The sequence below is a fragment of the Nicotiana tabacum genome, chromosome 4 (genome assembly GCF_000715075.1).
Source record: "Nicotiana tabacum cultivar K326 chromosome 4, ASM71507v2, whole genome shotgun sequence".
NCBI classification, from domain to species: Eukaryota; Viridiplantae; Streptophyta; class Magnoliopsida; order Solanales; family Solanaceae; genus Nicotiana; species Nicotiana tabacum.
Window position 1 is genome coordinate 112326058 of NC_134083.1, and position 72089 is coordinate 112398146.

The following is a 72089-nucleotide window of genomic DNA, read 5'->3' on the forward strand; positions in this document are numbered from 1 at the left end:
AACTGTGATTGAGTACAAAAAATTAATTTAGCACATAATTCAACATGTACACGACCTTTGTGGTTCCCTACAGTTCCAACACGTAATCTAAACATGACTTCTAACATGGTTTGTGGTTCAATTTCTCTACTATATGGAGAATGTACAGATAACAACAGATTATTCAACTACACAGTCCCATGGAATTTGACCAAGTCACAATTCCTACGGTGCACGCCCACACGCCCGTCACCTAGCATATGAGTCACCTCAAAACCGATCACATAACACATAATCCGGAGTTTCATGCCCTCATAACTAAATTTAGAACTGTTACTTACCTCAAACCGTGTAATTCTTTATTCTGCTATGCCTTTTCCTCGCGAATCAGCCTGCGAACGCCTCGAATCTAATAACAATTAATTTGATTCAGTCAATACAAATTATAGAAATTAATTTCATATAAAATACTAATTTTTCCAACAAAATCGAAAATTTCACTCAAAAATCGCCAGTGGGACCCACGTCTCGGAATTTGACGAAACTCAAAAAAATCCGATAACACATTCAATTACGAGTCCAACCATACTAGTTTCACTCAATTCCGACTCTGAGTCGACATTTAAATCCCAAAACTTTGTTGTATGAAATTTCTACAATTTTTTCCAAATTTCCATCTCAAAATACTAATTAAATGATGAATATAATGATATATTCATGTATATTAACCAAATCCGAATTAGAATCACTTACGCCGATAAATTTCTTAAAAATTCCATAAAATATCGCCACAAACCGACACTACATGGAAAAGGTCTATTACCGACCAACCTTTTGCGGCTGGTTGAAAATCTGGTCCCTAAAAGCATACTTATATGGACGTGATTTTCTGCTAGTCCCTAATTCTCGATTTTATTTCTTAAATAGCGAAGGGAGTAAATGTGGTCTGCAAAAAAATCAATAACTGGTTCCTACTGCTCCAAATTGAGCGCGGGTGAGCATCACTTAAACTATTTCTTAAAAAGAATTACGTACATAAATAAATTAAAAAGAAACTAAAGTAATTACATAAAAACACCTCAAACCTAACTCCGTGTCAAAAAACATAATTTCAATGGTACTCGTCCTAGCTTCTCCACAAATCTCTGGTGCCGCAGTCCCCTTTCCCTTAGGCAACCGAGCGAAAATAAGGGATTCTCAGACTCAAGAAAGATCTCAAAGTTGCTGAAGGTAATTTTCTTAATTTTTCTTGTCTCTTTAATTTTTTGTTTATGCGTGGATTTAGAGCTATGTAAGAACACTGTCAATGTTTTCTAATTTCTCTACCCGGTGACTTTTTTGCTAATACAAATTCAAAATTTCCCTTTCATTTAGTGATGTTCCCTCTCGTTTTACTATTCTTTTGTTTTTACAAGTGGGTATAACCGTATGAGTTGTAGAGCTAATTTTTTATAATATAATATTCTAAATTAAAGTTATCTGTGAGTTTACAATCTCGATTTTTGTATGTTCTCCAAATGTTATGGGGTTTTATTTTGTAGGGCTTGCTAAATAGTTTGTTTGAGGCGTAGATGATGTTGCAGTAGGGTAAAAAGCAGCAAGACAATTGTCTTCGAAGGCGTGAACAGTGAACACACAGCAGTAGGAAAAGAGAGCAAGGGTAGATGTTTCAAAATCAAGGAGCTTCTTCAAAAAGTTGTAGTCTTATTGCAATATTGTGTCGGAGAAATATTAAATGGAAAAACCAGCAAGATTAAACGAGGTAACTAAAATTGCAGTCTGCTATTGAATTCTAATTTTGAGATATCTTCATTTTCTAAGTTCTATTTGTCTTTACGTGACAGTGATTGAATAAGAAAAATTAGAGTTCGCAAACAGATAGTTAATCAGTAGACATGATAGAAAAGTTATATGAGAGACATTCTAAGTTAACAGTTGCAAATTTTGTAGAGGATGGAGCTTAGAATTATTGAGAAATTCAGGAGTATACCCTAGTTTTTTAGTATAACTGACAGAGAAAGAGTAGTGAAAATTTATATTAAAATATATAATTTTCTCTTTATGAACTTTAAAGGTATCCTATCCTGAGAGGGAATATTAAAAATCAGCCCAGTTTAAAGGAGGAGTAATTCTCTGTTCAATTAAAGGCATCTTATTTAGACTTATGCAATACATTTGGTTGTTACAATTCTCAGCTCAATTAAAGGATTTCTACAAACTTTTCCGTTCGGTGTCTCATGTACATTTGCTTGCATTAGATGTGGAAAGAGCTACTGACACTCTTGGCAATTACTTTGGAGTTTGATGCACGTTTTTTGGTATGTTGGACTCTAGTCACATTGGTTCAGTCTTATAAACAAGGAACAGGGGATGGGGACATAAGAAGATAAGAAATATTGTGGTTGAATACGTGAGGCAGAATGATTAAACTTACGAATATATACATTATGCATTTTGCAAGTTTGCACCTCCGGGTGTTCTAATCCTTAGAATGGGTTAGGTGAGTGCACCCTTGTCAAATTGAGATTTTTTGATTGATATGAGTTGTTTATTGAACGAGCTAATCCTTGATCCTTTTAAATACCTACATTTTTCTTCCTGAAGTAAATAGAGACTATTGAGTATTCATATTTAGCCTTCACTCATAGAATATGACAAGGTATTTATTCTTTTACCAATTTTTCATACGTTCTCTTGTTTGCTCTATTTTGATTTTCATGATTACTTTGATCTTTTTAAATAAACACTTCTTGAGGAATGTCTTCCATTGGAATTCTTAAGTTTAAAATGATGTTTTAGCTATAGACAACAAATTGTACTTGAACAAACATATATGAAGAATGGTTGGTAGTTTCAGTAGATTGTGTATTGTCATATATCTTAGGCTCTTATTTATGTAATTTGCTCGATATCTAGCTCTCAAAATTGCTGATTATAAAGTTAATTACCTTACTCTTTCCTGTAATTCAGCTTCTTGAAGCGGCAATGAAGAAGTCTCTCCTCCTTGAATTGTTTGGGTGAGTTTAATCACTATCACATGCCATGAGTTTGTGTTTTAATAACTTGTGTACGTAGTACATTCTAGATTATATTTTATGTATTGAGTAGGAACTCATTGTCAATATTTGATTACTTGAAGATTGTGTCTTACCTGAGGAAAGGAGGTTCACTGCAGATTGGATTAAACGAGTTTACATAATTGAAAGTTGTGAAACAATATATTAACATGGATAAGTTATTTTATATTAATCCATTTTTGAAAAAATATAATTGGATTATGTACGAAAATAACATGCTTTTAAGGAAAAGGAATCATGCAATATTTAGGTGTAACTCTCCATTTATGTTTTCTTTTAGATACTCAATCAGATCCTTATAATTTTCTAAAGAGAAATTACTTATTATTGTTTCAGGGTTTGAAAGGTTGAGGTTACAATTGAAGATGCGAGCTTTGAAGACTTCGTACAAGTTGAGAACATGGTTATCATGCGTTTTGCTAGGCAGTTTGGAACCCATATTTGCCCAGAGGTTGTGTAAACAATAGGGGTGATATATGAATCTTGATTATATAATTATCAGTGGGATGCTAATATACTTTTGTAATTAATTACCAACTTTATATTTGTAAATGCATATTTGGATATGAAAGCATGATTTTGTTGATAATTTCATTTATGTTCGTGTGATTATTTATATTGATAATTGTATAATTTCAAATAGAAATGACAGGAAACGATTCTTTAAGGACCAGATACTATTATGTAGAAATACCTTTTAGGACCAGTGGATACTCGTTGCTAAAAATGTTGTAGGGACCTATTGATCTATGATTTAGGAGCAGAAATCTAGTCTCTAAAAGTGTTTTAGGGACAAGATAATTTCCAGTCGCTAAAACACTTTAAGGACCAGTAGCTAAAGTTCGTCGCTATTGGCCTTTAACGACGAGTGGCGACTAGGTTTTGTTGGTCGCTATTTACCCTTCGCTAATGATATATTTTCTTGTAGTGCAAGCTCCCAAAATTCAAATATGAAATAATACTCTAACCCTCGTTCATATAGTACAAAAATATGATCCCTCATTTTGCTAACCGCACAATTTTTTGTGCGGCCGAAAGTCCAAATTGTGCGGTCGCACTTCAACGGTGGCTACAATACCAGGCTTCAGTAAATTGACCATAACTTTCTGTAAAAATGTCCAAATAATGAATGGTTTAACTTTTTGAAAACTAGATTAGAAGGCCTACAACTTTCATGTTTGGAGCATCTCCTAATTCCTTGTAGATTAATAGATATAAACTTCCGAAGTCGGACTATCGAATCTGCAGAATTTTCTTTCTGCAGCCGCGAGAGGATTTCTGCGGTCCGTACATTTCCTCTACGGTCCGCACCTGAGGCTTTGCCTCAACACTCCAAAATGTGCCCCCCGCACTTCAAAAGTTCCAGAACATCAGAGGACCGAAATGCCCAGACTCGCTCAAAACTCACTCCGAAACACACCCGAACCACTCGGGACCCCGTACGAATGTACCAACAAGTCCTAAAATATCATACGAACTTAGTCGAAACCTCAAATCACATCAAACAATGCTAAAACCACGAATCATACCCCAATTCAAACTTAATAAAACTAAGAACTTTCAACTTCTACATTCGATGTCGAAACCTATCAAATCAAGTCCGATTGACCTCAAATTTTGCACACAATTCATAAATGACATAACGGACCTATTCCAATTTGTAGAATCAGATTCCGACCTCGATATTAAAAAGTCAACTCCCTGGTCAAACTTCCAAACTTAAATTTTCCTCCTTGAGACTAAGTGCCTCAATTCTTTTCAAAACCTCACCGGACCCAAACCAATTACCTCGACAAGTCTTATAACAACTGTAAAGCATAAATTGAGCAGTAAATGGAGGAACAGTGCTGTAATACTCAAAATGACCGGGCGAGTCGTTACACTAATTGATCCTGGACTTGGCAAGCATAAATTAGTAGAGAGGCATACTACGGGCAAGCCTATGGTATGACTGAATTCCTTCGTGAGAGTGAGTGATAGTTGTTCAATTGTGTATTATGTCCCTAATTTAAGTTCAAGGTCATACTTGAATGTGTGGAGTATCTTTATATTCACTCTCTTGCTCTATGGTAAGGGTACATGACCTCATGACAGATAGGCAATGTTAGTAAACTTCTCGTATTGGATGAGTGCACGAGTTGAGAATGCTTAGTGGTGACGAGTCAGTTTTTGAGGTGAGGTGGCTATGGGTCAGTTTGTTTAAATTCTTTGAATTGAGTTGTCTATACTTTGGTATGTTAAGGATGGATGAATATGAATTTCGTATGCCTATGCTTAATTGTCGGTATCAACCATAGTCAAGGGTAGAGTGTATGATTAAGAGTGATTTGCTCCTCCATAAATGATATGTAATGTCACGCTCCGGCCTTAGGGAGCGGGACTAGCGCTTGACTGAGTTACCCCAGTCCAGCAAGCCTACCACCCAACCTTGCCTATGAATAATTTGAGAATAAGTGACAAGAAATAGACATGAGAGGATAAAATGCGACATACCAATTTTCATTATTTACCAAAATATTACAAATTCATAGTTTAAAAGTGGAAACATGCCCAACAACTACAATATTTTTAGTTTGTTACCCAATCAAAATACAACCCACAATATGTCTACGGAGCCTCTAAGTGAATATGAGTACAATATGAAAGTGCTGGTGGCAAGGCCCCGGCTATACCTCAAAAGTAATGTACATGAAGACAATACAATATATGGGACCTGGTATAGAATAGGGCTCACCAAAATCCACTGAGTGGAGGGTATGCTGCTATCAAGGATTAATGGCGCCTGGTGAGGAACCACCTGCATCCATTGAAGATGCAGCGCCCTCGGCAAAAGGGATGTTAGTACATATAAAATAGTACTAGTATGTAAAGTTAAATACCCTCTCATGGAATGGAATGCCAACATAAAAGGAGAGAAATGTGGAAACAGTAAGAAAAAAATCAATACTTATTTAAATGTCAAGTTAAAACGAAGTAAACTTTCAAGTAAGCATTAATCATTTAGGTTGGGAGACCTTAGTACCGACACACCACCATGCACATGGCATGGAGTCTGATCTCCGCCCGATCGGCTAAGCTGTCTCACTCCAATGTATGTGGGTGGACATGGAAATACAATACCACTATGTGTGCAGCATGGCGTCCGATCTCCACCCGATCGACTATGTCGTCTCATCACAATATCTGTGGAGCAACATGGTCCTTGCTAGCTATCAACTCATCCAAATCAAAGGGAAAATCTTAGTATAATATAATAGGGATTCACCCCTCAATCCACTCTTACACCGGCACGAGTAATTTCGGGCTTGGGTATGTATAACCCAGCCTTCCTCGGTGATCTAATGATACTCCCAAAACATTTGCTATATAAAATAAAAGTATGCATCTCATGGCTTTTTATAATTATTTTCATTCCATTGACACTCTTGGCCATACATGATATTCTATATTCTTGGCACGATTACTGCTTTTTATAATTCATACCTTTATTCCTCTACTTGCCATGGATCATTATAAAACATTTAAATACGTTTGAAACATTCGGAAAGTCATAGCTTTAACTCATAAGTATGTAAAAGCTCATAGAACATTGGAAAGAAGTACAAGAAAAGCATAGTGATTTGAAATTGGAACACGAATCAAAACCATAGGCCTTTGGGTAAATCAATCATTAGAAACAATCCAAAACAATGGGAGTAGAACTTGGACAAACTGTAATTGGAGTTTACAAGGAATTCATGGAATTCGATTTTATGGAAGGAGTTTAGCCAACATACCTCGAGTAAGATTCCATAGGATTACTACAATGTTCTACTACTCTTAGCAAGTTCAATATATAGAAACATGATCAAATTGAACCATTATTAGGAAGGTATTCACAGTCCTGGTGATGTTGGAATTTCATCAAACACATAGTGTGCAAGTTCGACTACAAGGTTTTATAGTGGAATTCCTTCGCCCCACAACCAATTTCAAATAATAATTTACCTATGGTAGTTCAACAAGCTCCATATCACCTCTATCGATACATGCATGCCCAATGACACACACCCAAATCAAGAACCACACCTCACATTCTTCTCATACACCCCAAATTTTTAAATAGAGGGCTTATGGCTTCCGATCACCATCCCATAAGCCCCAAAATGATAAAATCTATACTTAAATCCATTACAAATATTGCATGAAAGCTTAGGAGAACTTACCCGGTTGGTTGAAGATCTAGTGAGTAGCTTCCTTGAATCTTCAAGATTGAGCAAGAATTAAAGAGTAGGAATTCGGTCCGCGAAACGAATTTGTGGTCACACATTGGACCGTGAAATAGCCCTCAAAATTAAGCTTTTCTTGGTTCACTCTGTGATGGTTCTGTGGCTAGCGGAACAGATCTGCAGTCATGAAATGGACAACAGAATTTCCATTTTCTGCAAAAATATTCCACCAACTCCTTGATGCATTGCAAGTAAAAATATCCGTACCGCAATCCTCCGAGCACATTAGTTTACCTAGGCACGAAAAACCTCGAATCCTTGGCAAACTTTTACGGGGCCTCACATATGAAGTTGTTGGGGGGTGTAGTAAGGAATTACATTGCTCGAGGGCGAGCAAGAATCTAAGTATGGGGTGTTGATATTTGGCTTAAAGTATGTGTATTTATATGCATGTCGCCTCATATTTTACTCAAATTTTATGTTTTTGCATGTGTGTTGTAAAAATTTGAGCTAAATTGTGGTGTTGTTATGTGTAGGAGCCAACTGGAAGAGATGAGGAATGAAAAGTCAAGAGTTGGAGCAAAAAGAAAAAAAAGGAATGAAAATGCATAGGGCAGCGCCCAAGGTAGCGCGATGTGGTACCTGGGGTGTTGCAGGTAGGCCCGAAATTTTATTAGCACTCAGCTCAGCGCAGGGCCAGCGCGACGCGCTTCCCTGGACACTGGGTTCGAGATTTTTCTTACTTCGCTCGGGACTTAGTTTTGATGGCCCTACACAACCCCAACTCGTATAAAAGGAGTTCTAAATCTAATTTGGAGGGAGGACACGACTTTGAGAGCTGAACATACACGAGGAATACTCGGGAGCATGGATTATTAGTTTTCTTCATACTTCTTAGTATTTTCAATCATTGAAACACTTGTAAATTTGTTTAGTACTCTCATGAGTGGCTAAGACCATTAGTTCTGGGTGATCTAGCCATGAATATTATTATTTGAAGTTAACTTCTCCTTGATTACAATTTGTTATCATATGGTTGCTTCTTCAATTTTGTGCTTAATTGCTTGATTGTCTGGCCAACGGTCAAGTTCTATCAACTATTTCGATAACACCTAATAAAGCTATGTTTAGATTAGAGGAGAATTTAAGAGAGCATGATCTTATCTCTAAAGTAGTGGGCGGAGTTGTGGTTAGGATAGGATTATACCTAATCGCCATGCTTAATTGAATACTGTGACCTTAATGCATTCTTGATAGATTAATTTTATAAAAATATAGGCGTTAATCTATTTTGAGTAGGCGCATAGTAATTCGGGAGAGTACTACAAGACACACTACTCGGTTAATTAACAACTATAAAGCAAATTGCGAAAAAGGGAGAATTGACTAGAACACAATAGGATTGGTGAATCGATCATTACCCTGAAATATTTATCTTTATGAATTCACAACACACCTAATTTTCCATTGTGCTAATTTAGTTGCTTGTTAAAGTTGCTTTCTTTAGTTAGTACTGACGAAACTCAACCATTGCTCGATTTGACTTAATAAAAATTTCAGTTAAAATTAGTACGTAGTTAACTATTAGTCTTTGTGGGTTCGATACTGTACTCATCATTATATTACTTGTTGACCACGTATACTTCCATGTGTATTTGGGAGCAACAACAACCTTACTTTCTTGCAATAGTTATTGGCAATTACAGTTTCAAATAATTTGGATTTCTTTTTCACATAATTAATGAGGGAGGAGGAAAGACTCACAACAGTGACCAAACTCAATGAGACAGTGGTCAATTCAATTTCCAAAGTTTCACTTATTGAAGCCCTTTATTAGAGGAAAAACTCTTCTTTTTCAAATTACATGTTCATATGCATTTGCAAGAATGCGAGTCAATTTGTCCGAGCTATGCCTCTACACTCTACTTTCGTCTCTATGGCGAATTGACCTTAATTCTTGTAGATCTTAAGTAATACTAGCATAGGATGGTCCACCTTTCTCTAAAGCCAACTTCGACAAACTTCTTATTTTGCTTGCTTGCTCGCCTTCTCATTTACAGACTCTCTTTTCCAACCAATAGTTGTGTCATTCCCTTAATAATACCGTCCTTATTTATGCAAAGTCTGCTTGTATCCATCTGGTTAGACCATTGCTAGTTACCAACGGAAACACCACATCTCTAACCAAATTCTCATTATCAAATTGTTCCGAAGATATTGGCCATGTGACCATTGGAACTCCTGCAGAAACTGTCTCGAGTAGCGAGTTCCAACCACAGTGAGTAATAAATCATGTTGTTGCAACATGCTCAAGGATTAGGACATGAGTTGCTCACCTGTCACGATTCAAAATCCCACCTAGTCGTGATGATACCTAACCAAAACATGCTAGGTAGGCCAAACAATAAATAATATAAATCAAATGAAAGAACATCAATATCAATGATTAAAATAGCTGAATTTCATATTACATCTCAAGGATTAATAGTACAAGTCATGAGCCCCTAAGATTTTTAGATTACAAAGCTAGTACGAAATTAAATACAACATCTGTTTGGTATATACATGAACAAATGTAGAAATCCTAAACTACCAAGAACAAGTGGTAGCTATATCCGGAATGCAGGTACATCTTTAATGTGATCCTCTGTCATCCACAGCAGCTCAGCTCCAAGATCTGCACGCAAGGTACAAAAGTATAGTATGAGTACAACCGACACATATACTCAGTAAGTACCCTGACTAACTTTGGTGAAGTAGTGACGAGGTCTCATGTCAAGGATACTCACTTTACATAACTTGTACACTCAATAACATATACATGTACCCAGTAATAGTATCAAATTTAAGCATGAATACAGGTACAACCAATCGGTGCACATAGATAAGATATGCGCAAGTCTCCTAACAGTTCAACATATAAAGAAGATATGCATTTGATATCATATAACACGACAACGATTGCATATAGAGAATATATACATAGGTTTTGTACCTGTTTAACAGCTCGACATATAGAGAAGATATGTGTCTAACATCATTAAATTGTCAAAGCTTGCATATGGAGAAGATATTCGTGAAGTATCAAATAATCTATCAATAGTTGTATATAGAGAAGATATGCATGAAATATCAAGTAATCCGTCAATAGTTGCATATAGAGAAGATGTGCATGATTAAACAAGTCAAGTTGCACGGATCCACATATAGAGAAGATATGTATCTCATCAAGTAAAGCAACATATAGAGAAGATATGCATAAAAGGCATGTATACATTATGGAGCTAACATATCGAGAAAATATGCAGTGAAAATCATATATACATCCAACAAGTTTGCAAATAGAGAAGAGATGCAAAGTCCATTCAATGATCCGATTTCCATACTCCATGTCAACTAGAAACTTGTTGGCTTTTCAAAACCTGTGTGTACACCATCAAGAGAGAAATATGAGAGGGTGACCCTAGGGGATAGATCCTTATCCACACACTACACGGAAAACTCACATGCCATAACCGCACGTACAACTCATGTGCTATAATCATAACAACCGCACGGACAACTTACGTGCCTTAATAACTCAACCCGCAGACCACTCACATGCTTTCAATCCAGCCCATCACACATAAAGCATATATAAGAATACATGTATACAAATAAAGGATATCAAATCACATACTCATGGAATGATGAAAATATCATGCTTAGGTATATGCATGTGCGAAGTGTACAACTAAAGCTCAGCTCAAGTGGATATGCTATACAATAGCAAACATCATGATCAAACAGAAAATCAACACTTACACCTGATCTCTAGCATGATTCACAGAGTTCATGTAGTCATACAAACATATAAAGCATGACAGCAAGAAGCACAATATTCAAATCAAGGCATAGTACAGTCTAAAGACTATTCCGGACATGAATTATATATAGCACCCGCATATACGCTCGTCACCTCGCATATATATCGTTTCTCACAAATTTCAATTAGGCAAACAAAGTCATATCCTAAGGGTTATTCCCTCAACAAGATTAGGCAAGATACTTACTTCATCCGGGCTAGTATTCAACCACAAACCACGTATAAATCTCTCTCTATCCCTCCAATCACGGATATCTAGGTCAATAATCAACCACGAAAATCAACCAATACCATAGAAAGAGATCCCCAAATCCATAAAGTTTCGATCTTTGATGAATTTTTAAAAAGTCAACAAAAATCAAGTCGGTCTCCTGTGCCCGAAATCCAGAACCAATACCAAAACTCAGAGACCCATAACCTGTCGAGTCCAAATATGTGATTAGATTCAAAAAGCGAGCCCAAGTCGGTACTCAAATTCCCAAAATACACTTTCTTAAAGTATAGGAAAAACCCCCCAAATTTCATTCAAAACTCGCATGATTAAAGTGTGTAAATCCATAAGAAAATAATATATATAACAAAATTCAAGTACAATTACTTACCTATAAAATAGTAGTGAAAATCTCCTCCAAAATTGCCTCTTACCGAGCTCCAAACTCAAAATAATGAAGAATGCATCAAAATCTCGAATATAACATCTACCAGGTCCATCGCATCTGCAACCAAATGTGCCACATCTACGGAAGTTTCTTCTTCGACCTACAACTCGCATTTGCGAGCTATCTCATCACCAGCCTGCCTGCGATGCAGACGCCGCATTTGCCACTCCACGGGCGCGACCCCTCCTTCGTATGCGCGCCTTCGCATATATGCTTCCTATTTTTGTAGATCCAACCACTGCATAGGCAGCCACTCCTCACAAATGCGCAAACAAACACCGCAGGCGCCCCTCACACCAGCGCACCCAAGTCTCACAAGTGCGACGCACCAGACACTAGAAAGATTCCCAACATGCCAAATGTTCTGAAACCACTCTGGATCACACCCAAGCCCCTCGGGACCCCGTCCAATCATACCAACAAGTCCGAATACATCTTCCAAAATTATCCAAAGGAAATTAACATTAAAAACAAGAATCGAAGATCAAAATACTTCTCTTAACTTTCAAACCTTCAAGCTACGCCGAATGCGTCCAAGTCATATTTAAACATTTCGGATCACAACCAAACTTTATGCATAAGTCCAAATAAACTAAACCAACCTATACAAGATCTCAAAACCATAATAGGAGTCCAATAAAATTGAAGTCAACTCCCGATCAAACCTATAAAACCCTCCAATTCTTCAAATTGCTAACTTCTGACAAATAGAGCCAAAACCCTCTAGGGACATCCAAATTCAAATACGAATATACATCCAAGTCCAAAATCGCCATACAAACTCATTAAAACTATAAAATCTCAATTTTAAGGTCGTTTACATAAAAGTAAGGCTGGCAAGTGGGCCGGGCTAGGCACGGGACCGCGGGCCTAACGGGCCAGGACCGTTAAGAACGGATTTAGTGGGGCTAGGCCGGTCTCGTGGGCCGGTCCTATGCTTTGGGCCTGCCAGGACCGGGACCATTTGGCCCGCCAGGGCCCGGGACTGGACCGGTCCCTTCGCGGGCCAAACGGTCCCAATGGTCAACTTTAAAAAAAAAAATTAAAAAATAGCCGTTTAAATTTATATATATATATATATATATATATATATATATATATATATATATATATATATATATATATATATATATATGTGTGTGTGTGTGTGTGTGTGTGTGTGTGTGTGTGTGTGTGTGTGTATATATTTGTATGTTTTTTTAATTACTTATAATAATATAATAATATAACCCTTTATTCTCCATTACTTCTTGTCCCCTTTATATAATAATATAATAAAATAATCTCCTTATTCTCCATTACTTCTTGTCCCCTTTATATAATAATATAATAAAATAACCTCCTTATTCTCCATTACTTCTTGTCCCATTTATATAATAATATAATAAGATAATAAGATAACCCATATTTAATTTTTTTTTTTAAATCTGGTGGGCCCACTTAGCCCATTTAGCCCGCAGGCCGGGACCGTTTAGCCCGGGATCAAACGGTCCCGATCCCTATAAAAAAATCGTTTAGCCCGGACCCGTTTGGCCCGTTTAATTTAGGACCAGGCCCGGGACCGTTTGGACCGGCCCACTTGCCCGTTTAGGCCCGGGACCGACCCACTTGCCACCCTTACATAAAAGTCAAACCTTGGTCAACTCTTCCAACTTAAAGCTTCCATATTGAGAATAACTCTATCAAATCAATCCCGAACCACTCGAAAATAAAAACCAACCATGCGCGCAAGTCATAATAAACCATATGAAGCCACTCGAAGTCTCAAATCAAAGAACAAAATGCTAGCACTCAAAACTACTGATTGGGTCGTTACACCACCCTTTGATCAAGAGACACTGGTCATTTGTCCTTGTCTTAAAGCCTTCTGGCAACCATTCTTGATTTCATATTATAACGACCCAACTAGTTGTTTTGAGTTTTAGAACTCCATTCCCTTATTTAATGCTTTACATAGATTTTTTGACACTTTATGACTTGTGGGCATGGGTGGTTTGGTTTCTGGGAGATTCGGGAGTGATTTAGAATACTTAATTTCTACGTTGAGGCTTAATATTGGAAGAGTTGACCAATGTTAATATTTTGTGTATAAAATCCCGGATTGATAATTTAAAGGTTTCAATAGGTTTGTATGATGATTTTTGGACTTGAACTTATATTTGGTTTGGGCCTCGGTGGCCCGGGGTTATCATAACTCTTCTCTTCCGCAACAAAACCTTTGTAATTACCTGACCAGTCATTATGAGATTTAGCATTCTGTTCAGTGGTTTGAGACATTGAGTAGCTTCATATGATGTATTTTGATTTATATGGTCGATTTTGATTTTTGAGTGGTTCGGGGTTGATTTGGAAGAATGACTCTCGATTTGTAAGCTTTAAGTTAGAAAAGTTTACCACGGCTTGACTATTGGGTAAACGGACTAGGAATCAGGTTTTGATTGTTTTGATAGTTTTGTATGATGATGTTAGACTTGTATGTATGTTCAAATTTGGTTTAGGAGGTTCCTAGAAGAATTCGACACTATTTGTCAAAAGTTGGCAATTTAAAGAACTTAAGAGTTCATAAGTTTGACCAAGAGTCGACTTTGATATTATTGGTTTCGAGACGTTGGATAGGTCTATATAGTTGAATTAAACTTGTGTTCAAAGTTTGGAAGTAATTAGAAGTGTGTAAGTGAGTTGAGGTGGCCTACAGGCTTGCCTTGCCACCTAGTCTATCAGGAGTTCACCCAGTGTTTCATGTTTTTATGCTCCAGAAGTACTACGGGGATCAGTTATATGTATTAGACTTCAGCATGATGCAGTTGGACGAGGATTTGACTTATGATGTGGAGCCAGTGGCCATTTTGGACCGGTAGGTTCGAAAGCTGAGGGCGAAGAATATAGCATCCGTGAAGTTTTATTGGAGAGGTCAGACGGCCGAGGAAGCTACTTGGGAGACTGAACAGGAGATGTGAAGCAGATATCCTCATCTTTTTGAGACTCCAAGTATGATTCTGGACTCGTTCGAGGATGAACGTTAGTTTAAGAGAGGGAGAATGTAACGACCTGGCCGGTTGTTTTGAGTATTTTTGCCCCATTTTCCCTACTTGATACTTTTCATATGTGTATTTGTTATTATGTGACTTGCAAAGATGGTTGGTTTGGGTTCGGGGAGGTTTTGGAGTGAATTGGGATACTCAGTCCCAAGGTTGGAAGCTTGAGTTGTATGAGTTGACTGGAGTTAGATTTCTATGTAGATGACCTCAGATTGGTATTTTGATGGTTCCAATAAGTTCGTATGCTGATTTTGAACTTAGGCGTATGTCATGATTAGGATTTGGTGGTTCCTATGTTGATTTCGTTCTATTTGGTGAAAGTTGGAAAGTTGAAGGTTTGCAAGGTTGATAGGTTTGACCAAGCATTGACTTTGAGTATATCGGGTTCGGATCGTGGTTCCGAGAGTTGGAATAGGTCTGTTATATCATTTGGGACTTGCATGCAAAAGTTGAGGTCATTCTGAGTTATTTAGGCTTGTTCGGCGAAAGTTTTGAATTTGAAAATTTGGATTAGTTCCTTAGGCTTGAATTGAGGTGCAATTTGTGGTTTTGATATTATTTTGTGTGATTTGAGGCCTCGAGTAGGTTTGTATTATATGTTGGGATTGGTTGGTGAGATTGGATGGGATCCTGGGGTCCTCGCGTGTGTTTCGGATTGATTTTGGATCATTTTGAGTTATGTTGGCATTGATGAAGATCGTTGAGTCTGGTGTTTTCATATCTGCGGAATTTTAGTCGCAGATGCGGGCTTGGAGCCGCTAAAGCGGATTAGCTGGAGGCTGGGGAAGACTGCAAATGCATAACTTGGGTCGCAGAACTAGTCCCGCAGAAGCAGATGAAGTACCGCATATGCTGGAGGTCGAGGTTGAGTGAAATGTGTAGATGCGGTATTGTGATCGTGGAAGCGGCACCGCAGATGCGGTTAAGTGTTCAAAAATGCGAAAATGCTAGACATATTTATATTTCGAAGGGTTTGGCTATTTTCTCATTTTTGTAGTTGTGGAGCTCGGCTATGGGCAATATTTTGAGGGCTTTTCATCACAATTGAAGGGGCAATATTCCTTACTTGATTATGGTGTTAGATATTGATTACCCATTGATTATTACACCAATTTATATGGATTAAAGGTGGGATTTTGGAAGTTTTTAGACTATGATTTTGGAGAGTGAAAATTGATAATTTGAGGGTCGATTTGAGGTTGGAATTGGAGGAAACACATATATTTGGACATATCGAAATGGGTGTTCGGGATGTGGGCCCGGGGTTGACATTTGGGTTGACTTTGCATAACTGATTCAAGATCTTAGCTTTATTATTTGGAATTATTTCTTATGGCTTTAATTGATGATATTTAGTTATTTTGGCTTGATTCGAGCCGTCCAAAAGTTGTTTCAAGTGGGAAGGGCTTCTTAGAGTACTGATTTAGCTTGCTTGAGGTAAGCTTCTTACCTAAACATGGTTGAGGAACTAGTTGCCTGAGTTATTTTTGATGGATACGTGCTATGGGTGGCGCACATGTGTAGGGTTGAGCCCATGTGCGTGCACCAGGGGTATAATTCATGCTCGGGGTAGTTCTTAGGCTATGATATGCCTTGAATTGATTGCTAAGCTTCATGATGTGATGGTTCTTATATCTGTACCCCTGTTGTGAGCTATTTGAACAATATTTGAGGTTACGTAGAGTTTAATCTCCTGATTTGAACCTGATGATTGCTACTTTTGTGATGAAAATTGCATGATTTGAGCTATGATAACACACTTTGCACATGCATACACCTTATCATGTCACATATATCAGTCCAGGAGTCTGAAATTTGATATTCATTGATCATGTACATGTAACCTTGTATATTTTCCTTCCTTGTGTTTTGGATTGGACTGGTAGCACATGAATTGGCCATGTGGTTGTGATTATTGGCACGTGAATTGACCGTGCGGTTGTGATTAATAGCACGTAAATACATCGTGCGGATGTGATTATTAGCACGTGAATACGTCATGCGGTTGTGATTATTAGCATGTGACTACACCGTGCGGCATGTGGATAAGGATCAATACCCCTAGGGTCACCCTCTCATGTTTCTCTCTTGATGGTGTACACGCGGTATGAGGAAAGACTGGCCAGTGTATAATTCGGATATTGCATTTCTACTTTAATTGCAATTTCCTTAGTTGTTTACCTGTTTCATTGCATATCTTCTTTATATGCGAGATTGTCAACTGAGCAGAGTATGTTACTTTATATTGTGAGACGAGGTGGCTTTATCTTTGGTTCACGACTTGATTATATTATTGTTCTATACTTGTTAGATTTATGAACTGTACAGGTAAATAGCGTGTATTATTGATAATTCTTGCTTCTATTACCTCGCCGATTTAGTTATGATACTTGCTGAGTACATGGAATCGGTTGTACTCATACTACACTATGCACATAATTGTGCAGATCAAGGTGTTAGACTGATTTGCGGCTAGTTGTGGGTTGTTGTTGTAGGCATCTTCGAGAGACGAGATAGAGCTGCATCTCGACCGCAGTCTCGGCGTCTCTTTTCATTTTAGTACTATTATTTTCATTTAGACAGTATTGTTATTTTGTATTCCAGACTTGTACCTCTAGTTACAGCTCATGACACTGTATTACTAGTTCTGGAGGATTATTGTATTTCGATGCAGTTATTTACGTTATTGGCATTAGACTTATACTATTTCTACTATTTCTATTATTAATGTCTCATTTTCTTTATGTTCGACTTGCCTAGCAAGTGCGTTAGGCGCCATCATGATCAGATGGTGGTTTTGGGTAGTGACAAATTGGTATCAAAGCCCTAGGTTCATAGGTTCTGCGTGTCATGAGCAAGCTAGAAGAGTCTTGTGGATTGGTACGGAGACGTCTGTACTTATCTTCGAGAGGCTACCGAACTGTTAGCAAAGTTCACTTTTTGGCATTCTTGTCGTATGAATTTATTATTTCTGAAGTTTGAACCTTTACTCTTCTATTCTCTCACAGATGGTGATGACACGTTCAGCCGGGGAAACTTTACTTTCTTGCATTCTTGTCGTGCAGATCAGGCGGGCAGGCACCTATGCCACCAGCCAGGGTTGTGAGAGATCGGGGCCGAGGTAGAGGCCAAGGTGTGGCTGGCACTGCAGATAGAGCAGCACCAGTAGAGCCACCAGTTGCTCTAGTGCAGGAGCAAGATCCGGATACTGTTGAGCCAGTGTGACTAGATCAAACACCTACAGTACCTATTGCTATACCTTGTCTTCAAGAGGCTTTGGCTCAGATCTTGAATGTGTACACGAGCTCTGCTCAGGTGGGTATTATACCAGATGCACCAGCCACCTCATAAGCTGGGGAAGGAGTCCAGACTCCCACCGCCTGTACACCAGAGTAGCTAGCTCAGTGTTATCATACTTTCTTGCATTTTTATCGTATGGATCGGAAGGGTAAGCACCTGTGCCACCAGTCAGGGCCGTGAAAGGTCGGGGCGGAGGTAGAGGCCAAGGTGGGGATCGCAGTACAGCTAGAGCAGCACCTATGGAGCCACCAGTTGCTCCCGTAGAGGAGCAGGTTTTGGATACTATTGAGTCGGTGGGACCAGCTTAGACACCGGCAGTACCTATTGCAATACCTAGTCTTCCAGAGGCTTTAGCTCTAATCTTGAGTGTGGACACGAGCTTGGCTCAGGAAGGTATGATACCAATTTCACCTGGCACCTCACAGGCTGGGGAGGAGTGCAAACTCCTGCCGCCCGTATACCGGAGCAGCTAGCTCAAGGTTATCAGACATCAGGGGTATTACCAGTTCAGCCAGTTGTTGTTGTTGGGGCCGAGGTTAGACCATCTATAACTTATGAGGAGCAGAAGAGGTTGGAGCAATTTTAGAGACATCGCCCTCCCTAGTTCAGTAGAGGAGAGTTAGAGGATGCTCAAGGTTTCTTGGATAAGTGTCATCAGATTCTTTGCACAACGGGTATTGTGGACACTAGTGAAGCTGACTTTGGTACTTTTTAGCTGACAGGGCCATCCTACGAGTGGTGGCAGGCCTATGAGTTAGGTAGACCAGCTGGCGCAACACCACTTAAATGGCATCAGTTCTCATTCTCTTCCTAGAGAAGTTTATTCCACAGACTCGCAGAGAGGAGTTGCATAGGGAGTTTAAGTAGCTACGCCATGAAGGTATGACTGTGACCCAGTATGAGATGAGATTCATGGATTTGGCACGTTATACAGTATGCTTGGTTCCCACTGAGATGGAGAAGATCAGGAAATCATTTGTGCCCTCAACTATGGGCTATGATATAGTTTGTCTCGGGAGGCCAATATGGATGCTAGGTTTAACCAGGTGGTTGAGATTTCTAGGTGTTTGGAGCATGTTCGCAGGCTTGAGCGAGAGGAGCGGGAGGCCCCATGGTTCATGTGGTTTTGGTAGTGCCTTGTATGGAGGCCAGTCACATTACAGCAGAGGCTGTCCTTTCAAGCTCGCTCAGGCGGCTCGTCAGATTCCTCATGTTTCATTAGTTAGCCACAATTCATACAGTGCACACCCAGTTTACTCTTCATTCAGTGCGCTTCCAGTATAGGGTTCTTATCGTGCTCCATCTTCTCAAGGTTCTACAAGTAGCTATTTGGGTTATTAGGGTCAACAGCCTCGTAAGAAGGTTTTTTTTTAGTGTGGAACTTGAGCCATCTCAAGAGAGATTTCCCCAAACTTCTGAGTGGAGTCCCACAACAAAGCACACAGCCTATGATTTCAGCACCAGTAGCTACACCACCTGCAAAACCAGCTAAGGGTAGGGCTCAGTCAGTTTGAGGTCTCCCTAGAGGGGGAGGTCAGTCAGGCGGTGGTCAGGCCCGTTGCTATGCGTTTCCCGCTAGGCCAGAGGCAGTTTCTTCCGATGTCGTAATCACAGGTATTGTTTCAATATTCCACAGGGATGCCTCGGTATTATTTGAACCTGGTTCCACTTACTCTTATGTGTCATCCTATTTTTCTCATTATCTGTATATGCCTCGTGATTCTTTAGATATGCATATTCATGTATCTACACTGATGGGTGATTCTATTATGGTGGATCCTGTATATCAGGCATGTGTGGTTACCGTTGTGGGTTATGAGTCTAGAGTTGATCTCTTATTTCTTAGTATGGTTGATTTTTAGATAATTTTTGGTATGGATTGGCTATCTCTGTACTATGTTATTCTTGATTGTAATGCTAAGACCATGACGTTGGCGATGACGGGGTTTCCTAGGTTGGAGTAGAGAAGTTCTCTTGGCACTCCCAGTAGAGTTATTTCATATTTGAAGGATCAACGGATGGTTAAGAAGAGGTGTTTGGCGTATTTGGCCTTTGTGAGAGATGTTAGTGTTGAGACTCCTACTCTTAACTCAGTTCTAGTAGTAAGGGAGTTCTCAAATGTGTTTTTTGCAGACCTGCCGGGCATGCCACCTGACAAGGATATTGGTTTTGGTATTGATTTGATGCCGGCACCCAGCCCATCTCTATTCCACCATATCACATGGCACTAGTAGAATTGAAGGAGTTGAAGGAGCAGTTATAATAATTACTTGATAAGGGTTTCATCCGACCTAGTGTGTCACCTTAGGGTGCACCGGTGCTATTTGTGAAGAAGGTTACTATCAAGAGCAAGTATCCACTACCACTTACTGGTGATTTATTAGATCAGCTTCTAGGTGTTAGGGTATTCTCGAAGATTGAAATGAGATCAGGGTACCATCAGTTAAAGATCCGGGCTTCAGATATTCCAAAGGCAACCTTCAGGACCCGCAATGGCCATTATGAGTTTTTGGTGATGTCTTTTGGGCTAACCAATGCCCTAGCAGCTTTCATGCACTTGATGAACAGCGTGTTTGAGCCTTATCTTGATTCCTTCATCATCGTGTTCATTGATGATATATTGGTTTACTCTCGAAGCCAAGATGAGCATGATCAACACTTGAGGATCGTGCTCCAGACATTGAGGGAGACGAAGCTATATGTTGAATTCTCCAAGTGTGAGTTTTGGTTAGACTTGGTGGCATTCTTAGGCCACATGGTGTCCAGTAAGGGGATTAAGGTAGATCCGAAGAAGATTGAGGCAGTTCAAAGTTAACCCAGAATGGTGCCCCATCCAGGTGTTCTGACGAGTGTGAGGAGAGATTTCATAAGCTCAACACTGCCTTGACTACAACTCTAGTTCTAGTTTTGCCTTAAACATCGGGTTCCTATACAGTCTATTGTGATGCTTCATGGGTTGGTATTGGGTGTGTGTTGATGCAAGAGGGTAGAGTGATTGCTTATGCTTCGTATCTGTTGAAGCCTCATGAGAAGAACTACCCAGTACACAATTTGGAGTTAGCAGCCATTGTTCACGCACTTTGGAGGCATTATCTTTACGGCTTGTCTTGTGAGGTGTTCAAAGATCACATGAGTCTCCAGTACTTATTCAAGCAAAAGAATCTGAACTTGAGGGAATGGAGGTGGTTAGAGCTACTAAAGGACTATTATATCACCATTTTTTATCACCCGAAGAAGGCCATTGGCCGATGCTTTGAGTAGGAAGGATGTGTACGTCAGGAGTTTTTCTTATATCCTAGTTGGGAAGAGACCATTAGCATTGGATGTTCAAGCTTTTTCCAATAGGTTTGTGAGGTTGGATATCTCAAAGCCTAATAGGGTACTTACTTGTGTTGTATCTTGGTCGTCCTTGTTTGAGCGCATCAAGGCGCGTCAGTATGATGATCCCCACGTTCTTGTCCTAAGGGACATGGTGCACCACAGTGATGCCAAGGAGGTTACAATTGGTGATGATGGGGTGTTGAGGGATGGATTTGTGTGCCTAATGTGTATGAGTTGCAAGAGTTGATTCTTGAGAAGGCCCATAGTTCACGGTATTCCGTTCATCAAGGTGTCGCGAAGATGTATCATGATTTGAGGCAGTACTATTAGTGGCGGAGGATGAAAAGGTTATTTTTAAATATGTTGCTCGGTGTTTGAATTGTCAACAGGTGAAGTATGAGCATCAGAGACCGGGTGGGTTGCTTCAGAGGCTAGATATTCCAGAGTAGAAGTGGGAGCGTATCACTATTGATTTTGTAGTTAGGCTTCCACGGACCTTGAGGAGATTTGATGCAGTGTGGGTCATTGTGCACAGACTGACCAAGTCTGCAAACTTCATTCCAGTTATTACTACCTACTCTTCAAAGCAGTTGGCTCGGATTTATATTCATGAGATTGTTTGACTTATGGTGAGCTCGTATCTATAATCTATTACCTCGGATCGAGGCATGCAGTTTACATCACATTTTTAGAGAGTTGTGTAGTGTGAGTTGGGCACACATGTCGAGATGAGTATGGAATTCCATCCCTAAATAAACGGGTAGTCTGAGCGTACTATTCAGATAGTGGAGGACATGTTACGAGACTGTGTCATTGATTTCAGGGTTTCATGGGATCAGTTTCTACCATTAGCAGAGTTCGCCTAGAATAACAGCTATCAGTGGAGTATCTAGATGGCTCCTTATGAGGACTTATATGGGAGGTAATGTCGTTTTCCTGTTGGTTAGTTGGTTTGACCCTGGGGAGTCTAGGTTGTTGAGCACTTATTTGATCCATGATGCTTTGGAGAAGGTGAAGTTGATCCAAGAGCGACTTCGTACAGCGCAGTCCAGGCAGAAGAGTTACGCTGACAAGAAGCCTCGTAATGTGGCATATTTGGTGTGTGAGAAGGTTCTATTCAGAGTTTTATCCATGAAAGGTGTGATAAGGTTTGGGAAGAAGGGCAAGTTGAGCCCTAGGTATATTAGTCATTTTCAGGTGCTAGAGAGAGTTGGGGAGGTGGCCTACATACTTGCCTTGCCACCTAGTTTATCGAGAGATCACCCAGTATTTCATGTTTCTATGCTCCAAAAGTACTATGGGGATCCGTCACATGTATTAGAATTCAGCACGGTTCAGTTGGACGAGGATCTGACTTATGATGTGGAGCCAATGCCATTTTGGACTGGCAGGTTCAAAAGCTGAGGTCGAAGAATATAGCATCGGTGAAGGTTCATTGGAGAGGACAGTTGGTAGAGGACGCTACTTAGGAGACCGAGCAGGAGATGCGGAGCAGATATCCTCACCATTTTGAGACACCAGGTATGATTCTAGACTCGTTCGAGCACGAACGTTTGTTTAAGAGTGGGAGAATGTAACGACCCAGTCGGTCGTTTTGAGTATTTTTTTCCCCGTTTCCCCTACCAGATGCTTTTCATATGTGTATTTGTTGTTATGTGACTTGCAGGGATGGTTGTGTCACGCCCCAAAACCGAGGAGCGTGACCGGTGCTCAACCGAGTGAACCCGACCGAGCAAGCATGTTAGATTTTCTTCTACCCAAACTAATCCACGAAAGAAGATAATACATAATTTCATTAATTAGATAAAAATGTGATCATGTCTACAATACCAATTCATTACCAATAGTTTTCATCATTTTTAGAGTCTCAAATGGGACAAGTAATACAACCACAACATAACATAGTTTGTCTTTCCCAGCACCAATACACAACCCACACTATGTCTACGGAGCCTCTATAGATAAAGATGAGTACAATGATAATGCCGGCAACAAGGCCCCGGCTATACCTCAAACAGAATACACAAAGAACAAAAGATACATGACCCCGGGATGAAGTGGGGCTCACCAAGTCAGCTGGGAAGAAGGTGTACTGCTATCACTGATCAATACCTCCTGCTGTGGAACCACCTGCATCCATTTAAAGATGCAGCGCCCCCAGCAAAAGGGACATTAGTACCGTCGAATAATACTAGTATGTAAACCAAACACCAATTTAAGAATTCAGAAATACAAAATGAATATGATGAACCAGTGTGGCAATAGAATAATATAGATAACCGTTTAAACCAGAGCAATCTTATTAAGAGCTATCAATAACATTTATAGTATTTAAGATGAGATCCTCTGTAACCATCTTCACACAAAGCGGCCCAGCCGCCTCACCCGATGTATGCAGGTGGAGGTGTAAGTACAATACCATAACTCTACTCAAGAGGCCCCGCCGCCACACCCCAATGTATGTGGGTGGATGTATAACCACAATACCAAGAACCTACACAAAGCGGCTATGCCGCCTCACCCCAATGTATGCGGGTGGAACTGCATCAACGAAACCAATACAAATACAAAGCGGCTATGCCACCTCACCCCAATGTATGCGAGTGGAAATGCATCAACGATACCATTACCAACACAAAGCGGCTATGCTGCCTCACCCCCAATATATATATGTGATTGGTGGTGCCACAACAATACCAAAACTATACACAAAGCGGTCGTACCGCCTCACCCCAATGTATGCGGGTGGAGGTGCAGTCCCACAATACCATAATCCCCACACAAAGCGGTCATGCCGCCTTACCCCAATATATGCGGGTGGAGGTGTGTCACAATCACAATCTCTACACAACTTGGCATAATAACTTTCACATAAGTCACGGCTTGAAATTATAACATGTGGATATACAATCCATAGTTTGGGACACATCCTCAATTTATAATGCAATATGATAAGAGCATTTGAAACACGAATAGAGCATATATCTTTATCACAAAACTTATCGGAATACTCGATTTGTAATCAACATCTTGGAACTTATAAGGATAATGGGAATTCCAATTCTTAAAGAAGAGTTTAACCAACATACCTCACTTGAGCTTCTTTACACTCTAAATGTTCCGAAATTCTTAGCAACTTCAATCTCTTTTAGAAATATAACAAATTGAACCAAAATTAGGAAGATGATCATGGTTCTAGCTCATTTGAGCATTTTATCAAACACTAGGTGTGCATAAGGTTTCAAGGTCCTTTTATGGAGAATTCTATCATCCCACAACCCAATCTTTATAATTTTTAGTTCAACAATCTTCCTACACCTCTTGATATCACATGCATGTAAAATAAACAACTCTCATGCCCAAAATATTATCTTGCTAATTACCCATTTTCAAACAATTTTGAAATTAGAGGTTAGGGTATAGAATCTTACCTCTAGGATGAAGACCTAGTGAGTTTCCCTTCTTAATCTTCCAAAACTTGAGCAATAATTGAAGAACAATTATTGAAGAATACCTTATCACTCTAAGGCACTCCCTCTCACTCTAAAATGTCAGATTATAACTCAAAAATGGCCCAAAGAGTGTATTTAATGAAATAGGATCGGGCTTTAAAAACCCAAAAATGGAGCTCCGGAACAAGGTCTGCGATTGCATAATCGATATGCGGACCGCATATCGGTCGCATAATCGGTGACCAAAACAGCCAAAATTCTGTCAGTGTCTGCGGTCCGCATAACTGTTGTACGATCGCATAATGACCCCATAACTATTATGCGGTCGCATAGTCGACCGCAGAATCGTATCCAATCTGGCCCTCTCCTGCCTCACTTCTGCGGCCATTATGTGGCCTGCAGAGTGGTTCTGCGGTCGCATAATGGACCGCAAAACTCGCATTTTTCCACCAAAAATTTTCCTTTACTTTACAGTGCATTGTTCAACCCAAAAAGTCTAAGCCAAGAATTTCTATAATACTCAACATGTAAAACCAATTCGGCACCATGAAACGTTACTTTCTTTTGAAAAGTTTTACGGGGCCTTACAGGTTGGTTCGGGTTCGGGAAGGTTTTGGAGTGAATGGGGACACTTAGTCCCAAGGTTGGAATATTGAGTTGTAAGAGTTGACCGGAGTTTGAATTTTGTGTAGACGACTCGGAACCTTGTATACCAGTCTAGGAGTATAAAATTTGATATTCATTGATCATGTACAAGTAACCTTGTATATCTGCCTTCTGTGAGTTATGGATTGACTGGTAGCACATGAATAGGTCGTGTGGTTGTGATTATCAGCACATGAATACGTCATGCGGATGTGATTATTAGAACCAAATCATCACCCTTCCACTCAATAACTGGCTCATTTGGAAATTCGAACCTAACAGTTCTGGTTCGGCAATCCATATTGGCAAAATAAGAATAAACCCAGTCCATCCCCATTATCACATCAAAATCGACCATTCTCAATTTAATAAGATCGGCTACGGTGTCCCGACCACGCAACGTGACAACACAATCCCTATAAACCTGCGCGGCCAAAATAGACTCACCAACCAGAGTAGATAAAGAGAACGGCTCATGAAGCTATTCTGGTTCTATCCCAAATTCCATAGCAACATATGGAGTGATGTATGACAAAGTGGAACCGGGATCAATAAGAGCATATACATCATGGGATTGGACGGACAATATACCTGTGACAATATCTGGAGAAACCTCTGATTTCTGACGCCTCCACATAGCATAAAATCTGTTGGGTCCTCCCGAATTCTGTGCACCACCCCTAGCTGCACCATGCTCTGCTGGTGCTGGGGTGCCTCGAGCTGGAGGTGCTGTGGATGTAGTAGCTACAGAATTAGCTAGTTGTGCCATACCTCTGCCCATAATTCAGCGGGACAAGCGGCAATCTCTCTGAATATGACCCCTCACACCACACCCATAGCATACTGGTAGGTCCATGAAGCACGACCCAAAGTGCATCCTCCCACACTTAGGGCATGGAAGCCTCCGTTGCTGAAACCTTCTGTCGGGACAACCCTGCTGGTGGGGTCCCTAGTTGCCTTGATTGGGTCTAGATGACTGTGCACCCATCGAAGACTGGGAGAATGATTGGGATGGTCCTGATGACCCTCCCTTGAATGCCGACCTACCACCACCACCACCAGAAGAACCACCAAAGTTGCCCGCAGACCGGGCCTCGCTGCTACTATGACGCTCCATTATATTCTTCAATTTACGGGTCTCTGTGGCTTGAGCAAATTCCACCATCTTACCATAGTTCATATCGGAATTTAAGGCAGCTGTAGAGGCCTCATTTATAACCAAGGGGCTAAGGCCCTATCCAAACCGGCGCACTCTAGCCTCCATAGTGGGCAACATGTGAATATCATACTTGGACAGGCGCGCAAACTCCATATGGTACTCCCACACATTCATACTATCTTGCTTCAGGCTTTCAAATTCAGCAGCACGAGCTGCCTTAGTTTCGGCAGGCAAGAAATGATCCATAAAGGCATATGTGAATTCACCCCACCTTGCCGGAGGGCTTCCCTCCTCACGGGATTCCTCCCACAACTCAAACCAAGATAGGCCACCCCTTTCAGGCGGTAGGAGGCCAACTCTACTCCCTCCATCTCTGTAACATACATAACCTGGAGAGTTTTGTGCATCTCATCAATAATGTCATGGGGGTTCTCCTCGGGATCAGTACCCGTAAACACTGGAGGATCTAACTGAAGAAACTTGTTCACCCTGGAACTAGCGGGTTCCCCTAGATGATTGGAAGAAGTAGGCCCAACACTCGATCTCTAGGCCTGAGAAGCCACTATCTGTGTCAACATCTGTATGGCTCCCCTAAGATCAATATCAGACACACCAGAATTGGAAGCTGGAGCTGGAGGTGGAACTGGAATATCAGTTGGAGGAACTGTTGCACCTTGAGTAGGTGTAGGGACAGGTGCGGTCTGATCAGCTGTGGTAGAATCAGGTAGTGTAGTAACTGGAGGAATATTATCACTCATCGGGTACTCACCCGTATCATCAATTATAGGATCAACTGTCACTCCTAGGGTGACATTGGCTCTTTGGCCAGTTCTTGCCTTCTTCTTAGGTGCCATGTACTGAAAATTAGAGCAACTTAGGAGTTAAAGGAGGAACAATCTTACAACCAGCTTTATCGCACGATCAAGAACATGAAAGAAGGGTATTATTCCTAAATGCCCATGTAGCATCCTAATTATAGATGTGGTCGACAACACACCGATAATAAGGACTCTACTGGACACGGCTCCGAGACATCCTAGGACACTTTAAAACCTTAGGCTCTGATACCAAGTTTGTCCCGCCCCAAAACCGAGGAGTGCGACCAGCGCTCAACTGAGTGAACCCGACCGAGCAAGCCTGTTAGATTTCTTTCTACCCAAACTCATCCATGAATAAAGATAATACATAATTTCATTAATGAGATAAAAACGTGATCATGTCTACAATACCAATTTATTACCAATAGTTTTCATCATTTTTAGAGTCTCAAATGGGACAAGTAATACAACCACAACATAACATAGTTTGTCTTTCCCAGCACCAATACACAACCCACACTATGTCTACGGAGCCTCTATGGATAAAGAAGAGTACAGTGATAATGCCGGCACTAAGGCCCCGCCTATACCTCAAACAGAATACACAAAGAATAAAAGATACATGACCCCGAGATGAAGTGGGACTCACCAAGTCAACTGGGAAGAAGGTGTACTGCTATCACTGATCAATACCTCCTGCTGTGGAACCACCTGCATCCATTTAAAGATGCAGCGCCCCCGGTAAAAGGGACGTTAGTACCGTCGAATAGTACTAGTATGAAAACAACACACCAATTTAAGAATTCAGAAATACAAAATGAATATGATGAACCAGTGCGGCAATAGAATAATATAGATAAACGTTTAAACCAGAGCAAGCTTATTAAGAGCTATCAATAACATTTATAGGATTTAAGATGAGATCTTCTATAACCATCTTCACACAAAGCGGCCCCGCCGCCTCACCCGATGTATGCAGGTGGAGGTGTAAGTACAATACAACAACTCTACTCAAGCGTCCCTGCCGCCTCACCCCAATGTATGCGGGTGGATGTATAACCACAATACTAAGAACCTACACAAAGCAGCTATGCCGCCTCACCCCAATGTATACGGGTGGAAATGCATCACCGATACCAATACCAATACAAAGCGGCTATGCCGCCTCACCCCAATGTAGGCAGGTGGAAATGCATCAACGATACCAATACCAACACAAAGTGGCTATGCCGCTTTACCCCAATGTATACAGGTGGAAATGAATCAACGATACCATTACCAATACAAAGCGGCTATGCCGCCTCACCCCAATATATATATGTGGGTGGTGGTGCCACAACAATACCAAAACTATACACAAAGTGGTCGTACCGCCTCACCCCAATATATGCGGGTGGAGGTGCAGTCCCACAATACCATAATCCCCACACAAAGCGGCCATGCCGCCTCACCCCAATATATGCAGGTTGAGGTGTATCACAATCACAATCTCTAAACAACTTGGCATAATAACTTTCACATAAGTCACGACTTGAAATTATAACATGTGGATACACAATCCATAGTTTGGGATACATCCTCAATTTATAATGCAATATGATAAGAGCATTTGAAACATGAATCGTATATATCTTCATCACAAAACTTATCGGAATACTCGATTTGTAATCAGCATCTTGGAACTTACAAGGATAATGGGAATTCCAATTCTTAAAGAAGAGTTTAGCCAACATACCTCACTTGAGCTTCCTTACACTCTAAATATTTCGGAATTCTTAGCAACTTCCATCTATTTTAGAAATATAACAATTTGAACCAAAATTAGGAAGATGATCATGGTTCTAGCTCATTTGAGCATTTTATCAAACACTAGGTGTGCATAAGGTTTCAAGGTCCTTTTATGGAGGATTCCATCATCCCACAACCCAATCTTTACCATTTTTAGTTCAACAATCTTTCTACACCCCTTGATATCAGATGCATGTAAAATAAACAACTCTCATGCCCAAAATATTATCTTGCTAGCTACCCATTTTCAGAAAATTTCGAAATTAGGGTTTAGAGTGTATAATCTTACCTCTAAGATGAAGACCTAGTGAGTTTCCCTTCTTAATCTTCCAAAACTTGAGCAAGAATTGAAGAACAATTATTGAAGAACACCTTCTCACTCTAGGGCACTCCCTCTCACTCTAAAATGTCAGATTATAGCTCAAAAATGGCCCAAAGAGTGTATTTAACGAAATAGGGTCGGATTTTAAAAACCCAAAAATGGAGCTCCGGAAAAAGGTTTGCGATCGCATAATCGATATGCGGACCGCATATCGGTCGCATAATCGGTGACCAAAACAACCAAAAATTTGTTCGTGTCTGCGGTCACTATACGGTGCGCATAACTGTTATGCGATCGCATAATGACCCCATAACTGTTATGCGGTCGCATAGTCGACCGCAGAATCACATCCAATCTGGCCCTCTCCTGCCTCACTTCTGCGGCCATTTTGTGGCCTGCAGAGTGGTTCTGCGGTCGCATAATGGACCGCAAAACTCGCATTTTTCCGCCAAAAATTTTCCTTTACTTTCCGGTGCATTGTTCAACCCAAAAAGTCTGAGCCAAGAATTTCTATAATACTCAACACGTAAAATCAATTCGGCACCACGAAAAATTACTTTCTTTTGAAAAGTTTTACGGGGCCTTACAGGTTGGTTCGGGTTCGGAAAGGTTTTGGAGTGAATGGGGACACTTAGTCCCAAGGTTGGAATATTGAGTTGTAAGAGTTGACCGGAGTTTGGATTTTATGTAGATGACTCGGAACCTTGTATACCAGTCCAGGAGTATGAAATTTGATATTCATTGATCATGTACAAGTAACCTTGTATATCTTCCTTCTGTGAGTTATGGATTGACTGGTAGCACATGAATAGGTCGTGCGGTTGTGATTATCAGCACATGAATACGCCGTGCGAATGTGATTATTAGCACGTGAATACGCCTTTCGGTTGTGATTATTAGCACGTGACTATGCCGTGCGATTGTGATTATTAGCACGTGAACATATTGTGCGGTTGATATTATGGCACGTGACTACGCCGTGCAGCGTATGGATAAGGATCCATCCCCCTAGGGTCACCCTCTCATGTTCTTTGTTGATGGTGTACATGTGGTATGAGGAAAGACTGGCCAGTGTATGATTCGCATATTGCATTTCTTCTTTAATTGTAATTTTCTTGGTTGTTTACCTGTTTCATTGCATATTCTCTTTATATGCGGGATTGTCAACTGAGCAGAGTATGTTACGTTATCTTGTGTGCCGGGGTGGATTTATCTGTAATTCATAACTTGATCATATTTCTGTTCTATGCCTGATAGATTTATGAACTGTACAGGTAAATAGTGAGTATTATTGATAATTCTTGCTTATATTATCTCGCCAAGGTTAGTTATGATACTTGCTGAGTACATGGGGTCGGTTATACTTATAGTATACTCTGCACTTAATTGTACAGATCCAGGTGTTGGATCGAGTTATGGCTAGATGTGGGTTGTTGTTGTACGCATCTTCCAGACTTGTACTTCTTATTAGAGCTCATGACACTGTATTACCAGTTTTGATGGATTATTATATTTCGACGCAACTATTTATGTTATCGGCATTAGACTTGTACTATTTCTGCTATTTCTGTTATTTATGTCTCGTTTTTGTTATGTTCGGCTTACCTAGCAAGTGTGTTAGGTGCCATCACGATCCAGTGGTAGTTTTGGGTCGTGACAAGTGCTCGAACCAAGTCAAGATGAGGTGACACGTGTTCTGATTAAAAAAAAAGGGTTTTAAACTAGAAATATTGGTAGTTTTTTATATTTTGATCTATTGAGGCAATCTTAGCAAATGTCTTAGTTTACTTAAAACAAATAGCATAGAGTTTATAAAATATTTTTTCTTGCTTGACCATTGAAATATCCCTACAACCGAAGTTCATAGCCTAATTCCAATTTGTTGCTTCCAAGTCAAGCATGCAGTTTGAGCCGCTGATATATGATCTAGTGTCACAAAATCTCACTTTAACAGATGAAGACCCCAACACATTTATTTAGACGTAAAATATACATCTAGTAAAACATATGGGTCGTCGCAGGGGGCTATTTAGGAATCAAAAACAGTCCAAATATGTCCTTGAACTATGCAAAATTGAGCGGATGTGCCCATCGTTAATACAGGCATAAATATGCCCCTATCATCCAATGCTTGCTCGAAATATACCCTTATTTTAAACGGCCTCATATGGATGACATATTTGGTCACACGTGCAGACCTTAAGGGCATATTTGGTCCATTAAAGTTCTTAAGAATTTATTTTATTGAGTTATCTTGTTTGGTTCATGATAATATATTAAAAGCTTGTAATGATAAAATCCCCCTCAAATCGATTGATTTCCTTCTATAAGTCTTAAATACAAACAAAGAGAAGTAAAGTGTAGAAAAACCTAAACTATTTTGTTGGAAGAGAAACCTATACAGTGGCCGTAAAACTTGAGAGGTTTCTCTTCCAACACATGGTTTAGGTTTTTGAATACTTTGCTTCTCTTTGTACCCAAACCATGCTTCTATTTGTTCCTAAGCAAAGTATTATCATGTTTTGTTTGTACGAAGCGAGTAAGTAATTTACTTTTTGAAAAGGGGTCAAAACTATTTCTATTATTTGCTAAATGATTTATAGAAACTTGGTCCATCTATCAGTCTAACAATACACATGACATCCATCTAGCGGTCCAAAAATACACACTATTTTTTTATTATCAAAATTACCCATATGTTTAATAGCAGACCAGGTGGACCTTCAAATTAATGTGTTGCCATCTTTTTACTAGGCCACGTGGCACTCTTGTCCATAAATCAAATTAGGATTTAATTTTGACTCATTAACCGGATCCAACCCTAATTTTTGTTATCACACCCACTCCCACTCACCTGACCACCCCCTTCCTTCTTCTCCAGCCATAAACCCCATATTAATGGTGTTTGCAAACCATATCTGAAAGATTCTGATCATGTTCATCACTATTTTCCGCTATTGGTTACCATCTTCAGCGAGGAGATCTAGTGGTCGCGTCGCCGGTGGTAGAGGAATGATGTCGGCAGTAGCATCCTGGAGAGCTGGAGAGAGAGAGAGAGAGAGAGAGAGAGAGAGAGAGAGAGAGAGAGAGAGAGAGAGAGAGAGAGAGAGAGAGAGAGAGAGATAGAGTGAGGGTAATGCCAAATTTTCGACGATGGCGGCGATTGGCCGGTGGTAACGCCATCAGTGGTGGTGATGGAGGAAGAGGCTAGGACGAGAAGTTTTTGGGATTTAAGTGCATGATAGTGGGTGTGTTGGGTGATAAGGAAGAAAGAGAAAGAATAAGAAAAAAAAGCAAAGAAAAAGAAAGAAAATAATAAGGTGGTCAAATAAATGGGGCGGGTATTAAATCCAGGTCTGATTTCATCCCGAGATTGCCACGTGACCTAGTAAGAAAATGAAACGTCATTAAATTGAAGGCATGTCGATTATTGTTAGCGTGGGGGCAATTTTGTTAATTGAATTAATATTGTGTGTATTTTTGGACTAATAGATGGAGAGTGTATCTGTAAACTATTTAACAAATAATATGGGTAGTTTTGACTCTTTTACGTTTATTTTTTGCTACCGAGTTGAGATTGACACATTTAAATGATGCAGTTGATTCATTTATTACCTATGATGGCAAAACTTGTTTATTGTATTAGTTTTTATTGTTATAATACCGAGAGTGGCTATTTAGTGGTGTTTTGAGGCATATGAGACAGTGGAGACATTTATTGATATAGGTGTTCCAACAAATGATTTAAGTTTTTCTACAGTTTGCTTCTCTTTGTTCATATTTAAGATTTACATAAGGAAAGCAATCGATTTGAGGGGATTTTATCATTACAAACTTTCATTTGCCATGAACCAAACAAGAAAACTCCATAACATAAAAGTTTAAGAACTTGATGGGTCAAATATGCCCAGAAAATATGCGCGTGGGACTACATATACCCTCCATATAAGGCCATTTAAAATAAGGTCATATTTGAAGCAAGTATTGAATGGCAAGGGCATGTTTGTGCCAAAGTATTAACGACGGACAAATTCGCTCGCTCAAGTTCGCATAGTTCAAGAGCATATTTGGACCTTTTCCGTTTAGAGATTAATAATCCTAGGATTGTTCTCCCACATCTCGTATAGGTTAGTTAATACCACCATTTTAATATAAAATTTGTACTAGTATTTGGTAATACTTATAATTAAACATAGGATAAATATAAAATCAAATTCTATTTTGGAATTATTATTCTAATCCTAATAACCAAACAACCCCGTCGTATTTCATTAGGCAATATGGATTCCTGAAAGAAATAATAGAAAAACAGGATGAGTTTTACCTATTTACGGCATAAAAGATGTTTGTATAATCAGATTACTTAAAGGTCGACTGTACGTAAACGACTATATACAAACTATGGGTGTCATGATAGTTTAACTAGGCTAAACATTACCAATAGAACGTGATATGTTGGGCTTCCGAAGCAAATAAAAAAGTAAGACTACCACTATTAGTAGTTCGTATTAATCATTAAAGTGACGAAGTCGTTGTTTTAAGGTCCCAAGTCTCAATCAAATGACATAAGATTAAAACCAAGTGACACAAGATTAAAATGATGATGAATATGGATACTCAATAACCATCTCCAGTGACTTGCTTCCGCAATGGGTAAATACTTGGAACAAACCAGCCCCTAAATCTGAACGCTTATATTCCTCATATCTTCTAAACGTACAATCCAAAATAAAAAAAAGGAACTGTACTCTCCTAACAAAATGAACACTGATTTGCAAAGGGCGCAGGCACGTATTAACAAGAACTTATATATCACTATGGAGAAACTGCACATAATTAGTACTGACTCTGTTCCCTCTTAGGTTCTGCAAGAGAGCATAGCTAGATCTGTTAGCAATTTACATACCTCTGCTCCCAGTCAAAAACATCCTTCTCGAGGAGCAGCTTAAGGGGCCACAATTGGCACAAAATTTAAGCATCTTGCAGAATAGCATGCCTCTGTCTTAACCCTACATCAGCCTCCTGGTCATCTCTATCCACTCTTGAACTGCCTTCTCTAGACTCCACTAATTCCTTTTCCCTCTGCTCCAACTCTTCCCCATAATCGTGAAGTCTACGACCAATCAAATAACGGTCATCACGTATAGAATTGTGGAGATTGGTGAACCATGCATGGAAACGTTTTGCACAGAACCAGAAGAAACTGAAGCCAAGGCTACCAAGCCAAGCAAATCTATAGACAGCAGAGTTAACAAGTAACGGGTAACCAAATATTGGAAATACACCCTTGGCTAAAACGTATGGGAAACACAATGCCGTAAGCAGCTTCATGATAATTGGAACAACAATCTCGCGAAGCACCCAAAAGACTCGCAACCTAGAGAAACCATCTTCCCTCACCCTCTCAAATTTCATTCTCCAACTTCCATCCACCAGTGGCATCATATGATCTAGCATAACCTGGTAGCACAAATTAACTCCCAATATGAGTACTGTGGAACAAAAATCAGCCAAGGGAAATAAAAGATGACAGCCAGGAAAGCGCTGAGGTTTTAAATCTTAACACAAAGAAGGGCAAGGGCATTCTTGAAAACTCTCTTGAACATTTTTTTGGGAGGTGGTGCAGTCAAGAGTTCACTTCTCTCCTTATTCTTTTTTTAACAACTCAAGCAGTCAAGAGTTTTGAACTTTAACACGGTATAAGAGGTCCAAGAGAAAGCATGCTTGCTGTTTTTAAAACAATGTTAACTCCTGGAGACAAGGCGATGAATGTGAAGACACGGCCATCCTCTATAGGGGAATAGTTGCTTCCAAAATTAGTATTATGCACACAACATACATGGCTCGCCAGGAAAAAAAAAAGAAACAAAGAAATTATCAATTATCAAGGGGTGAAAATGTAGCAGAAATGCAAAGCGGAAGCTCCACATCCATTAAGTAATTAAAAACAAATACTCAACTGCAAATTCTGTCTTGCCACATACATTCTCGTTAAATAAATGAAACAGAATAAAGGTAACAACTAAAGTAGATTAAATGACATGAAACTTACCAGCCTAGTCCAGATTTTTAGAAAGATTAATCCCAAAGCCCAATCCTGATATAGAAGGAACACTGGGCTTTCATCAATAGGCACTCGCATAGGCACAATGACCAGAACTTCAAAAAGCAGCCCAATCAACAGAGGGATGATAAAAATCTGGACAGAGAATCAGTGAATGAATTAACAATATGAAAAAGAAATCATGGCATAACTCTTGAAACAGGAAATTTTGACATTACCCATATTGACAACAGTGCAGAACTCTTCAGAACAATGACACACCATTTCCAAATTTGGACCATCAAAACCGTAGCTCTCCTCTTCCTAATTTGTTCAATGGAGTACCTTGCCCCAGCAATAGCGATCCAAATTGCATAGCTTCCAATTACAAATGCATACAAATCTAAGAAGTTAAAGCAACAACAGGGTCAATAATTATTGTTAAACATCAAAAACTAATATGCTGTTACTGACTTAGGTAAGTCTAATACCATTGCACTTGATTCCATGTGTTACTGGAAGACGTGGGAGGACACTGAAGAGCACTCTTCCAAGTGAAATCGGAACTATTATCAGGGCAGAATTAAGCATGAGGAGAGTCATCCAAGCCACAATCAACAACAACACAATACGAAGCACAAAGGCAGACCTGCTAAAAGATGTTCTTGAACAACATAAGTTGCTTGTTAAAAAATTTATAGTAAGCTTAGTATTGGTAATTATAACTTCTCTTTCCTTATGCTTCCACAGACTAACAAGAAGAGCATTATAACTGAACATAACAGGGGTGTGTATCCGCATTTTTGGCAAAAGCTAATGTTATCAACTTCCATATTTTAAAACAAGCAAAGGACAATTAATCATGTAGGCTCCACTTGAAAGAAATAAGATCAAATGAACAGAAAATTTAAGTTTAAAGTATTTTAAAGAAAATAGCACTTAAAATCTTTGTTGACAAGATGATGCGCTTTACCAAGAAAGAACAAGCATTGCTCTGCCAATTTTGGTTCTACTTATTATTCATTACCAAGGAAAATAGCTTTATCTGATCACATTTTTAAGTAAATATATACAGTAACAGGTCTAGAAGGTATTAGTGAAGTGATTGAATTACCCAAGATGTAGATAGATGGCTGCAATAGAATGCAAGTCCAAAGTACGATAGTATAAAATTCATCGTCCAATAAGAGTGGATTAACATTCTGGGGCATAGTTCAACTTACTTAGGATCTGTTTCTTCATCACCATCATACTCCAGAAAGTTTGCATTCGCTGCATGCCTAGCTCTATTCACATCATCAGTAGCGAGTCCTACCAGCGCCCTATCAGGTACACCATGTGGTGCATGCATCCTTTCCAGCCTTACTTGATCACCATTACCATTCTCTTGGCCACCATTATACTCGGGATGGGGCAGTAAGAAATCAGTTAAACCAAGAGCCCATCCAATAGCAGTAAACCAGTAGCAGAGAAGAGACTTCATTGTTGTACGCAGCTTAAAATGCTCAATCGCAAAAGGAATACAGATTTGAAAGAGAAGCAAGTCAGCAGGAATTTCAGTAAATGGATCAGAAACACTGCAAAGGCCAAAGAGAATGATAGTTCCATGAGTTAACGACAGGGCTGAATGTCGAAACACCACTTCACATATCAATTACACACTAAAACCAAAATCAATAGAGGGAGACAGCATTCAAACAATCTTACGAAATATCAAGTGGGAAAATGGAAGGAGTCATTTGCATGGCAAGTTTGACAGGCAAAAATACAAGCATCACTATTAAACTTCCATAGACAGCCACTGATAAAAGAACTCTACGAGCATGCTTGTGAACAGGATCATCAATCAGATCACGGAATGGGTTGTAGTTGGGATCTGCTGGATCTCGCAGGAAGTAAAGAACCCCTTTACGCAGAACCTATATAAGTATAGTACATAATTAGTAAAAGAACATTTAGCAGTATAAAGATGGAGACTTTAAAGATTACAGTTAACAGAAAATTTACCCCTCGAAGAAGGCTAACAAAGATACTTATTTGTAGCATGTAGACAATCCCTACAACCCAATGAAGTAATGAACTCGCCAATGGAGAGACAGAAAAAAATTCAACTCTTTGGGTGATCGATTTCCCAAACATTCTGATGGTGCAAACATCCAGCCACCATCCACACATCAGAGGGAAAACTCCAAGTTCAATGACAAGAAGGAACGCAACCTTAATCATAGTCATCAGATGCCTCATCGCTGCCACAAACTGCCTGAAGAGGGAGGGGATGGTTTCTGCAATGGAAGCAAGGCCATAAAATCTTCCCAATGTCAATGGCTCTCCGCGAGTGTACCGAATTAGAGCGAGAATTCCAAGGTAGAAAACTACTAGAGAAAATATAAACATATAGCCAACAGCAAGAGTGGTAACATCAGAAAGCCTGGATCCCCAAAGGGATGATCCATTCAAAAGGTCAGCTGACACTGTTGCACTGAGGTTATCTGATGCTGCACTCAAATCGGTGGCATTTCCATTCAATATTTCAGCAACTTGACCAAGCAAACCATTTTTTTGGTCGTCCGCTGTCAAATTTGCTACAGCAGTCAACGCACTCTTCAGAGTAATATTGGCCAAGAAAACTGCTGTTTCAGTAAGTGGCATGAAAGTTGACAATACTGGATTACTGGCGGAGGACAGAAGCCAAGACATATAATAGAGTATAATTTGCCCTAATGATAAAGGAACAAATATTACTACTCCAAGAAATATCATATTACTGGCAAGAACCTGCATTGATAGGAGGGCAGACCGCCATATCAGTTAATTCTCCAGTGTGGACGACAAAAGCAGAGTAATTAAAGAATACATTAGGAGGAGATAGGGGCATTCTTGATGAGTAGAGCATGAATTGTAATAACAAGAAAAGACCCTTCAGAATTGGAGCTTGGAGACTTACTGCAGAAACAAAACTCACTAATTTAAAGTAATATAATATATTTACTGGATGGATGTCAGGGCATTGAAGATGCCTAAAGAAAATGATAATTTACAAGAAATATAAAGCAAGCATGCCAGATATTGCAAAAGAAGTCCAAAAGTAAGAACACTTCCAACTGAACAATGAACTTACAGTAAATGCATTTTCAACCAGATGAAACACAGGACCATGCATGCCAACAAGCTCATCAAAAGGTACATCCTCCGCGCCATCAGCGTCATCCAAACCATCAAACATCTGCTCGACATGAGCTTCAAGCCGTGCTGCTTGCATCTCCCAATGGGCTGCAACATTTTCTGCATTTCTTCTGATTATTTGACCAGCTCCAGCAGCTCCTTGTGCACCATTGGCATCTTCACCATTCCGATCAGCAGCAAAATTTCTATCAGCTTGACCAGGAGCTCTTATTGCAGCATGAACTGCATTTCTATCTGCATCTTCCTCCCTGTCAGCTTCTTGTCCCCCAAATTCACGCAAATGTCTGAAGTAGTCTCTCAATGATGTTGCCCCAAGAAAGATAAACACGATGCTTGCAGAGAGTAAAAAACCATGCAGACAGTCAGTAAGCATAATGGTTGTAGATAAGTGACTCAAAAAGAGTCTCGGAGCTTCTCCAAAACTTCTTACAAAAGCCAATCTCCATATCCAGAATGTAATAAAAGGTATTATGAGCAGCCACACAGAGAGCACAAAGCTAAGACGAAGGAAAAACTGCAGGACTTGACATGCTTTCACAGCCATCCCGACAACAATCTCTTGAAAAGGAAGCCTGGCTGGAGCGTTGTCAGCATAAACTGGGGAGAATGAGAATGCATGTTTGCACACCTGCGTTCGAAGATAAAGAAATTAATGAGATTCGACAATCACCTTAAGCAAGCATAGAAGAGAAATTTAAAAAAAAAAAAAATACATAGATAAAAGCCAATTGCCACCCAATGGTGTGGTCATGCTGTCAACAAGTGAGACGAAAACCATGGGAGATCAGGGTACAAATTTCAATAAACGCAAAAGATATTGGATGATTTATTCCCGACTTCCCAAACCTTGGAAAGTTATCCAATACTTGTGTTGGTGGGAGATACCAAGTACCCAGTAGAATAGTCGAGGTGCATGCAAACTAGCCCAGACACCAGGCACAACTTATTAGTTTAGGAACACCTGTCCAAAAATAGAAATCCTTTGGAAGGATTTTTCTCTCTTGGGAAATGAACCGACTTTACTTTCTTATCACATGATGCTCTGACGTGGCCTTTCTCAAGTGACTCTACTTTCTCTCCTTCTTAACCATGGGAGGAAAGATCTTCTTTTCTTCTAGCGAAAAATCCTTTCATTTAATAGACATCAACAAGCCCTCTTTTGGAATCAAGTTAGAGTCCTAAAAAAATAGAAGTCAAAAGTTTCATGTCCCTAATAAGGTAAAAATTGGGGCAATTTCTTTTAGAAAGTTCATTTCAAAAGAAAAGAAAAAGAGAAAAAAAAAAAGAAGAAAAGAAGAAAAAGAAAAAGAGAAAAAAGAAGGAAAAAAAAGAGATAAAGAAAAAGAAGAAGAACAACAACATACCCAGTATAATCCCACGGGTGGGGTCTGGGGAGGGTAGTGTGTACGCAGACCTTACCCCTACCTGGAGAGGTAGAGAGGTTGTTTACGATAAACCCTCGGCTCAAGAAAAGGTGGAAAGGAAGAAAAGGGAAGAAGAAGAAGAAAGAGGGGGGAGAAAGAAAGAAGAGGGAGACAAAAGACGATAAGGAAAAAGAGGAGAAAAAGTAGCATCAAATAGTAAAAATCAGGGAGCAACAATTTCCAGTAAAAGGGAGGAAAAGTAGCATCAAATAATAACAATCAGGGAGCAACAATTTCCAATAGCAATTTTCAAAAACAATGGACGTGGTTGCTAAGTACTTAGATATAATAACAAACTAGAAGGAAGTAACTTTCAACGAACAACCAGAATATTACTAGTACTACTGGTAAACCTAGGAGAAACTCACAACTACCTGTCAACTCAGCACCTTAAATCCTCGACCTCCACACATTCATATCGCTAGTCATGTCCTCGGTTAGGTGAAGCACCGACATGTCCTACCTAATCACCTCTCCCCAATACTTCTTTGGCCTAGCCCTGCCCTTCCTCAAGCCCGCCAAGGTCAGTTTATAGTTTTCCTTAAGTTCAATCTCACATCTAGGAAACATACTTCCTAGTTTGAGTCATTCAGGTCACACTTTTAGGAGACGCACTTCCTATTCTAAAGTTTGTTAGTTTTACCCCTAGGAGATGCACTTCCTAGTCTGGGTCTTTCAGATTTTATTTTTGGGAGACGCACTTTCTAATTTTAGGTTACAAGTTTCACCCCTACGAGATGCACTTCCTAGTCTGAGTCTTTTTTGAGAATGGTAACAAATTTTATTCATCAGCACAAAGATTATGCTGGCAACAGTATTTACAGGGTACTATCCTTGTGAACTTTACAAGGCTTCCAAAAATTGTAGAATAGATTCTGCATCTCCTACAGAAAACTCTTTACACCAAAAGTGAAAATTTAAAATACAATTCATTTTAACTACTTGTATGGAGCTACTCCTGTCTTCAAAACATTTGTTATTTCTTTCCTTCCATATGGATAAAAGAAACCTAGCGCCGCTTAAGTCATCTTCCTCACCAAGATTCCAACACCCAAACCCAAAAACACAGTTAAACACTCATCTTCTCTCTTGATTTTCCTTTTTTCCATAGCCACATAAGTACTAACTTGAGGTCATGTAAAAGCCAAAACAAAGCTCTGTCACTTTCATTTTTGCCGGCAACGAGCATCGCCCTTTCACCACAACTGCCGGCGAACCATAGTCCATCAGCTTCTTCCTCCTTGTCACCACCATTCCCCAGCCTTGCACAGTCACAACTACTGCAAATTCACTATTTTCATATCCAAAAGGCATTAGATATTTTAAGGTTTCAATTTCTGGTTTAGCTCGAGTTGTCCGGCGAGCTTCGAGGTTTCATCAGCAAGGTCTCCGGTTCGAGGTTCTATTTTCCGGTCAAGGTTTCAGTCGCACGTCGAAGTGTTGTCCGTTAGTTTCCGGTTCGAGTTCCGTCCATTGTTGGGTTTCAAGACAACTAGCATCTTCAATTTTGAGGTCCAATTCTCTCTCTGTCTTAATCCTCTATTTATTGAAATGAAAATGGCATGAGTTTTTGTGAACTGGGAGTTATTTGATTGAGTTACTTATGACTTGTTACTAATTAGATTATGTTGGTGCTGACAATTACTCACTTGTTGATTGAATTTTGTTGGTTGAATACAAGTTAGGATTATCAATTAATGGGCCATAGGTTTCAGTTTAATAAACTAAAATAAAATCGGGTCCTAATTAGTCAAGTTGGCCGTGGGGGGTGGGTAACAAAATTTAGAACTTAAACATTTTATTGTTTCTGCTTATTGTTTTATCACTTGTTTATATGGCTAGGAGCATGCCTAGGTCGTCAATACTTGGGTAGGCAAACTTTAGGTCTTCGTTTTTATTTTATTCGAGATGAGAGGTCGTTCCCTTTAGTTTATATCCAGGAGAATGCCAGTAAACTCTGTAAATTTTTTATCAGGGGAATGCCCCCGAAGTGAATGTAAAAGGAGGCCGAAGCGACATCATCATGGACGCGTAGTAGGATAATTAGATTTGTTTTTGTTATTTTCTTTTCTTTTATTTTATTTATTAGGTGGGGACGAACTCGAACCTCTTTTGGTGTTTATTTTCCGTTTTATGTGTTTTCTATATCAATTTGAGTATTTTTAAAGCCAACTAGAACATGTACGCAACCGTGACTTTCACGGGACTTGGGAAATGTCTAATACCTTCTCCCCGAGTCAAATGAACCCCCTTACTTAGAGTTTCTGGTGCAGACTATGTTTTAGAGTCTAAATGTGTTTTAAAGGATAAAATCTTTTTTTTTTTAAACGGTGACTTGACACACCGAAACAATTGTCAAGTGGCGACTCTGAAAAATCCTTTGAAACACGAATTTTGTCACTTTCAAATTGAAAAACCCTTTTGAATTTTAAAAATCACTTTATCTATTTTTAGAGGGGTTAAAGTGAAAAAAAGGGGTGTGACAGCTTTGGCGACTCACGAGCAGTTTAAAAAATGACAAACAAAACCTTTGGTAGGTTTGTGAGGCTGTACAAAAAGCTCCAAGGGATTCAGTGGATCTTTGCAGAAGATGGGGAAAGAAAATAGAGGTTTACTTATATAGATATACTCGGATGCTGCTGATTCCCATAAATGGCCTAAACCAGCCATGGTAGAAGGTAAAATAATCAAGATTAGTAAAGAAGTAGATAAATAGCAAAATAAGGTTAACTCAAGTGTCTGGTCGGATGTTTCAATGATCTATTTAGTTCTAGCACCACAAACAATATAAAGAAATGTATATGCAGGACTTAAAGTGACACCCCTATCACACAATCATTTTTTCTTCGAACTCCCATCAAAGTAGGAGGCAGTGCAAATTAAAGACGACAAATGATTCTGAAGCTGGAATAGTGATCACTCATGACGGGATAGAACTGGCTAGCTATAGAACATGAAATTTTTAGGTCAAAGCTATTGGCATCCCTCTCCAAGCTTGGTCTTCAAACACTTTCAGAGTCGTCAGAGCTTTATAGGGAGGCTGCATCAGAGTGTATCAAGATATGAAAAACAGAAAAGATGCAGGAAGCGAGGCTGAGATAGTTCATACATGTGAAGAAGAGATGCATGGATGCTCCCGTGAGTAGGTGTGAGAGGTTGTTAATGGTGGGTCCAAAGAAATGTAGAGGTAGACCGAACAAGTATTGGTGAGAGGTGATTAGGCATGATATGACAATATTCAGCTTACTGAGGACATGACTCTTGATAGGAGGGTGGGAGGTTGAGAATTAGGGTAGAAAGTTAGTAGGTAGTCGAGCGTTTTTCCTTCTCATACCTGTAGTTTTGTATTATTCTCGTATTTCCTTATTCTTAGATTGTCTATTACTACCTGATGTTGCTTCTGCTTCGGTTCTATTATAATCTTCTTGTTGTTACGGCTTCTTTTTCCTTAACTTCTTCACTATTGCATTTACTTTTCTAAATTGTAGTGTTTATGCTTGCCTTGAGCCGAGGGTCTATCGGAAACAGCATCTCTACCTACACAAAGTAGGGGTAAGGTTTACGTACACACTACCCTCCCCAGACCCCACTCGTGGGATTAGACTGGCTATGTTATTGTTGTTGTTGGCGTTGACAGACTCAAGGTGGGAGATGATGTTATTAAGGATAAAGAACAAATCAGAGAAGAAATTCTTAGATTAATATCAAAATTTATATACTAAAAACGAAGTTCGAAGGCCTACAACTATTTTGCGGATCTGGCCAGCATCTCTGGGGAGGCAAAAAATGGCTTGACAGAACTTTTGAGGAGATAAAGGTTTAGAACCTGATAGCTATACTATGGGCTTTTTATCAGAAATCATGGGAATTCATTAGACAAGAAGTTCTGGATGCACTCAATCACTTTCAAATATAATAAGGTGAGATCTTGCAATGCTTTATTTATTACATTGATCCCTAAAGAGAAGGGGACAATTGAATTAAGAAACTACAGACCCATTAGTCCTATAGGCAATGTATACAAAATTGCAGCAAAGGTTCTAGCTGAAAGAATAAAAAAGGTCATTGGCAAACAATCTCACACTACTCATATTTGACGCCATATCTAGCCTTCACAACAATATGCTGAAGAGTATTATTTATCCAGTGAATGTTGTCCAAAACATTAAAGAACTGACAGAAATTATGGATGTAATATTGGCTCTTTTCCTGCCACATATTTGGGCCTCCCAGTGGGCGCAAAACTCAAATCCGCAAAAGATTGAAATGGGAAAAAGAACGCTTAGCATCACGGCAAATGCAATATCTCTCAATTGGACTATTTCATGTAACTATTCCCTATCCCTAAAAGAGTTTTGAATCAACTAGACAAGATCGGAAGGACCTTCCTTTGGGAAGGTAATAGTTAATGTCATAAATTTCATTTGATTAAATGGGATTAAGTCACTCAACCAAAACTCAAAAGTGGCTTGGGGTGAGAGACCTAGCATGCCACAACAAGAGCCTGCTGGTGAAGTGGTTACAGAGATATGGTTCAGGTGAACGTGGGATCTAGAAAGATATGATCAAGGCAACATATGGTGCACAGGATCACTGGTGCACAAAAACACCTAGATCCCCTCATGGTGTAGGACCCTGGAAGTATATAAGTATACTATGGAATGAGATCTCTCAAATGATCAGTTTTAAAGCTGGAAATGGAACTCAAATCAGGTTTTGTAAGGACAAAAGGCTGTACAATGCCTCGCTGATGGAGATTTATCCCAACCCTTTTGCAGATAGCCACTAACCCAAAGTCAACTACTACTTAGAATAAAAGTGGCAACACTTGGAAGATCTTCTTAACATGCTGGGAAGATTGAGAAATCACCACACTGATGACCAAGTTGAAGATAGACTAATCTGGGTGAATCAAAAGGGTGGTTATACACTGTAAAAGCTAGCTACACCCACCTCAGTGCACATAATCAAATCACAAGTTTTGGCCTTAGAGAGTATTCTGGAGAACCAAAACATCCGCCAAAGGTCATATGTTTTGTCTGGAGTCTAACCCATATAACCTTAGCAGAAGGAGCATACAGCCAGTGAACAGATGCTACATGTGCTCCAACAACTCAGAGAGTATCAGCCACCTAGTTTTGCAATATACAATCGCTAGTGATCTATGGAACATGTTCCATTCTATTTTTCGATTCAACTGGATCAACAACAACAACAACAACAACCCAGTATAATTCCACTAGTGGGGTCTGGGGAGGGTAGTGTGTACGCAGACCTTACCCCTACCCTGGGGTAGAGAGGCTGTTTCCGACAGACCCTCGGCTCCCTCCCTCCAAGAACTCCCCACCTTGCTCTTGGGGTGACTCGAACTCACAACCTCTTGGTTGGAAGTGGAGGGTACTTACCACTAGAGCAACCCACTCTTGTCAACTGGATCATGCCTTTTAAAAAGATGCCTATGAAAGCTGGTGCTCAGAGAATTGATAGAACCATCCAGAAGATCTGGATGATTTGGACAAAAAAAACCAAGCTGCTTTGATGGAATTTCAACTCCAAACCACTCCTTAAGAAGTAGGTGTCTTCTTAACTTATTTTGTTGGAACAACCTAATCCCTGTAATTAGTGATGATCAGTTTTTGGACTTTGTTAACTCCACATCTCTAGCTTAGAACTAATGTATTGGAGCTAGCATTTCCATTCCTGTGCTCACTTTTGTTCTACTGCATCTTCATGATGCCTTTTGATGAAACATCTTATTTCATCAAAAACTGGCCTAGACACCAAAATTATCCCAGAAAAAGAAGATCCAATCCAACTTGCTATATGTGAAAATAATCAAATAACAGAAAGATGAGCTAGACAGCTCAAATGTTACAACTTACAAATAGTAAAACATGACCGGGGCATCTATGTCTCTCCTCCTCACATGCCCAAATCATCGTAGCCTCGATTCCCGCAACTTGGCTTCCACGGATGCCACTCCCACCTTGTCCCTAATAACTTCATTCTTAATCTTGTCTTTCCTGGTATGTCCACACATCCATCTCAACATCCTCATTTCAGCTACGCTCATTTTCTGGACATGGGACTTCTTGACGGGCCAACAATCAGCTCCATACAACATAGCCGGTCTAACCACCACCCTGTAGAATTTGCCCTTAAGTCTAGGCGGCACATTCTTATCGCATAAAAATCCCGAAGCTAGCCTCCATCTCATCCAACCCGCTCCAATGCGGTGAGTAACATCCTCGTCAATCTCCCCGTTGCCTTGGCTTATAGACCCAAGATACTTGAAACTATCTCTTGTGGAAATGACTTGAGTATCAATCTACTTCTTCATGCCTCTCATCACTGAACTTGCACTCCAAGTATTCAGTTTTTGACCTACTCAACTTGAAACCTTTGGACTCCAGCGTCTGTCTCCAAACTTCCAACCTAGCGTTAACACCCCCTCGCGTCTCGTCAATCAGTACTATGTCATCAGCAAATAACATATACCATGACACGCTCCCTTGTATATGTCGTGTCAGCACATCCAACACTAGGGCAAACAAAAACGGGCTAAGGGCTGATCCCTGATGCAACCCCATCTCCACAGGGAAATGTTCCGAGTCTCCTCCCGCAGTCCTCACCCGAGTTTTAGCATCTTCGTACATGTCCTTAATCACCCTAATGTACGCTACCGGGACTCCGCTAACCTCCAAACATCTCCATAGCACCTCCCTCGGGACTTTGTCATAAGCCTTCTCAAGGTCAATGAACACCGTGTGCAAGTCCTTTTTCCTCTCCCTATACTGCTCCACCAATCGTTTCACAAGGTGAATGGCTTCTGTAGTTGACCGTCCCGACATAAATCCGAACTGGTTCTCAGAGATAGATACACCTGTCCTCACTCTCTTCTCCACTACCATCTCCCAAACCTTCATAGTGTGACTCAGCAGCTTGATACCCCTATAGTTGTTGCAGTTCTGGATATCACCTTTGTTTTTGTACAACGGAATCATCAAACTCCACCTCCAATCTTCGGGTATCTTCTTTGTCTTGAAAATGACGTTAAACAAGCTAGTAAGCCACTCCAAGCCTACCCTACCCGCTTCTTTCCAAAATTCCACCGGGATCTCGTCAGACCCAGTCGCCTTACCCCTGCTCATCTTCCGTATTGCCACATCAACCTCCTCACACTAATACGCCTACAAATCCCAAAATCTCTCCGACTTTCTGAGTTCTCCATCTCACCCAGCAGAGAAAGAAAAAGAAGAAAAACAACAAAATAAAACAACTTTAGTTTGAACTACGTTTGACCTGATTCTTGTATCAACAAGATACATAGGCAGCCTTACTTTGGGGTTCGGTCACACCAAGTCAAAAATTCAAAATTCTCTCATGTCAAAGAAATTGGGGCAAAAATTTTATCGATTCCAAAAGTTGTAAGTTTAAACCCTTCTGTTTTAGTTATTTTGAGCCTTCATGACATCCTTTCTTTCTATCCCTGTCCAAAAGCCGCATTACAGTCCATAAAGACCTTCTAGATAATCTTTGAGAGTGCCAAGTCCGACATGCAAGAAGCATATGATTTTTGTACCGTTGTTAATGCCTTGTCAGTTGCATCATGAGAGAGAAAAAAAAATGAAAGTCTTATTGGTGAAAACCCTCACGGGCATCATAAGGCGATAGTTGAGAGAAAGAACAAATGAGAAAGGCTTGTTGGTGAAAACCATTCGGGACACCATAAGTCGAATGAGGATCGTGAATCTGATAGAACTATTGGAGCATTGAAGCCAATTTCACAGCTTGAAGGTATAACAAGAGTTGAAGATTAGACTTGTTGGACATATCAGGACGCTCAATCCAAAATGCATGTCATGGTCAGTGGAGTCAGCCGCCATATCAAATAAATTTCTACTTTGTTCTCTTTTCTACATAGAAATTTTCTTGTTAAATACAATTTTTCCAAACTCTCTCTTCTTGCTTCATTCCTCTGGCTTTAATTGAGTCCCTTTCGAGTATTTTTTCCGGAACAAGTGAGAAATGACTTCAAAATATGCTACCAGCTTTACAATTGCACAATGCAGAGTCTGGCTAGAACATCAAAGTGACATAAGCCATGGAAGGATAGTATGCATGCCGAGTTGATGACAGTTGACGCATGTTGGGATTCATGTAAAAAACAAATGTGCAGTAAATTCTAGATGGGTACAGTGCATCACGTAAAGGGTATTGGAATTAAACGAGTCAGATATATTCTCCGTGATAAGGGTTGTCCGGAAGAGTGGTTAGCCAGCATTGTCTTCCAAGTTAAAATTAAAATTAATCATGGCAAGTGCAGGAGCAATCGCCCTCAAAGTCAAGGCCACAAACCAACCAACATGTTTTAAACTTACAAGTTTTCTTTGCTTCAAACAGGGATGAAGACTATGTGCAAGCTTGAATTTTCAAGGTATAGTTCCCCAATTCTGTTAGCACAAAGGCTGTCTGAGAAAAACTTTATCTCCTAAGCAATTTCCTAGTTGGGAAGAACCGTACCTTCTAGACGTACCCCTAGTCATGAGGAGTTTTTAGCTTTCTTTAAGTTCAGGGCCCCGCCTGTAGAATAGGGCCAGTTTTAGTTTTGTTAAGTTGTTAATCTTTAGCTTTACTTAAGTTCAGGAGTCCCGCCTGGAAAATAGGGTCGCATCTTAGTTTTTCCTAAGTTGTCAGTTTTAGTTTCCTTAAGTTGTTAATCATTGCTTTCCTTGAGTTCAGGGGTCCTGCCTGCAGAATAGGGTCAATTTTTAGTTTCCTTAAGTTGTCAATCTTTAGCTTTCCTTTAGTTCAGGAGTCTCGCCTGGAAAATAGGGTCGCATCTTAGTTTTTTCTAAGGTTCTGAGATAGTGTCCCCTCAACCTCAAAACCTTTGATCCACTGCAGTTGTTTTGCTTTGTCAAGCATCTTGCTTAGATCTTTATTACTAGAATTAGAAAAAAGGTGTAGAGGGGACCCCCCTGTCTAAATTCCTTTTGTGGAGAGAGGAGCCAATGGGGCTCCTATTTACCAAGACAATTATTTTACTGTAGTGATGTTGAACTTTATCCACCTTATCCATCTTTCCCCAAGCCCCATCTTCCTTAACATTGTCACGAGATATGACCCATTCACTTGGTCAAAAGCCTTTTCCACTTTTAGTTTGCATAGAATACCAGGGGCACCACTTTTAAGTCTCCAATCCAGAACTTCATTAGCTATTAAGGTTTCATTGGTGATTTGCCTATTCTTGATGAAAGCATTTGAAACATGTCTATATCTTCGCATCCAACATAAGAACCTTACATCGTTCAAACATTCAAATGCTATAGAATGCACTATTTAGTTAATTTTCATGCTATATAAGATTTAAATGCTATAGAATGCACTATTTAGTTTATTTTTCATGGACAAGCTTCTTTTAATTGTAACACCCCCAATAGCTGGGAGCACTAGTCCACGAGGTAATCCCTTAAGCAAAACTATCAATAATTTTCAATAGCTTAAACATTTCCCTCAGTATAGCATGCTACAAGACTTTGCCAAAAAGAGGTGTACAGATCAAGAAAACTGACCCGTCAATAAAGGACGAGTAGCGACATCAGGCCGCGCAATTATAAGTTCTAATCCAACTTAAGTGTGTCTCAACCCCAAACTAGTTAGAATTGGCTCTAACAATCCATTGTGAAATTTCCATTCTATTTGAATCCATTCATTCCAATACTAAATTAAAGCTATCATCCCTAGGAGAGTAAGTTTTAAGTACCTTGGGTCTGTTATACAGAGGGGTGGGGAGATCGACGAAGATGTCACACATCGTATTGGGACGGGATGGATGAGATGGAGACTTGCTTCCAGTGTCTTGTGTGATAAGAAGGTGCCAGCAAAACTTAAAGGTAAGTTCTACAAAGCGGTGGACTGGCCGAGTATGTTGTATAGGGCTGAGTGTTGGCCAGTCAAAAGCTCTCATGTCCAGAAGATAAAGGTAGCAGAGATGAGAATGTTGAGATGGATGTGCGGGCACACGAGGTTAGATAGGATTAGGAATGAAGTTATTCGAGACAAGGTGGGTGTGGCCCCAATTAAGGACAAGATGCTGGAAGCGATGCTTAGATGGTTTGGACATGTGAGGAGGCGGAGCAAAGAAGCTCCGGTCAGGAGGCGTGAGAGGTTGTCATTGGAAGGCCTAAGGAGAGGTAGAGGTAAGCCGAAGAAGAATTGGGGTGAGGATTAAGCGAGACATAGCGCAACTTCAGCTAACCGAGAACATGACCCTTGATAGAAAGGTGTGGAGATCGAAGATTAGGGTAGTAGAGTAGTTAGTTTAGTGTTCTCCCTGTCATACCGGTAGTATTAGTGCGTACTTTAGTATTCTGTTGGCATTAGATTTCTATGACTACCTGCCATTTCTTTCATTGCGGCCACCTGATTATTTGGTTGTTATTTGTGTTGCTTTTACCTGGCTTCTCACCGTTGCGCTTCTTGTTTTTTTCTTCTTTAACGTGGTGCTTTTAAATGGCTTCTGACTGTTGTGCTTCTTGTTTTTCTCTTCTTTAACGTGGTACTTATACTTCTCTGAATCGAGGGTCTATTGGAAACATCTTCTCTATCTCCACAAGGTAGGGGTAAAGCTGCATACACACTACCCCTGACCCCACTATGTGGTATTATACTGGATTTTTTGTTGTTGTTGTTGTACTAAATTAAAGCTACGTATTCGCTAAATCTCATGCAAATGGGCGGAGGTAGAAGTAACTTATGGGTTCATCAAAACCCAATAACTTTGACTCGGACCCTGTATATGTGTTAAAAATTCACTAAATAAGTATGAATAATAGATTTTGAACCCAGTAAATTAAATGAGTTGTGGTAGAAATCCCAACTCGAAACCGTATGTTCAAATTCTGGATCCACCTCTGCGCCCGCATATAATATATTGCTATACAAGTTTGTAATTCTTGCACACACCAGACATAATATAGGTGTAGAAATAACTGAACCTTAATCTTTACCACTAATGGTCATTAAATTTATTTCACCCCATCTAACAACAACAACATACGTAGTGTGTACGCAGACCTTACCCCTACCTTGTGAGGATAGAGAGGTTGTTATATAAAAGCAGAATAAAAACAAGATATTAAGGTAATCAACAATGAAAGAAAACAACGGTTAGTCATAAAAACCTACTACCAACAAAAAGCGAGACTGCGTGCCAATACAAATGTTATGAACACTCTAGACTACCTACTCTACTACCCTAATCCTCGACCTCCGTACCTTCCTTGATCATATTCTCGATCAGCTGAAGTTGCGCCATGTCTTGCCTAATCACCTCTCCCCACCTCTTTCTTTGGCCTAACTCTACCTCTCCGTAAGCCCTCCACTGTCAACCTCTCACACTTCCAAATAATAGATTCATTGATCGCTTAACCTTTTCATGTAATTCCCTAACTAATACATTTATCAAAGAAGGAAATTACATACTCAAAAAGTTGAAAGGAAACTCTAACAACGAACCTCACATTGGCGAGCATTGCTGTGATTAAGCCATTGAAGAAGGCAATCTTGGTGAACATACTTGATGCTACCGCTACAAGCGCATGGATACCGCAACGGATTATCCGTGTCACCGGGGTTACGACAGATCCGGCAAACATCCTCGTCTTCATCATCGTAATTGTTCGCTACAGAATCCGATAAAGCAGATGAAGACGAATTGATCGCATCGACGGTAGAGGTTTCTGCAACAGAACTTCTCAAGCCACTGTCGTGCCCCGCCGGTGCAATCTCCATAAACGATTGAATTCGAGCACTGTTTCAATTTTACAAGGTTTTTGAGGTCGTGCGGATGTGTGAATTTATTTCATGAAGAGGTGGCGTTACGGACTGGAAGATGTGATTATGGATGTGGCAGATGATGATTTTGCCCTTCCGAACGTAATTGTGCTTTGAAAGACGGCCGTTTGGTTAGCTTACGGGCTGGAAGTTATAAACGGAATTATAATACAAGGATTAAATAGTGAATATGAGTATTATAATACATAATTATTTAGTAGATATATTTTTATCGATGACTATTTGGGATATATATATATATATATATATATTAAAAGCATGAATATTTTAAGCGAAATGTCGTTCGTCTTTTTTACCCTTTCAAAAATAAATTTTATACTAAACAAAATAGTCATTTGATAATTTTCATAATATTTAAGGCTTTCAAATCATTAAAAATATTGACTATTAAATCTTTTCCCTCCTAATATTTAAGAATTACAAATTAAGTAAGATTTGACTTAATAAATCCTTTCCTTATTTAAATGATGTACAATTATTTTAACTGCTAATTGGAACATTTGATTTTTCTTTCTTTTTCAATTAAAGAATCCTGAAATTGTTTTACTTATTTGGCTTCTTTTTGCTAAAGTAGCATGTTTTGCTATCTAATTGAGTACTAATTGTTATGTTTGCAGGAATCACTAACATGCTACATATGAGCGGACTTACGAGAAGATAGAAACGGCAAAAATGTTGATTTTTATACATGTTCATGTCTATGAGTATATAATTTTAAATAATAGTTAAATAATATATTTGAGTGATAAAATAAAATTTATCGAAAAAAGTGTAAGTTATAAGAACTTTTGAAAGAATATCTTATAAAAATTATTGTTATTTCTATGACTTTATACTAAATACAAACAAATTACACGAAAATATCTTTATCGTGATTCTTTAAAGATTTGTCGAATAAAATAAAGTTGATTTTTTTGGTCTTTTAGAGCTATAAAGTGGATTTTTTTTTTGGGTCTTTTAGAGTTTTCTTTTTGTTTGTTTGTTGCTAAATGTCTTTTAGAGATTTGAGAACGGAGAGATTGATTCTATATAGCTCATGAGAAAAATTAGTGACGATATAAAGTCTAAAAATGATTAATGTTGGGTTAATATTTTACAAAAATAACTTACTATATAAAAACATAGAGAGATGCCATTTATTGGGGGAAAAAGATTCAATTAATTACAACTCATTTAATTTAGAATACATTTACTGCTATTTTATCCTTATTGTTTCAAGTTTTAATTTTAGCAAATTTGGTTCTTAATAGTATACTATAATCAATTTCTTTCCCTGTCAATAGTCTTCTTATGAAAACAAATTTAAGTACTCAATTGTCAATTTGACAAATAATTTTACTTTTATGATGAATTTTAAAAATAAATATTTTTTGATTTATATAAATAACAGTAACGGTTCAATAAGCATAAAGATCCAAAATAAAATAGTCATTGATTCTTTACTATTTTAGAATAAATTTTATCTAAAATAAAATTTTGTAATGTATTCGATAAAAGTGTAATTACAACTAATATTTCCAATTTGGGTCGAGCTATATATCTTACATTCTTATTTTATATCTTACACTTAGATTATATCAAAGTAAAAAAATCGCTAGTTAAAAATTCGTAATCTATTGATCTACATTAACATATCTTACACTTTTATTTTATAACTCAAGCATAATTTTTAATAAGATACTAATGCGGTCTCATTTTTAAAAATATAATTCGTGTGACAGGGTACGCGCGTACACTAAAACTAGTTAAACTAAAAGAAGGGTAGATGGTCTATAATATAAAATACATGTTTGATATATACTAAATAAGTTGGGATAAACTTTTATTTTCAATTTTAACCTTGAATCTTTTTTAAAACATTTGGAAGAACCTTAGAGAATGGCATCTTTGTTATTATAGTATTTTATTTCTCTTTTTCATTATAGTATTTTATCCCGGGATAGTAATTTCGGGGTTATTATTTCGCCTTCAATGTGAGATAAAATAATATCATAATTGTGATATAATTATTCACGAAATTGCTAATTTTGGATTTGAAATTAACCAAATGTGAAATAAAATAATTTCGCATCTAATACCGAGATTATTATCTCTTATCCCACCAACCAAATCCCTAATAGCTTGATCTTCACCTTGTGCACGAAAGATAACGATGATAGTGTCAAGATGCAAATGTTTGGAAAGGATCAAGCCTTGTTACAAAGTTATGGAGGTTACTATTTAGCATAAGAAATGGGATACAACGTGTAACGACCACGCCCGTCATTTTAAGTTTTAGCATTTTGTTCGGTGGTTTGAGACCTTGAGTAGCTTCTTATGATGCATTATGACTTGCGTGTGTGGTTGGCTTTGATTTATGAGAGATTCGGGATTGATTTGGAAGAGTAATTCCCATTATGGATGCTTTAAGTTGGAAGAATTGACCAAGGTTTGACTTTTGAGTAATAGACTTGGGAATTAGGATTTCGTGGTTTCAATAGATTCGTATGATGATTTTGGACTTGGGTGTATGTTCGAATTTGGATTTGGAGGTTCCTACAAGGTTTTGACCCTAATTGTTGAAAGTTGGCAAGTTGAAGAAGTTTGACCGTAAGTTGACTTTGGTGTTATCAAACTCTGATTGTGGTTTTGAGACCTTGGAAGAGTTCATTTAGTTGATTGGAACTTATCTGCGATGTTTGGTTGTAATCTGGATGTCTAAGTGTGATTTGGACGCATTTAGTGAAGTTGGAATGTTTGAAAGTTAAGAGATGGATTTTGATCTTCGACTCTTAGTTTTATCATTATTTTTTATGTTTTGAGCCTTGGAATAAGTTTGGATAAGTTATTTGGACTTGTTGGTATGATTGGTCAGGGTCCCGTGGGGTTTGGATGTGTTTCTGGGTGATTTCGGACCATTTTGGATGAGTTTGCACTTCTTGTTTTCTAGCGTCTCTGATGAGCTTCGCGATCGCAGGAGGTGCATTATGATCACGTAGATATTAGGGGAAGTTGGGAGCTTGTTTTTCATGTTCGCGTAGTGTTGGGAAAACTGCTCTCCGCATTTGCATGAGTTTGCGTTTGTGAGAGGGAGAGCATGGCTGGGGTATTTGGTCTTGTGTTCGCGGAGCGGCTGACGCATTCGTGATTGAGTAGAAGCAGCAGACTTTTGCGAGCATGTGGGCAGTGTCGTGATCGCGTAGGAGGAACTTGGGCAACAACATTTTGTGCTTCGCGAATGCAAGGCTTGTGCTGCATTCGCAAAGGGTACACCGGGCAGACTTTATAAGTTGAAAATTTCGAAATTTTGTTCATTCTCTCATATTTTGAACCCTACACTTGGAGAAGGGCTGGTTTTGCAAGAAGATTTTCATACTAGGCAAGAGGGTAAGTGATTTTTACTTATTTGTGATTATATTTCAAGAATCTACAAGGATTTCTAACCCCTATAACATGAAATTTTAAAGAGAAATTGGGATTTTTGGTATGAACTTAAGATAGTGATTTTGGGGGGTTTGATTACGAAATTGGATCCCGATTTAAAATCTAATCATATATTTGGAATCGTGGAGTTATAGGTGAACTATATCTATGATCAATTTCGGGGGTCCGAGGTTGACTTTTTAATTCGGGCCAAAGATTGAACCTTTTTAATATGGAATCAATTCATAAAGCTTGTATTGACTAATTTGAGTAATGTTTGACTAGATTCGAGTCGTCTTATGTTGGATTTGAAAAAAAAAACACAGTTGTTGTTGATTGAAGCTTGCCGAGTGGAGATAAGTCCCTTGTCTATCCTTGTAAGAAGAAATTCTCCTCATAGATGATCTATTTACTACATGTTGCTTTATTTAGGAGCCACGTGTATGCGAGGTGACAACCGTATATGCATAGCTAAATTATGACCATATGTAGTAGAGTTTGGCTTATGATTATGTCATGTTTGGACTATGTGAACTTATTATCCATGTTTCGTTGATTCTATGACTACGTTATGATACATAATTTTGGCTTAGAAGCATTCTTAAGGTTAAGACTTGTTGAATTGGGTATAAATGATTTATTTGCCATATTGATCTTCCTTCTTGAGCCGTGGTCATACACTTGTCTTATTAATTTATGATTTAGTGGTTACATGGCTTAGTTTATTTATGTTTAATATTATGAAAAGACGTTTGAATGTAAAAGTGCTTACTGAATTATTGTTGAGATGAATTGAATTACATGATTAGTCATAGCCATCTTTTAGCCATATGGGCTTTTATTCACACCTCTATTGTTATATCTGGTGTTTCTTTATTATCTTATTTTATACACACGTGCATGAGTTGGAGAGCTGGATACTGCAAAAAGATGAGAATTTTGGCACCACAGACATAGTAAGCGGATATTAATTTTTTGATAATATTGTGATTGAATCGGGTTGCATGCCGCAACTATATCGTGAGTGGATCAGGTTGCATGCTGCAATAATATTATTATTAGTGGATTGAGTTGCACACTGCAATAGCGCTTGGATATGGATCCGTCCCTCAGAAGTCAGGTGATTATCCATGTTACTTTGGGCCCTGTTCGCGCAGGCACTCAAATTGGTACTAGTTTGGATACTTAGCCACTGTCAGATGTATGAATTATGTAGTGAGATTTGGTATTGGATCGTAAGCATGCATTGGTAGCCTAGAGTCATGCAGTGGCTCTTATATTACATGTGAACGTTGATTGACTCGTATCATGATTATGAAAAGAACTGAGATAATTGATATTGTATTCTAACTTTTGTCTGAAAACCATGTCTAAATTCTAGATTTACGTTGCTCAACTAGTGGACTTGATTGATGATGTCATGATTTATTACATGTTCTGACCATGCTTTATATGCTTATTCATTTGTTTAGTAAGTCTCGATGTAGACCCCTCGCTACTACTTCTTCGAAGCTAGACTTGATACTTATTGAGTACCGTGGTTTTGTACTCTTGCACTTTTTTGTGCAGGATTTAAGATTGGTATTAGGGGCACCCATTAAGCTGGGTAGGAGTATTTTTATTGGAGACTTCATGGTGAGCTTCTATATTTGATTCTATCCGCAGCACATGGAGTTTCCATTCCCTGCTCATTTATATCTATCTATGTATTTTCTTTCCGGATAGATGTTGTTGTTCTGTTGAGATTATCTACTCTTATTAGATGCTCGTGATGTAATGACATTGAGTTCTGGGCGCTTGTTAGACAGTTGTGGTCTTGTTTAGACCATGTCTTTGATTATTCACTTATAATATTAATTTGAGATTTATTTTGCATTGTTACCTATATCATGAGTCAATTAATAGCTTAAATAATTAGATTACATTATTATTGTTGAGTGTTGGCTTGCCTAGCAAGCGGGTTTGGTGCCATCACGGCCTTTGATGGGATTTTGGATCGTGACAAGTTGGTATTAGAGCTCTAGGTTCTAAGGGTCTCACTAGTCACGAGCAAGCCTAGTATATTCATGTGGATCGATACAGAGACATCAATATCTATCTACGAGAGGCTACATGGCTTTAGGAACTTTCTCTTTCTTGATTCCTTATCGTGCGACTTTATTTCGGCTTGAAGCCTATATCTTCAGTTCCTTCCTATTCATTCATACGCGATCTTGTGTACTCGATATCAGTTGGGCACCGGCAGATTGTGATGATGTTATAGATGTGGTGCATTATATTTTTCTCTTATGTATGCTGTGATGATGTTATAAATGTGGTGCAATATATTTTTCTCTTTTGTATGAGGGCAGACTACTATCATCACCTTGTGAAGGGGTGTTCAATCATTTCAGCCCCAGTGTTGGTGTTGCCTATGAGTTCAAGGCTATGCACAATGTATGGTGATGTTTCACGTGTTAATCTTGGCACAATATTGGTGCAGAATGGTAGAGTTTTTCTTATATGTCACGGCTGTTGAAGCCCCCATGATAAGGATTATTTGGTTCATGATTTGCAGATTGACATTTATTCTAACGGAAGAGAGGCATTTGGCTATTGATGTTCAGACCTTGGCTAATAGATTTGCGAGATTGGATAGTCTGAGCTTGGTAGAATTTTTGCTTGTGTGGTCGTCCTTGTTTGAGCACATTTGGGCTCATCAATATGATGATCCTTATTTGCTTGCCCTTAAGTACACTGTGTTGTGAGGTGGTGCTTAGGAGGGGGTCATCGGAGATAATGATGTATTGTGACTTCAGAGTCAAATTTGGGATCCTAATGTGGATAGTTTGAGGGAGTTGATACTTGAGGAGGCTCATAGTTCGCAAAATTCTATTTATCCAGGCGTTATAAGGATGTATTGTTATTTTAAACAACATTATGGGTGACGGAGGATGAAGAAGGACATTATTGGACATGTCTCGCGGTGTTTAAGTTGTGTTGACCTAAGCGGTGTAGGTTTTGATGATTGACAAAGGATCATACATGAACCAGGTTCCTGGATATTATACATAGGTTATGGTTAAAATCAAGCAAAAGGCATGCACATGCAAGGGATAAGTATAAGTGGTTATTTATGATAATTCCTAAACGAAAAGATTACATATTTGATAAGAAGCAAGACGCCTTAATTGAAGAGAACTCTATCCAAGATAAGGAAAAGATTAGAAGTTGAAGTTAACTAGAACTCTTCCACCAAGGAAGAGTAAATCATCAGACTTGTAGTTACTCTTTATTCTACTAACTGTATAAATATCAGTCTTGTTCTCTTTTACAGGTGACGCACACATACTGAATTTAAGTAGAATTGAGAGCAAAATACCAAGGCATTTTGTGAGCAATTCCTGTGAGATTTAAGAGTGCGACCCTGAAGCTACATGAATCAGATTGACGAACCAGTTCCATATGTCTGTCTTTAGTTCTGCTTCAAGTGCAGTAGGAGCTTTTGAGTTGTACCTTTCAGCTTTCTCTAGAAGCAAATGGTACTAGGTACTTGAGTTGTATCATTCAAGTTAAAGTAAACTTGAAGTAGTCGCAACAGACCATGGCGTGTTACTATAAGGGTTAGAGTTTAATCTTTAGGTTTGCAAGAGTTTGTAAGCTTTGTTTTGGCTAAGAGTTTAGTGAAGTGTTTGGGAAAAATCTTACTGGGAAGTAGGTCGTGATTTTTTTTTTTTTACCTTTTTAGCCTGGTGTTTTCCACGTAAAAATCCTTGTGTTCTTTACTTTCTGCATTATTTATTCCGCAATTATAGTGTAAGGAATGCATCGAAGAACCAGGTCCTTCGATAATCTAGTGCATGTAAAAATCGAACACCACACAAATAACCCTCCCTCTATTGTGTGGTATTGAAGTATAAAACATCAATTGGTATCATAGCAGATTATCCTTTAACATGCTAACATCTTAGATTAAGATCAAGTGAGTGCACCACTTAGAAACTGTGAAGGGCAATCCACTACTAGGCCACCACTCTTCAATGGCCAGTACTACTCATGGTGGAATAAGAGAATGAGATTTCATTTACAAGTAGAAGATTATGAGTTGTGGGGCATAATCACTGATGATCCATTGTCAACACTGATAAAGAATGCCCAAGGTGAGGATGTTCCAAAAACAAGAGTTGACTGCAATGTTGATGATCTTAATAAGTGGGAAAAGAATGCTAAAGCCAAAAAATGGCTTATCTGTGGACTTGGTCCTGATGAGTATTACAGAATCCAAGATTGTTCTACTGCTAAACAAATATGGGACACAGTGCAAGTGGCTCATGAAGGAACAAGTCAAGTGAAAAGATCAAGAGAAACTTTGTTGTTTTCACAATATGAAAACTTTTCTATGAAGGATGGAGAAACCATTCAGGAGATATACACAAGATTCACTACTTTGACAAATGAGTTGAGGTCTCTTGGAAGGATTCTCACTGAAGAAGAAAGGGTTGAGAAAATCCTGACTAGGATTTTGCCAGTCACTTGGGAGAGCAAGATCATTGCCATTCAGGAATCAAATAACATTGCTACACTTTCCTTAGATGAATTGATTGGAAATCTTGAGACATATGAGTTGAGGAGACAAATCATGAAGATGGACGTACCTAAGAAGGAAATGAGTCTGGCGCTTAGAATTACTGAGGGTTCTAATTTAGAGGATGATGAAATAAAAATAATCACCAAAGACTTCAAAAGTACCTAAGGAGAGGAAAAGGTTCTTCAAGAAGTGGAAGCTATAAAAAACCAAAGCAACTGAAAAGTAGGTGACTGATGGATGCTATAAATGTGGTAAAGCTGACCACATGATCAAGAATTGTCTTATGTGGGAGATTGAGTGGAAAAAGGAGAGATATGAAAGAAGGAATATGTTCATCCCAAGAAGAGCTACAAAAAAGGATCAACCAAAGCAATGGTTGCTACTTGAGAAGATAGCACAAATGAGGGTTCTGATGATGATGACGATGAACAAGCTCTTATGGCTATTGGAGAATCGGAAGAAGAACCTGATGAAGAACCTAAGGTAAAATTCCTTGAACTAAAAGATAAAATCAAATTCCTTTCTAAAGAGAGACTATCTGAAGTATTGTTAGCTTTAATTGAAGAGTCTGAGGATGTAAGTTCTGAAAAGGAACAACTATCAAAGGAGTGTGTCATTTTGAAAGTAGAGTGCAAAAACCTTGAAATAAAGGCTTGTGAAACTGAAAAAGAAAATACTGTTTTGAAGAACCAGGTTCTTGCACTTGATGCAACTGTCTTTGAACTTAGATCTGAACATTTGAAATTAAAGTAAGGGACATGTAAGGAAATAGCTAGTGACACACAACTCACAATAGAAGAAGACTTACGAAAGGTAAAAGTTGAGTTATACAAAAGGGATGAACAGGTAAGGGTTTTGAAAGAGGACTTGACAAAGGTTAGACATGAGCTTGATAGAACATGTAAATGGAACATGTCCTCTTATGCACTTTCATGGCTAGAAGAACACCATAGTAGCAACAGAAATGGACTTGGCTTTGGGAATTATGCACCTAAATGGGATCCCATAAACAAGTACCTAACACTTCCTGAGAATACGATTTGCACTCACTATGGTAACACTGGACACTATAGGAGTGAATGTGTAGCAAAAGAAAAGGCAAGTCTAAGGAACAAAAACTTTGTTCTAGGGAAGAATAGGCTACCAAGTTGGGCAAAAAAGAATTTGATTTATCCTTTTGCCTATAGAAAGGGACCCAAACTAGTTTGGGTTCCTAAGACTAACCGTTGATTTCCTTTTGCAGGTCCAAGTGAAAGAGAGCAGCCAAATGTGGTACACAGATAATGGTTGTTCAAAGCACATGACATGAAACAAGAATCAGTTCCTTTCACTTGTGACCTTTAAAGGAGGTAATGTCTCCTTTGGAAATGGAAAGGAAGGTGATATCATTTGAGTTGGGAAGCTAGGTAAATATGATTCTCACTCAATTAAAAATGTCTACCTGATAGATGGACTGAAATACAGCCTGATAAGTATCTCACAACTGAGTGATAGAGAAAACATGGTAGCTTTCACCTCTGCAAAATATTTTGCAATAAATCTTACCACTGACAAAATAGTCTTGCAGGAAAAGAAGAGTGAACAATATATATGTGGTGGATTTGTCCACACTTTCAGATAATGAACTCACTTGCTTGAGTGTCATGGACTGTGATTCCCTCCTTTGGCATAAGAAACTTGGGCATGCTAGTCTAAGTCAACTTAACAAACTAGTCTTCAAGGACTTGGTGATAGGGCTGAATAACATTAAGTTCAAGGAAGATAAAGTTCGTGAGGCTTGTGCAAGGGGTAATCAGGTAAAATCTTCTTTCAAAAGTAAGAAAATGGTGAGTACTACCAGGTAGATAGAACAGGTCCATATGGATATGTGTGGACCAATTAGGACAAAAAGCAAAGGTGGTAAAAGATATGCTATGGTGCGTGTTGATGATTACTCTAGTTTGGACATTGTTATTAACATCTAAAAATGAAGAATTTTACATGTTTACTTTATTTGTTAGAAAAACTCAAAAATAACTAGGTAATCAATTAGGTCTGATCATGGTATTGAGTTTGAGAATGCTAAGTTTTTTGAATTTTGTGATGAACATGGCATAAATCATAATTTTTATGCTCCTAGAACTCTACAATAAAATGGAGTTGTTGAAAGAAAGAATAGGACTTTGGAGGACATGACTAGAACCATGTTAATTACTAGTATGTTGCCTCATAGCTTCTGGGCAGAAGCTGTGAACACTGCATGTTATATCATAAATAGGTGCATAACTATACCTCTTGTTGAAAAATTTCCTATGAGTTACTTATAGGGAGAAAACCAAATATATCCCATCTTAGGGAATTTGGATACAAGTGATTTGTTCACAATAATAGAAAAGACTCCTAGGAAAGTTTGGTCCCAGAAGTGATGATAGAGTATTTTTGAGATATTCTTCACATAGTAAAGCCTATAAGATATACAATAAAAGAACTATGTAAGTATAAGAAAGTGTGCATATTATCTTTGATGAAACTAACATTCTTTCTGAGAGGAAGGAACAAGATGATGAAGATATTGGGTTGAAAAGAAATTCAAAGGGTAAAACTGCAGTCCAGCCAGAAGCTGTATCACAGGAAGGAATATGTGATGAACCAGGTCCTTCCACCCAGGGCAACTTGACAAGGGGAACTGACTAGAGAGGAACTGGTCCTCAAACCTTGAAGGAACTTGTCTATGAACCTGTTCCTCAGCAACAAAATAATGAAGGAACATCCAGAGAAAATCAGTTGGTTGTGAAACCTTACAAGTATCAAAGTTCTTATCTCATTGGGAATATAATTACTGATCCAACCTCTAGAATCAAAACCAGATCTTCTTTAAAAAATCTCTGTACTTTTGATGCTTGTTTTTGAGCTTTGCAAGATGTAAATTGGGTGAAGATGGACTCAACCAATTTAAGAGAAGTCAAGTATGGCATCTGGTGCCGAGACTCAAGGACAAGAATGGTGATTGACACTAAATAGGTCTTCAGAAACAAACTTGATGAAGAAGAAACTGTTACAAGGAACAAGGCAAGATTGGTGGTTCAAGGATATAGTCAAGAGGAGGGCATAAACTATGATGAGACTTTTGCTCCGGTTACAAGATTGGAAGCAATTATACTTCTTATAGCATTTGCTGCTTACATGGAATTCACTCTCCATCAGATGGATGTCAAGAGTACCTTCCTCAATGGCAATTTAAAGGAAATAGTTTTGGTCAAGCAACCTCCTGGCTTTAAAAGCAAGGAATGTCCTGAGCATGTGTACAAACTTGATAAGGCACTTTATGGGCTTAAGCAGGCCTCAAGAGCATGGTATGAAAGATTGTCCAAATTCTTGCTTGAGCATGGCTACAAGAGAGGTAAAATTAAGAATACTTTATTCTTGAAAGAAAAAGATAAATATATCTTGGTTGTTCATATATATGTCGATGATATAATCATTGGAGCAACAATTGATAGGCTAATTAAAGAATTTTCTAAGAAAATGGGGAGTGAATTTGAAATGAGTATGATGGGTGAGCTTAATTTCTTCTTAGGCTTACAAATTAAACAAACTTAAAATGGAACTATGATCCATCAGAAAAAGTATGTCAAAGAGTTGCTCAAAAGGTTTAAGATAGAAGATTCCAAATAAATTGATACTCCTATTGCAACAACCACAAAATTGGATTTGGATGAACCTGGTTCATCTGTTGATCAGAAAATGTATAGGAGAATGATTGGCTCATTATTATATCTCACTGCTAGTAGACCTGATATTGTTTTTAATGCAGGACTTTGTGCTAAGTTTCAGTCAATTCCAAAGGAGTCTCACTTGAAGGCAGTTAAGAGGATCTTGAGATACTTAAAAGGCACAACTGATTTGTGCCTATAATATCCAAAAGGTAGTAATTTTGATTTAGTAGGATATGTTGATGCTGATCATACATGTTTTCTTATGGATAGAAAAATTACTTCAGGTATAGCACATTTTCTTAGCTCATGTCTTGTATCTTGGGCCACCAAAAGCAAAATTTTATGGTCTTATCTGCTGTTAAAGCTGAGTATGTGGTTGCTGCTTTATGTTGTGCTCAATTATTGTGGATCAAGAAATAATTAATGGACTTTGGAATTGATGTAGGTTGTATCCGTATCTTTTGTGACAATACAAGTGCAATCAGTATGACCAAGAACCCAGTCCATTATAAAAGAACTAACCACATAGATGTTAGACATCATTTTCTAAGGGATGTTTTTGGGAAGGGTTTGATCACTGTAGAATTTTGTACCACTAATAAGCAAATTGCTAACATTTTCACAAAAGCTTTGAGTATGTATCACTTTGAAAGGAACATGTTAGAATTAGGGATAATTAAGATCACCTAAAAGAAACCGGTTCTAAATCAATGATTGGTTAAATAATTTGTGATTTTTTTAAATAATTAGATTAGATATTGCTCAGTATCATACTTTTATTAGTATACTCTTGTACCATGTACTAAAATGCCTCACTGATGTCTAAGGATATTACCCTTATTTCTTTGGAAAATTCAATCTTACACAAGAGAACTTTCAGTGAAGAACCTGATTCATCGAGCTTATAAGGTATGTATTCTACACTCCGCATAAATTGAAATAATTGCTAAAGAATCATGATCTGAAAATGAGTCCCACTTTATCCCAAACTCTTTTTAAACTTAGCAGTTACAAACGAACCAGTTCCCACCAACCTGATCCCCACGCGCCATAATGACTAAAATTTTGGGGAAGAATCTAACGTCTCTTCAAACTGACACTCCAATGAGAAAAGACCTCTAATCTCAAAAAGCAGCCGTTAAACACTCAACCTCTTCCCTATTTAAATTGATCATACCTTACCCTCTTCTCTCCAAAAATTTGACAGATCAAATTTCCAAAACCCTAAACCTCTCCCAATTTCTCTCAAGTTCCTGAATCGATCAAATGGAAAATCCCACTAAAATTCCCAATATCTCTGTAAATCCCTCTTCACCAAGTAAAGATCCCTCACCTCCATTATAACCCACAACTTCAACTATCCAAACTCCCAAGAAACTCTATTTTAAAATAGTTGCACGAAAAATAGAAGCAAGCAGAGAACATGCCAACAAACTAAATGAAAATTTTCAAGCGAGTTAAACAGATTAACCCCAGAAATCGAAAGATTCTTTCCAGTGTGGGACTGAGGGGCAAGAACCATTTTCATCTGAAATCGAGTAACTTCTGAGTTTCTATCTTCTGATGCTAGGTCTGAAAGTCAAGAAAATCGCGAAGCTCGTTTTTCTTTGGTTGGGCCAGTTGCTGGTGTAGAAACAAGAAATGTTGGAAATGTTATTGATATTGGTGGTAAAAATAAAAAGAAAAAAGAAAGAGAGAGTGAGGGTATTGAGGCCGATGTGAGGGGAAGGGAAGATGCATGAGTGGCTGGATCTATTTCACCCACTTGTATTGGATTGGATAAAGGAACACGGGCAATGGTTGTGTGGAGTAAAGAGAATGCCGATGAGGAAGGAAATCTTGGAATTGAGACTCAGGAAAGAGGTAGTGGATCTGGTTACACTACTGCTATTACAACCCACAATCCTTATCCACCAATGAAGTTGTAAGATTGACAACTTTAGCTTTTAGCACAGTCAATCAGCCGGTGCCACGCTAACAAACAAAAATATGACCTTATTTTATCAGATTTGTGCCAGCTGTCCCACCGGGTGTAGTGACTGGTGCGGGACAACCCGTTTGGCATTTGGGGCGGTGAAATTTATAGACTTGGTACAAAAAGGTAGTACATCTTTATTCTTTTTCATTCTAGGAGGTATCGCCGGCTTTAGCTCACCCAAAACATTCTCAAACCCTCTAAGAACTCCTAAACGATTCAAGTAAGATCAAAGGTGAACCTAGTAGATTTAACGTAAGAAATCTCGTGATCATCACTATATTCTTTATCTTCTTTTTATACTGATTTTGGAGATTCCCTGGAGGCGGAGGTAATCACCATAGAAGCACAGGTAATTCTTCAAAAAGGTATGTGAGGCAGTCTTCTTTCTTGGCATGTTTTATGTAAGCGCTTACTGAATTGTTCTAAGCTTCTCTTGACAATGATGGTCATGTTCTTGTTCATTCTTCGCCGGTAGCATTTGCCTTTCTAAGTTTGGAATGTTTCCAGATGGTACCGTGAGGTCCTAAAACGTATCTCGTTCTGAGTCTAACTTTGATATCTCTTGTAATGGACCTTGTATTGCACTTATATATATATATATATCCAATGTTAAGTTTTTTTCCACAGTCAAATATGAACATTCTTTAATTTTGATGTCATACTGGGAGTCCTGGTCGACCTGGATTCATGATAAAAGGTGTAAGTATGGATGTTGGTTCGCACGGGCCTTTGGGCGTCATATAGAGGTCGCACCCCCCGAGGTTGGGGGTGTGAAAACTACACCAGAAGGACTGTTTAGGTTGAGGAAATAGTTCCAAGAACCTGTTCCTTCTAGACAAGAGCCCCTTCATTATTTGCTGTAGAAGGTGTTTGATAGTTATAACCCCAAAATAAAGAAAAGTACTAGTGCAAAAACCCCTGGAAAGGGTATGGGTGGCAAGAAGAGAATGACTGCCTCTTCTATCCCTGTAGAGTCTCCTCCTACAAGAGTGAGGCTAACTTGAAAAAGATCTTAGCTGAGAGTGCCAAGAAGGTTGCTGCCAAGGGGAAGAAGAAAATTGGTGAAATGAGTGAAGCTATTCAGATTGAGGAGATGAACTTGGTCCTTCAGGATGAAGATGAGATGGAGGAGGTGTAAGTACCTACTCCCAGTGCTAAGAAAAGAAAGACTTCTCAGAAGAAGTCACAAGAAAAGGCTGTTGAGGCAGAAGACTCAGTCTTCTCCAAAAGAACAAGGCCTATTAGAAAAACCAAGAAAGTTCAAGTGGTGGAGGAGGAAACTGAAGAAGAGACTGATGAGGAGGAAGATAAGCTGGTAAAGTTTCAAAAAAGAACCATTTTGAAGGGAAGTCTTCTTCGCGATGTGGAGGAAGAAGGAATGGTTTTGCTGCTGGAAAAATTAGAGTTGCAAGGCTGGAAGAACATGGTCCTTCAAATATAGGGTAGGTTGGTCAGGGCTGAAATTGTGGAATTCTTTGTGAATTGTGAGGTGAAAAATGAAAGGGTCACCAGTGAGATAAAAAGGGTAAAAGTAAGTTTTGATGACAAGAAGCTTGCGGAGATTCTGGGTATACCTGCTGAGGGGTATAACGATTATACAAAGATTAAATGGCTAATTCTAGATGATCTTCCCACCTCACTAACTATCACAAAGAAATTTGCTGATAATGACATGGAAAGGGAACTTAGAGCTATGTATAAAAGTGAGATGAAGCCTTCTCACAAGGTGCTTTTGGAATTTGTGAATAAGGTTGTTCTTCCCTGGTAGGAAAGAAGGCATGTGGCTACCTTCATGGAACTGGTCCTTATGGAATGTCTGGATAGTGGGAGGCAGATCAACTGGCCAGGCTTAATGATCAAGCTCCTTCATAGAGTTGTTTGTGGCACCAAGACTCATGCCATTCTCTATGGATTTACCCTAACTACTATGCTTGCCTCTTTTAAGGTCCCTCTCAAGAAATGGGATGTATGTACGAGTAAAGATTACTTTGAGACAAGAACTTTGATTGGTTGTGACTACCCAGTCCAAACTGTGCCCAAATAACCTGGTTCATCCAAGAGGGTACCTAAGAACAACAAGGTTAGAGCAGGAGAGTGGGGTTAAGGATGCAGAGATTGAGAGGCTGAAGAAACGACTGGTTGAAGTAGAAGTTGAGAGAGATTCTCTCAAGTCTGAGCTTGCAAAGGAGAAGGAGAAAAATGATGGTATTCTTCAAGATATGCTGAAGCTGCTTCAAGCCAAGAACCAAGAACCTGGTCCTTCCTAGTCCTAGACCTTTCCTCGCCCAGTTGTAACTAGTCCATTTTTATGACCCAAGTGGGATTTTTTTTATTTTTTGCTCATAGTTCTGTGTTTTTATTTCTTCTTATATTTTGTGGTAGGATCTTATCAATCAATGAAATTCACTATTTTGCTCAAATTGTTTGATGTTGATATTTTTTAGATGGCTAATATCCTTAAATTAAAAACGAGAATATTGAATCTATGATTACATTTGAAGTTGCCCCAGTGGCCATGAGTAATATTGGTTAAAATATGGTTACTTAATTTAATTATGTAACTTTTTGATAATGCCAAAAGGGGGAACATAAGGTCTACTTTTGCATTGGACTGTGATGTTTATAACCTAATAAACCTGGTTCTTGATGATTTGTGACTTTAAATGAAGAGTGTTTTGACATTGTGTTTGATGCGGATCTGAGTTGAAACAAGTTGCATGCTTCTTAAAAGCACAGAGTTAGTCATCATCAAAAAGGAGAAATTTACTGACTTAAGTAGTATAGGTTTGGATGATTGACAAAGGAACACATACATGAATCGAGTTCATGGACACTGTACACAAGTTACAGCTAGAATAAAGCCAAAGGGATGCACGTGCAAGGGATAAGTATAAGTGGTTATTTCTGATAATCCCTGAACGGAAATATTAAATATTTGATAAGGAGCAGGATTCCTTACTCGTAGAGAACTCTATCAAAGAGAAGAAAAGAGTTAGAAGTTGAATTTAACTAGAACTCTTCCACCAAGGGAGAGTAAAACATCAGACTTTTAGTTACTCGTTATTCTAATAACCCTATAAATATCATTGGTGTTCTCTTTTACAAGTGACACACACATAATGAAGTTAAGCAGAACTGAGAGCAAAATGGCAAGGCATTTTGTGAGCAATTCCGGTGAGATTCAAGTGTGCGAACCTGAAGTAACATGAACAAGATTGAAGAACAAGTTTCATGTGTCTGTCTTTAATTCTAGTTTAATTGTAGTAGGAGTATTTAAGTTGTACCTTTCAGCTTTCTCTAGAAGTAAATTGTACTAGGTACTTGAGTTGTCTTATTCAATTTAGAGTTAACTTGAAGCAGCCGCAACAACCCGTGGTGTGTTGCTACAAGGGTTAGATTTTAATCCTAAGGTTTTCAAGAGTTTGTAAACTTTGTTTTGGCTCAGAGTTTGGTGAAGTATTTGGTGAAATACCTACGAGGAAGTAGGTCGTGATTTTTTCACCTTTGAGCTGGGTGTTTTTAACATAAAAATCCTTGTGTTCTTTACTTTCTGCATTATTTGTTTTACAATTGTAGTGTAAGGAACGCATCGAAGAACCATGCCATAATCCATGCACGTGAAAATCGGACACACTAATATCCACCTCTCTTGTGTGGTATTGAATTATAAAACATCAAGTTGTCAGCAGTTTAGGTTTGAGCATCAATGACCGAGTAGTTTGCTTTGGAATATTGCTATTTCATGTCACGACCACAAATCCTACCAAAGCCATGACGACACCTAACACTGCTTGCTAGGAAAGCCAGTATTTAATATACAGAAATAAACTTCAATAACAATAAGGAAATAGTCTCAAAAGTGGAATAAGATAAATAATGGTAGTAGTATAGCGATACAACTAAAATACCATCCCAGAACCTGGTGTCAATGAGTACATGAGTTTTATAGAATAAATAAGTACAAATGTCTTGATAGCAATCAATACTGTCCGAAGTACATAAAAAGTAATAAGAAAAGTAAATGAAGGGACTCCAAGGTCTGCGGACGGAAACAACAGGGCTACCTTGAAATCACCAAACGGGAACCGGTGCAACTCTCTAACAATCAGTTCTATCAGCAATATCTCGATCTGCACATAAAGTGCAGAATGTAGTATGGGTATAACCGACCATATATACTCAGTAAGTAGCAAGCCTAACCTCAGATTGAATATAATGTGTAAGTAGCAAGTCTAACCTTAGATTGAATATAGTGATGAGAAATAGCAGAGTCCTCTATTCACTTTCAATAGTCAACAATAATAGTAACAACAAAATAATGATAATAAAGGGAAAACAACTCAAGAATAACAAGTTCAATTTATTCACATTAACAGAAAATATGCATGCTTTCCAATCACATCACTTAAGTCATCAATTTCAAGATATAGAATTTCAATTAGCTAAGGGAGATACATCTCTATGCCTGCATGACAAGTAAAAATGCCAAAATCCACGAATTCACAGTGAAATCATCAAATAAGTACAGTCTCAGCATTGTACGGGTGCCTAGCATAAAGCCCCTCACTCAGCACATACCAAGTGATTACACTCATAGGGCCCAAAGACCATGGGTTATCACCTAAATATGGAGGGGCGGATCCCAGCCTAAGCGCCGATCAGATCAAAAGTCAACGATCATCATAACTCAGCCCCAATGACCTATTGCTCACGTCACCTCAATATCTATACCACTCAACCCAATAGGGGGCCTAGCACATGGGTCACTTCAATATCAATATTATCATCGTTCAATGGTCCCAGTTCAGTCATTAATCTGATCAAATCACAATATGTCAATATCTCACAATATAATAAATCAATATGCTATACAATTTATACTAACGTGCCACAAATCCACTTAAACCCGTAACAAACAACATATGAGATAACAAGTAAGACGTATATAGAAACGGTGAAATAACATGCAAATACAATATCATGACTAAAACGTATGACTACAATCAAGGTAAATAGCTCAGGTCTCAACGGATCATGAATAACCACAATGTACACAAATACGCTCGTCACCACGTATGTGTCTCAAACGGATAAGCACATAGCCTGGACATGATTTCTTGCATGAATAATAGTCCAAGTGGTCATACAAGTAAAGAAAATACGGTAACACGAAGGCATGGTAGCAAAACAAGGCACATAATAGCCTAAGGTCTAAACGGATCATGAATAACCACGGTGTACACAAATACGCTCGTCACCATGTATGTCTATCGAAATCTATGGGGAAAATACCCTCAAGCCAAGCCTAGGCAAGATACAAACCTCAAAGCGTGAGAATCAATATCCAAAAAGCCCTTGCCTCCTGAACCGGCCTCTGAATGGGTCAAAGCTAGCCAAAAATAACTCAATAACATCAAACAATACTATCCTTGATTCCAAGTAATAAAACTGACATCTTTATCAAATAGCAAAAAGTCAATTAAAGAGTCAACCCGAGTCCGTACCCTAGAACACGACCAAAGTCACAAATCCTGATCACTCATTCCAACACGAGTCCAAATATATATTTTTCATCCAAATCCGACTTCAAATCGGAGTCCAAATCCCAAATAATCACTCTCCAAAATTTCTTACAAAATCCCCAATTTTCTCCCTTATATTTCACCTACCATAAGCCAAGATCAATGATGGAATCAAAAATAATAATTAAATCCAAGTTATAAATACTAACTCAATCCAAGTGGGTGAAAATCGCCTCAAAGATTGCCCCAATCTGAGATTCTAATCTCAAAATATGATAAATAAGGCCAAACCCTCGATTAAAAATAGCCTGCCCAACGATTGTCGCTTCTGCGATCCAAATATCACTTATGCGACACTGCATCTGCAGAAAATCCCTCACAGATGCGGAATCCACTTAAATACCGACCATTCACTTCTGCGGGGAATACTCCGCTTCTGTGATTCGCTTCTACGGACATACTCCGCTCCTGTGCAATTGCTTCTGCGATCAGGCCTCCGCATCTGCAAACATCCCTGATCCTAGCCAACCTAGCTTCTGCAACCTCACGTCCACTTCTTGAGACTCACACCTACGGATAAATCTCGCAGGTGTGAAAACACCAGACTATAACTGCCATTCCAACCTCTAATGGTCCAAAATCCATCTGAAACATACCCGAGCCCCTCGGGACCCCGTTCAATCACACCAACATATCCCAAAACATAACACGGACCTACTCGAGGTCTAAAATTACAAAAATAATATCAAAACCACAAATCACACCTCAATTCAATCTAATAAACT

General features: G+C 38.9%; 1 protein-coding gene and 1 long non-coding RNA gene across 4 annotated transcripts; one reads left to right on the top strand and one right to left on the bottom strand.

Moving 5' to 3' along the window:
• Positions 1-960: 960 nt before the first annotated feature.
• LOC107763104 (uncharacterized) lies at positions 961-3645 on the top strand. The gene is made up of 4 exons (XR_001642949.2): positions 961-1209; positions 1521-1741; positions 2950-2996; positions 3393-3645. It is a non-coding gene; the product is annotated as an uncharacterized LOC107763104 (long non-coding RNA).
• A 30581-nt stretch (positions 3646-34226) lies between these two features.
• On the bottom strand, positions 34227-52261 carry LOC107795085 (putative E3 ubiquitin ligase SUD1). Of its 3 annotated transcripts, none has more exons than XM_016617661.2 (9): positions 51802-52261; positions 38793-39485; positions 37682-38449; positions 37382-37593; positions 36898-37251; positions 36166-36323; positions 35914-36077; positions 35684-35830; positions 34227-35091 (listed from the first exon to the last, which is right to left on the bottom strand). In XM_016617661.2, the coding sequence occupies exons 1-9, from the start codon at positions 52075-52077 to the stop codon at positions 34603-34605; spliced, it is 3261 nt and encodes a 1086-aa protein (XP_016473147.2). In that variant the 5' UTR covers positions 52078-52261; the 3' UTR covers positions 34227-34602. The 3 variants fall into 3 exon arrangements, with proteins under 3 accessions (XP_016473147.2, XP_016473145.2, XP_016473144.2); XM_016617659.2 differs by having other exon boundaries at positions 36166-36326; XM_016617658.2 differs by having other exon boundaries at positions 36166-36338.
• Positions 52262-72089: the final 19828 nt, after the last annotated feature.

Excerpts from the sequence above, each read along its gene's own strand:
- LOC107795085 (XM_016617658.2), bottom strand. The coding sequence starts at position 52,077 with ATGGAGATTGCACCGGCGGGGCACGACAGTGGCTTGAGAAGTTCTGTT. Across the intron at positions 36,078-36,165 it reads ACATGGAATCAAGTGCAATG|ATTTGTATGCATTTGTAATT; the intron begins GTATTAGACTTA and ends TTAACTTCTTAG. Across the intron at positions 35,831-35,913 it reads CTGCACTGTTGTCAATATGG|ATTTTTATCATCCCTCTGTT; the intron begins GTAATGTCAAAA and ends TTCTCTGTCCAG.